This window comes from Oncorhynchus clarkii, unplaced genomic scaffold (assembly GCF_045791955.1).
Source record: "Oncorhynchus clarkii lewisi isolate Uvic-CL-2024 unplaced genomic scaffold, UVic_Ocla_1.0 unplaced_contig_14074_pilon_pilon, whole genome shotgun sequence".
Classification (NCBI taxonomy): Eukaryota; Metazoa; Chordata; class Actinopteri; order Salmoniformes; family Salmonidae; genus Oncorhynchus; species Oncorhynchus clarkii.
In genome coordinates this window covers 1-54,630 of record NW_027258775.1, presented here as the reverse complement: position 1 = coordinate 54,630, position 54,630 = coordinate 1, and the positions used below count along the sequence as shown (strand labels likewise).

Below are 54,630 nucleotides of genomic sequence, written 5' to 3'. Positions count from 1 at the left end.
TCCCTCTGCTCTCTCCTCATCATCAGTAAAGCCCTTCCTTCAGACAGGGTTAATATCTCTCTGCTCTCTCCTCATCATCAGTAAAGCCCTTCCTTCAGACAGGGTTAATATCCCTCTGCTCTCTCCTCATCATCAGTAAAGCCCTTCCTTCAGACAGGGTTAATAAAGAAGGCCAGTGTGTGTCTGTGAAAGACGGCTGGCAGCGGGCCTGCTGCTTTAAAGTGGAGCCAGTATGTGTGTTTCAAATCACATCCATGATTCATGTTCAGGGTAGGAGGCTAAGGGAGGGCTGCTGTTGGGTTCACATGCTACAGTTCAACACTCTGGTCTCTTATCTGCTGACTGAGTCCCCTCAGATGTTCAGGTTCAGTTATATGCGTTAGTAGTACTGATGTCAGTGGTGAGCGTGACACAAAAACAGGTTTGGTGGGTTGCAGAACCCGCAATATGAAAAGGACAAATGTAGAGCAGACTAAGGAACATCATTCATGCCTCCACAGCAAATGGCACAGTCGGTCAAGGCAAAATGCATTCTGTCAAATACCTCGTCACTTGCAGAAGATTAACGGCCATCTGCAATTGTGTGTGTGTGTAGGTTAGGTCTGTGGCGGTCATTCAATTTTGTCATCTGGTGATTGTCATGCAAATAACTGTTGGTCTCATGGTAACTGACCGTTAATTAACATAAACATGTTTAGCTGAATAAAATAGAAAGGATATTTTCTCCAAACCTTTCCAAGGGTGTGTGCTCATGCTGCTGTTCTGTGTTGAGCGGTCAACAAAGAAACTGGTCCTGCTATGTGCTTCATTTAGAGTTATTTATGAGACTTTAGCTGTGATATAAAACATCTAAACATAGAGCCTAATGTTGGTACATTTTAAAGACTGCATGATGCGACTAAGGATTTGAAAAAAGTTGCATGAAAGGCATGAGCTCTGTTCTGTTTCTTGCACAGGCTGCACACACTTCATCAGTCTCTCATTCACAATTTTACAAGCTTTTGACAATATTCTCACCCATCAGACTATTCTCAATTTAATCAGGTTTTTACATACAGCCTACTAATATTATTTTTGATTTGGAATGACACACAAAAAACCTAAATGAAATCCGTAGCCTGCACTGGAACAGTGGAATGGAGGTTACGTGTGGCGCGTCTATAAGGCTCGGGGAAGCTTTCTCTAAAGTAAATAAAATGGCCAAAACTACATATCCTAATTAGCCTTACCTCATCTATGCAGAAATAGATAAAATCATTCAAAATAGGCTACAGTCGCACTGCTTTGCTTTATCTTGGCCAAGTCGTAGTTGTAAATGAGAACTTGTTCTCAACTGGCCTACCTGGTTAGATAAAGGTAGAAAAAAAAATCATGATTTGGCCAAAGAGGATCATTAGCTAAAAAAAAAAAAAGATGGATTGTTCTAAATCGCATTACCTACAGTTGGAAGGAAAGGCAGCGTGCGCAATTTGGGCAGATTATTGTTGAGTTGCGACTGTCTGAAAAGTAGAGAGGCCAGGCCAGGCATATCGCAACATTCAAAATACAACCGCAGGAAAACAGATTGGAAAACAGATTGGAAAACAGATTGGAAAACAGATTGTTGTTGCTGTAAAGAGAAGACGAGGGAAATACTCATTTGTCCTTTAGTTATCAAACCCTCAACTTAACTGAGCGAACAACATTAGAGCCTATTCTATTGGCACCAGCAGACAGAGCAATATGTCTGGTGAGTGCACATTGTGCAGATTGACTATTTATCATCGTCGGGTCAGTGCTACTTTAAAGTTAGTTATTGGACAACAGTTTCCTGCTCCACTTTAGATGGACGTCATATTCTATTTGTCTCCCCTGATAGTAGGATCATTATATGGACAACGACGTTTTAATGGATTGTTCCTCAGTGTCAGCAGAATAGGCTACTCTGTAATTTGTCATTAAAAAATATTCTGCTAATGTCTCCAGTCATATAAAGTGTAATAAAACTGCATAAATAGTGTTTATAAAAGACCACATTTTTCCCATACAAAGAAGAAACCTATCTGATAGAGCCTAGGTCTACTCTACACTATATGCACTCAGCCATGCATTTAACCTGTCTTTTTGGCAAACAGTGATGGAGTTATATTATTAGCCCATGACTATCCAATCCACTCATCACATTATGAATAATAGGCCTCTTACATAAGTCTGCAAATGCAATGATGCTTTATTATAAAGGTGCACTTTTATGGTGAAAATGTGCTACTCACACCACTCCTATGTATACCAGGTAGACTACACCGGTTGGAAAGAGGATTAATGTGCTACTCACACCACTCCTATGTATACCAGGTAGACTACACCGGTTGGAAAGAGGATTAATGTGCTACTCACACCACGCCTATGTATACCAGGTAGACTACACCGGTTGGAAAGAGGATTAATGTGCTACTCACACCACTCCTATGTATACCAGGTAGACTACACCGGTTGGAAAGAGGATCAATGTGCTACTCACACCACGCCTATGTATACCAGGTAGACTACACCGGTTGGAAAGAGGATCAATGTGCTACTCACACCACGCCTATGTATACCAGGTAGACTACACCGGTTGGAAAGAGGATCAATGTGCTACTCACACCACGCCTATGTATACCAGGTAGACTACACCGGTTGGAAAGAGGATCAATGTGCTACTCACACCAAGCCTATGTATACCAGGTAGACTACACCGGTTGGAAAGAGGATCAATGTGCTACTCACACCACGCCTATGTATACCAGGTAGACTACACCGGTTGGAAAGAGGATCAATGTGCTACTCACACCACGCCTATGTATACCAGGTAGACTACACCGGTTGGAAAGAGGATCAATGTGCTACTCACACCACGCCTATGTATACCAGGTAGACTACACCGGTTGGAAAGAGGATTAATGTGCTACTCACACCACGCCTATGTATACCAGGTAGACTACACCGGTTGGAAAGAGGATTAATGTGCTACTCACACCACGCCTATGTATACCAGGTAGACTACACCGGTTGGAAAGAGGATCAATGTGATACTCACACCACGCCTATGTATACCAGGTAGACTACACCGGTTGGAAAGAGGATTAATGTGATACTCACACCACGCCTATGTATACCAGGTAGACTACACCGGTTGGAAAGAGGATTAATGTGCTACTCACACCAAGCCTATGTATACCAGGTAGACTACACCGGTTGGAAAGAGGATTAATGTGATACTCACACCACGCCTATGTATACCAGGTAGACTACACCGGTTGGAAAGAGGATCAATGTGCTACTCACACCACGCCTATGTATACCAGGTAGACTACACCGGTTGGAAAGAGGATCAATGTGCTACTCACACCACTCCTATGTATACCAGGTAGACTACACCGGTTGGAAAGAGGATTAATGTACTACTCACACCACTCCTATGTATACCAGGTAGACTACACCGGTTGGAAAGAGGATTAATGTGCTACTCACACCACTCCTATGTATACCAGGTAGACTACACCGGTTGGAAAGAGGATCAATGTGCTACTCACACCACGCCTATGTATACCAGGTAGACTACACCGGTTGGAAAGAGGATCAATGTGCTACTCACACCACTCCTATGTATACCAGGTAGACTACACCGGTTGGAAAGAGGATCAATGTGCTACTCACACCACTCCTATGTATACCAGGTAGACTACACCGGTTGGAAAGAGGATTAATGTGCTACTCACACCACGCCTATGTATACCAGGTAGACTACACCGGTTGGAAAGAGGATCAATGTGCTACTCACACCACTCCTATGTATACCAGGTAGACTACACCGGTTGGAAAGAGGATTAATGTGCTACTCACACCACGCCTATGTATACCAGGTAGACTACACCGGTTGGAAAGAGGATTAATGTGCTACTCACACCACGCCTATGTATACCAGGTAGACTACACCGGTTGGAAAGAGGATTAATGTGCTACTCACACCACGCCTATGTATACCAGGTAGACTACACCAGTTGGAAAGAGGATTAATGTGCTACTCACACCACTCCTATGTATACCAGGTAGACTACACCGGTTGGAAAAAGGATCAATGTGCTACTCACACCACGCCTATGTATACCAGGTAGACTACACCAGTTGGAAAGAGGATTAATGTGCTACTCACACCAAGCCTATGTATACCAGGTAGACTACACCGGTTGGAAAGAGGATTAATGTGCTACTCACACCAAGCCTATGTATACCAGGTAGACTACACCGGTTGGAAAGAGGATCAATGTGCTACTCACACCACTCCTATGTATACCAAGTAGACTACACCGGTTGGAAAGAGGATTCATGTGCTACTCACACCACGCCTATGTATACCAGGTAGACTACACCAGTTGGAAAGAGGATTAATGTGCTACTCACACCAAGCCTATGTATACCAGGTAGACTACACCGGTTGGAAAGAGGATTAATGTGCTACTCACACCAAGCCTATGTATACCAGGTAGACTACACCGGTTGGAAAGAGGATCAATGTGCTACTCACACCACTCCTATGTATACCAAGTAGACTACACCGGTTGGAAAGAGGATTCATGTGCTACTCACACCACGCCTATGTATACCAGGTAGACTACACCGGTTGGAAAGAGGATCAATGTGCTACTCACACCACGCCTATGTATACCAGGTAGACTACACCGGTTGGAAAGAGGATTAATGTGCTACTCACACCACGCCTATGTATACCAGGTAGACTACACCGGTTGGAAAAAGGATCAATGTGCTACTCACACCACGCCTATGTATACCAGGTAGACTACACCGGTTGGAAAGAGGATTAATGTGCTACTCACACCACACCTATGTATACCAGGTAGACTACACCGGTTGGAAAGAGGATTAATGTACTTCATTTTAAGAACTGAGCAATAAACCTAGCAGCAGGAGAAAGCTGGGATCTTCTTTTAAATAGTGGACAGTCAAAACTGTTTTCACACATAAGATTGCGCAATAACTGAGCTTATAAGAACACGTTTCACTAGGCTCTGTGCTCTGTAGGCTCTGTGCTCTGTAGGCTCTGTGCTCTGTAGGCTATGTGCTCACCAACCGTGTTGCAGGGCTCCTATAGACTAGGCTATGTGCTCACCAACCGTGTTGCAGGGCTCCTATAGAATAGGCTATGTGCTCACCAACCGTGTTGCAGGGCTCCTATAGAATAGGCTATGTGCTCACCAACCGTGTTGCAGGGCTCCTATAGACTAGGCTATGTGCTCACCAACCGTGTTGCAGGGCTCCTATAGACTAGGCTATGTGCTCACCAACCGTGTTGCAGGGCTCCTATAGAATAGGCTATGTGCTCACCAACCGTGTTGCAGGGCTCCTATAGAATAGGCTATGTGCTCACCAACCGTGTTGCAGGGCTCCTATAGACTAGGCTATGTGCTCACCAACCGTGTTGCAGGGCTCCTATAGAATAGGCTATGTGCTCACCAACCGTGTTGCAGGGCTCCTATAGAATAGGCTATGTGCTCACCAACCGTGTTGCAGGGCTCCTATAGAATAGGCTATGTGCTCACCAACCGTGTTGCAGGGCTCCTATAGAATAGGCTATGTGCTCACCAACCATGTTGCAGGGCTCCTATAGACTAGGCTTAGAGTTATTTCCACGTTAGTTGTGATAAAAGCTTTATCAAAACATATGGGATTTGAAAAAGTTGCAAAAAGGCATGTGCTATTTCTTGCCTTACACGGCACACACTGGGTATCATTCACAAGTGAAAATATTGTCACCCATTAGACTCTTCTCAATTGAATCTTGTCTTTACATATATTAAATAACATAAGTAGGAAATTCATTCAGATTTAGAATGGACCATTATCATGCACCTGTCTGAAGACGGGGGGAAAATACATGTCATCACATCAATAGTGAATGGAGGATGCTTTTCCCACGGTCCATTTTCATGCGAGCCAGGTAGGCTACTCCTGTTGTAAAGAGAAGCAATGTGCTTAATATCAGGGAAGTTGAGAATTAAATATAGTAAGCCTATAGAAAGCTGATGGGATCCTCTTAACCTCTTGAACCTCTGGGGGCAGTATTTCATTTTTGGATGAAAAACGTTCACGTTTTAAGCGCAATATTTTGTCACGAAAAGATGCTCGACTATGCATATAATTGACAGCCTTGGAAAGAAAACACTCTGACGTTTCCAAATCTGCAAAGATATTGTCTGTGAGTGCCCCAGAACTGATGCTACAGGCGAAACCAAGATGAAACTTCAAACAGGAAATAAGCAAAATTTCTGAGGCGCTGTTTTCCATCGTCTCCTTATATGGCTGTGAATGCGCAAGGAACGAGCTTACACTTTCTGCCGTTTCCCCAAGGTGTCGGCAGCATTGTGACGTATTTGTAGGCATATCATTGGAAGATTGACCATAAGAGACTACATTTACCAGGTGTCCGCCTGGTGTCCTGCGTCGAAATTGGTGCGCAAACGCCAGGTGCAACTATTTTTCCATTTGATAGAGAGGAGAAACCAGACTTCCACGAACGTTATATCATCAAAGAGATATGTGATTTGATTTGATTCTAAACAACGTTTGCCATGTTTCAGTCGATATTATGGAGTTAATTTGGAAAAAAGTTTGGCGTTTTGATGACTGAATTTTCTGGTTTTTTTGGTAGCCAAACGTGATGTACAAAACGGAGCGATTTCTAATACACAAAGAATCTTTTTGGAAAAACTGAACATTTGCTATCTAACTGAGAGTCTCCTCATTGAAAACCGCCGAAGTTCTTCAAAGGTAAATGATTTTATTTTAATGCTTTTCTTGTTTTTGTTGCCCGCTCAATGCTACGCTAAATGCTACGCTAGCTATCAATACTGTTACACAAATGCTTGTTTTGCTATGGTTGAAAAGCATATTTTGAAAATCTGAGATGACAGTGTTGTTAACAAAAGGCTAAGCTTCAGAGCTAGCATATTTATTTCATTTCATTTGCGATTTTCGTGAATAGTTAACGTTGCGTTATGCTAATGAGCTTGCGGGGATAATTACACTCCTGGATACAGGTTTTTTTGGTAGCCAAACGTGATGTACAAAACGGAGCGATTTCTAATACACAAAGAATCTTTTTGGAAAAACTGAACATTTGCTATCTAACTGAGTGTCCTCATTGAAAACATCTGAAGTTCTTCAAAGGTAAATTATTTTATTTGAATGCTTTTCTTGTTTTTGTGAAAATGTTGCACGCTGAATGCTACGCTAAATGCTACGCTAAATGCTACGCTAAATGCTACGCTAAATGCTACGCTAGGTATCAATACTCTTACACAAATGCTTGTTTTGCTATGGTTGAAAAGCATATTTTGAAAATCTGAGATGACAGTGTTGTTAACAAAAGGCTAAGCTTGAGAGCTAGCATATTTATTTCATTTCATTTGCGATTTTCATGAATAGTTAACGTTGCGTTATGGTAATGAGCTTGAGGCTATAAATAGGATCCCGGATCCGGGTTTGCTCGTCGCAACTGGTTTTAAGAGGCCATTAAATCTCAGTTTGAATAGCCTATAGAAATGTTGCGCAACACGAGCTCATGATTTTCCATTGCATTTGCATTGATGTCAGAGTGGATAGAGGGACAATAGAACCCTGAGTACCAGGCCATTAGGACCTGATGGAGGGACCGTAGAGCCCTGAGTACCAGGCCATTAGGACCTGATGGAGGGACCGTAGAGCCCTGAGTACCAGGCCATTAGGACCTGGATCGACCATAGAGCCCTGAGTACCAGGCCATTAGGACCTGGAGGGACCGTAGAGCCCTGAGTATCAGGCCATTTGGACCAGATGGAGGGACAGTAGATCCCTGAATACCAGGCCATTAGGACCTGGAGGGACCGTAGAGCCCTGAGTACCAGGCCATTAGGACCTGATGGAGGGACCGTAGAGCCCTGAGTACCAGGCCATTAAGACCTGTTGGAGGGACCGTAGAGCCCTGAGTACCAGGCCATTAGGACCTGATGGGAGGACTGTAGAGCCCTGAGTACCAGGCCATTAGGACCTGATGGAGGGACTGTAGAGCCCTGAGTACCAGGCCATTAGGACCTGATGGAGGGACTGTAGAGCCCTGAGTACCAGGCCATTAGCAAGTTTGGTAGGCTACTAATCAACAGCATCAGAGCACAGTTTTAGAAAAGCCTAGTTCCTGAGACTCAACGGTCATGTGGAATTTGACTGCAGTCACGACTTGTGACCGTCGGTGTGGTGGTAATACGATCACCATAACCGCCCTAGTATAGGTACATGTTTGTATACCTATACATAAAGAAAGAAACGTCCCTTTTCAGGACCCTGTCTTTCAAAGATAATTCGTAAAAATCCAAATAACTTTACAGGATCTTCATTGTAAAGGGTTTAAACCCAGTTTCCCATGCTTGTTCAATGAACCATAAACAATTAATGAACATGCACCTGTGGAACGGTCGTTAAGACACTAACAGCTTACAGACTGTAGGCAATTAAGGTCACGGTTATGAAAACTTAGGACACTAAAGAGGCCTTTCTACGGACTCTGAAAAACACCAAAAGAAAGATGCCCAGGGTCCCTGCTCATCTGCGTGAGTGCCTTAGGCATGCTGCAAGGAGGCATGAGGACTGCAGATGTGGCCAGGGCAATAAATTGCAATGTCCGTACTGTGAGACGCCTAAAACAGGACTGGCAAAAAGTGCTCTTCACTGACGAGTCGTGGTTTTGTCTCACCAGGGGTGATGGTTGGATTCTGGTTTTATCGTCAAAGGAATGAGCATTACACCGAGGCCTGTACTCTGGAGCGGGATCGATTTGGAGGTAGAGGGTCCATCATGGTCTGTCACAGCATCATCGGACTGAGCTTGTTGTCATTGCCTGCAATCTCAACGCTGTGCGTTACAGGGAAGCCATCCTGACATGACCCTCCAGCATGACAATGCCACCAGCCATACTGCTCGTTCTGTGTGTGATTTCCTGCAAGACAGGAATGTCAGTGTTCTGCCATGGCCAGCGAAGAGCCCGGATCTCAATCCCATTGAGCACGTCTGGGACCTGTTGGATCGGAGGGTGAGGGGTAGGGCCATTTCCCCCCAGAAATGTCTGACAGACATGTCTCACAGCAAGAACTGGACCCCCCTTTTGACCCCCCCTTTGTTCAGGGACACATTATTCAATTTATGTTCAGTTTATATCTCAGTTGTTGAATCTTGTTATGCTCTTACAGATATTTCCATATATTAAGTTTGCTGACAATAAAAGCAGTTGACAGTGAGGACATTTCTTTTTTTGCTGAGTTTATGTCTATGTATGTGTGTTGACTTACTCTACTATGGGCTCTCGGTCTGCGATGTCCCCCAGCACCATGCGCTGTATGATCCCGTTGTGCTCATCCTCAGACAGGCTCTTATGAGACACCAGGGGGGTGTTGAACTTGGTGGCTGGGGACGGGTCCACCCCCTGCAGCCAGGCATGGCTCTCTATCTCCTCCAGAGACGCACGGCCCTTTGGGTCCCGCTGCAGCATCCGGCCTACCAGACTAGAGAGAGAAAAAACGACTCATTGTTTTTGTCATCACTGATTGAAATTGCTCTTATAGGTTTGCTCTGGTAATGTAAGATGTTTTATCATGCCAATAAAGCTCATTGAATTGCACTGAGAGAGAGAGAAACAGAGGCAAAAAGAGAGGCAGAAAAGAGAGGGCACCATGTTAGTCACATTGCAAATGACCACAGCATCCCCTGTGTTGGCACAACTACCATATAACCAACAGTTATGGATGAAGACAGTTTACAAAACATTCAGGACACCTTCCTAAAAAAAAAGTATTTAGTCAGCCACCAATTGTGCAAGTTCTCCCACTTAAAAAGTAATAAAGTAATAATTTTCATCATAGGTACACTTCAACTATGACAGACAAAATGAGAAGAAAAAAATCCAGAAAATCACATTGTAGGATTTTTTATGAATTTATTTGCAAATTATGGTGGAAAATAAGTATTTGGTCAATAACAAAAGTTTATCTCAATACTTTGTTATATACCCTTTGTTGGCAACGTTTTCTGTAAGTCTTCACAAGGTTTTCACACACTGTTGCTGGTATTTTGGCCCATTCCTCCATGCAGATCTCCTCTAGAGCAGTGATGTTTTGGGGCTGTTGCTGGGCAACACGGACTTTCAACTCCCTCCAAAGATTTTCTATGGGGTTGAGATCTGGAGATTGGCTAGGCCACTCCAGGACCTTGAAATGCTTCTGTGTGTTTGGGATCATTGTCATGCTGAAAGACCCAGCCACGTTTCATCTGAAATGCCCTTTCTGATGGAAGGAGGTTTTCACTCAAAATCTCACGATACATGGCCCAATTCATTCTTTCCTTTACACGGATCAGTCGTCCTGGTCCCTTTGCAGAAAAACAGCCCCAAAGCATGATGTTTCCACCCCCATGCTTCACAGTAGGTATGGTGTTCTTTGGATGCAACTCAGCATTCTTTGTCCTCCAAACACAACGAGTTGAGTTTTTACCAAAAAGTTATATTTTGGTTTCATCTGACTATATGACATTCTCCAAATCTTCTTCTGGATCATCCAAATGCTCTATAGCAAACTTCAGACGGGCCTGGACATGTACTGGCTTAAGCAGGGGGACACGTCTGGCACTGCAGGATTTGAGTCCCTGGCGGCGTAGTGTGTTACTGATGGTAGGGCTTTGTTACTTTGGTCCCAGCTCTCTGCAGATCATTCACTAGGTCCCCCCGTATGGTTCTGGGATTTTTGCTCACCGTTCTTGTGATCATTTTGACCCCACGGGGTGAGATCTTGCGTGGAGCTCCAGATCAAGGGAGATTATCAGTGGTCTTGTATGTCTTCCATTTCCTAATAATTGCTCCCACAGTTGATTTCTTCAAACCAAGTTGCTTATCTATTGCAGATTCAGTCTTCCCAGCCCGGTGCGTCTACAATTTTGTTTCTGGTGTCCTTCGACAGCTCTTTGGTCTTGGCCATAGTGGAGTTTGGAGTGTGACTGTTTGAGGTTGTGGACAGGTGTCTTTTATACTGATAACAAGTTCAAACAGGTGCCATTAATACAGGTAACGAGTGGAGGACAGAGGAGCCTCTTAAAGAATAAGTTACAGGTCTGTGAGAGCCAGAAATCTAGCTTGTTTGTAGGTGACCAAATACTTATTTTCCACGACAATTTGCAAATAAATTAATTAAAAATCCTGGATTTTTTTTTCTCATTTTGTCTGTCATAGTTGAAGTGTACCTATGATGAAAATTACAGGCCTCTCATCTTTTTAAGTGGGAGAACTTGCACAATTGGTGGCTGACTAAATACTTTTTTGCCCCACTGTATAAATGTATGCATGACCGTAGGTCGCTTTTGATGAAAGCGTCTGCTAAATGACATATTGTACAGTGGACAATGACCAAGTAATCAACACAACATCCTGTCTCTGCCCCTTCCTTTCTCTTAGATGCTGGAAAACCAAAAGACTGTCAGAACGAGACCTAAAACAGCAGTTTAAGCTACAGCCTACACACACACACACACACTAGCTACAGCCTACAAACACACACAGACTAGCTACAGCCTACAAACACACACAGACTAGCTACAGCCTACAAACACACACAGACTAGCTACAGCCTACAAACACACACAGACTAGCTACAGCCTACACACACACACACTAGCTACAGCCTACAAAACACACACACACAAACTAGCTACAGCCTACACACACAGACTAGCTACAGCCTACACACACACATGCTAGCTACAGCCTACACACACTAGCTACAGCCTACACACACTAGCTACAGCCTACACACACAAACACAGACTAGCTACAGCCTACACACACACACTAGCTACAGCCTACAAACACACACAGACTAGCTACAGCCTACAAACACACACAGACTAGCTACAGCCTACACACACAGACTAGCTACAGCCTACACACACAGACTAGCTACAGCCTACACACACACACACACTTGCTACAGCCTACAAAACACACACACAAACTAGCTACAGCCTACACACACAGACTAGCTACAGCCTACACACACAGACTAGCTACAGCCTACACACACAGACTAGCTACAGCCTACACACACAGACTAGCTACAGCCTACACACACACGCTAGCTACAGCCTACACACACACGCTAGCTACAGCCTACACACACTAGCTACAGCCTACACTCACAGACTAGCTACAGCCTACACTCACAGACTAGCTACAGCCTACACTCACAGACTAGCTACAGCCTACACTCACAGACTAGCTACAGCCTACACTCACAGACTAGCTACAGCCTACATTCACAGACTAGCTACAGCCTACACAGAGAGAAGCAGAGTTTTGTGTGCTGTACTCCTCCTGTGAGCTGTGCCATCTTGTGCATGGTGTCTCAGCCCAGTCGGTGTGCAGTCTGTCTGTCTGGCCAGGGATTGGTCAGCTCTGGGCTCCTGTAGACCCTGTAGCAGTATGCCTATCTAAAGAGTGGCAGGCCAGGCAGACCCCTGATAAGAAGAATCCAACCCGTTGTTTAATAACCGCTGTCCGCTTCCATTTCCCTCTGCCAGCTGTGACGCAGACTGCGTGACCAAACCACAGAAATGCATGAGCATGGCAAACGCACGCACACACACGATAGGAGAGCTTCTGACTAGGCCCAAGACTAGGCCTATCCATCATAATTCTATCCGTCAAAGGTTCAACTTTCTGTACAATATTTACCTAAACATAAGCTTTACTTCTGTCTGAGCACGTTAAGAGTCTGATGCATACCTACATGTATTATTTCACTCCCCATTCCAGACTCACCCCTCCTGCCTCTACCCATTCCAGACTCACCCCTCCTGCCTCTACCCATTCCAGACTCACCCCTCCTGCCTCTACCCATTCCAGACTCACCCCTCCTGCCTCTACCCATTCCAGACTCACCCCTCCTGCCTCTACCCATTCCAGACTCACCCCACCTGCCTCTACCCATTCCAGACTCACCCCTCCTGCCTCTACCCATTCCAGACTCACCCCTCCAACCTCTACCCATTCCTGCCTCATCCCTCCAGCTTCACACCTTCAGCCTCACCCCTCCAGCCTCTACCCATTCCAGCCTCACCCCTCCAGCCTCTACCCATTCCAAGCTCACCCCTCCAGCCTCTACCCATTCCAGACTCACCCCTCCAGGCTCACCCCTCCAGCCTCTACCCATTCCAGACTCACCCCTCCAGCCTCTACCCATTCCAGACTCACCCCTACAGCCTCTACCCATTCCAGCCTCTACCCATTCCAGACTCACCCCTCCAGACTCTAACCATTCCAGACTCTAACCATTCCAGGCTCATCCCTCCTGTCTCTACCCATTCCAGACTCACCCCTCCTGCCTCTACCCATTCCAGACTCACCCCTCCAGCCTCACCCCTCCAGCCTCTAACCATTCCAGACTCTAACCATTCCAGGCTCTAACCATTCCATGCTCACCCCTCCAGCCTCTACCCATTCCAGCCTCTACCCATTCCAGCCTCACCCCTCCAGACTCTAACCATTCCAGCCTCACCCCTCCAGCCTCTACCCATTCCAAGCTCACCCCTCCAGCCTCTACCCATTCCAGACTCACCCCTCCAGGCTCACCCCTCCAGCCTCTACCCATTCCAGACTCACCCCTCCAGCCTCTAGCCATTCCAGACTCACCCCTACAGCCTCTACCCATTCCAGCCTCTACCCATTCCAGACTCACCCCTCCAGACTCTAACCATTCCAGACTCTAACCATTCCAGGCTCATCCCTCCTGTCTCTACCCATTCCAGACTCACCCCTCCTGCCTCTACCCATTCCAGACTCACCCCTCCAGCCTCTAACCATTCCAGACTCTAACCATTCCAGGCTCTAACCATTCCATGCTCACCCCTCCAGCCTCTACCCATTCCAGCCTCTACCCATTCCAGACTCACCCCTCCAGACTCTAACCATTCCAGACTCTACCCATTCCAGACTCACCCCTCCAGCCTCTACCCATTCCAGCATCTACCCATTCCAGACTCACCCCTCCAGACTCTAACCATTCCAGACTCTAACCATTCCAGGCTCATCCCTCCTGTCTCTACCCATTCCAGACTCACCCCTCCAGCCTCTAACCATTCCAGCCTCTAACCATTCCAGCCTCTAACCATTCCAGCCTCTAACCATTCCAGCCTCTAACCATTCCAGCCTCTAACCATTCTAGCCTCTAACCATTCCAGCCTCTAACCATTCCAGCCTCTAACCATTCCAGCCTCTAACCATTCCAGCCTCTAACCATTCCAGCCTCTAACCATTCCAGCCTCTAACCATTCCAGCCTCTAACCATTCCAGCCTCTAACCATTCCAGCCTCTAACCATTCCAGCCTCTAACCATTCCAGCCTCTAACCATTCCAGCCTCTAACCATTCCAGACTCTAACCATTCCAGACTCTAACCATTCTAGCCTCACCCCTCCAGCCTCTACCCATTCCAGACTCACCCCTCCAGCCTCTAACCATTCCAGACTCTAACCATTCCAGGCTCATCCCTCCTGTCTCTAACCATTCCAGCCTCACCCCTCCAGCCTCACCCCTCCAGCCTCTACCCATTCCAGACTCACCCCTTCAGCCTCTAACCATTCCAGCCTCTAACCATTCCAGCCTCTAACCATTCCAGACTCTAACCATTCTAGCCTCTAACCATTCCAGTCTCACCCCTTCTGTCTCTCTCGATCTCTACTCATTCCTTACTCAGTCCTCCTGTCTCTACCCATTCCAGCCTCACTCAGTCCTCCTGTCTCTACCCATTCCAGCCTCACTCAGTCCTCCTGTCTCTACCCATTCCAGCCTCACTCAGTCCTCTGTTCTCTACACATTCCAGCCTCACTCTTCTCTCAGGGGAAGAAGACAGGAAACTGCTATGGGGATATTTATAGTAACCTCCTAGTCATGCATGCAGTATCTCCGCTCTCCTGGAGAATGGAGGCTTGGCTACCGTACTCTAACAGCAGGCAGGCATGGAGAGAGAGGAGAAAGGGGGGAAGAGGAGGACCTGTGATAGAGCAACAGAGAGAGAGAAGAGAGAAAGGGGGGAAGAGGAGGACCTGTGAGAGCAACAGAGAGAGAGAAGAGAGAAAGGGGGGAAGAGGAGGACATGTGAGAGCAACAGAGAGAGAGAAGAGAGAAAGGGGGGAAGAGGAGGACCTGTGAGAGCAACAGAGAGAGAGAAGAGAGAAAGGGGGGAAGAGGAGGACCTGTGATAGAGCAACAGGGAGAGAGAAGAGAGAAAGGGGGGAAGAGGAGGACCTGTGATAGAGCAACAGAGAGAGAGAAGAGAGAAAGGGGGGAAGAGGAGGACCTGTGATAGAGCAACAGAGAGAGAGAAGAGAGAAGGGGAGAGAAGGGAGTAATGTGCTGGTATGTCATTTTATTCATTGCACATTCCTCTGCATATGAAGACATGTTATAGCATATATAATGTGACATCACGCACAACAAAGGCTAGGGCTAGTCTATTGAATAAAATGATAACGTTGCCATAAAAAAGAGATGAAGCACGTTACTCCATATTTCTAGAAAATGGTCATGATTTCAGCTCCCCAGAAGACCGTTCCAGAGACACAACGTCAACTACTTCGGAGTAGGAAGGTACAACAGATATCAACGTGATAGGAGTTGACGAGGACAGCAATCAAAGACTGAGTGAAATGGATTCCAGACAAACAGACAATGCACATGATCAATGAACAACACAACTGAAAAGTACAGTGTTTCATCCTCTGTGATTGGCTCAATATGAAGAGCATTTCCACGTCATGCTGAGAAACTCAGCGTTTTAAAATCTAATCCCCTGCATATTTATTAAAACCAGGAATGACAAAATCAAACAACTCAAGGGGATAAAATGCAAAAGACTTCCTGAATTATTAATTGTGGCAAGTAAACACATTTTGGCAAAGCATGGGCGAAAGAATGGAACAGAGACAAGAAATATGCTAATGAGGAAGAAGAAAAAAACAGGAATCTAGCAGCTTGGCAGTACAGCCCTATCCCAGGTGGACCTGCTTATCTAGGACGAAAAACACAACACTGCCCAGGCCCCATCTTAAACTGAAAGCCTCTTAGTGATCTCTTTCCATCAGGAGACGGGAGAGAGAGAGAAGGGAGAGGAGACGGGAGTGAGAGAGAGGGGAGACGGGAGTGAGAGAGGGGAGAGGAGACAGGAGTGAGAGAGAGGGGAGAGGAGACGGGAGTGAGAAAGGAGACGGGAGTGAGAGAGAGGGGAGAGGAGACGGGAGTGAGAGACAGGGGAGAGGAGACGGGAGTGAGAAAGGAGACGTGAGAGAGAGGGGAGAGGAGACAGGAGTGAGAAAGTAGACGTGAGAGAGAGGGGAGACGGGAGTGAGAGAGAGGGGAGAGGAGACGGGAGTGAGAGAGAGGGGAGAGGAGACGGGAGTGAGAAAGGAGACGTGAGAGAGAGGGGAGAGGAGACAGGAGTGAGAGAGAGGGGAGAGGAGACGGGAGTGAGAAAGGAGACGGGAGTGAGAGAGAGGGGAGAGGAGACGGGAGTGAGAAAGGAGACGGGAGTGAGAGAGAGGGGAGGGGAGACGGGAGTGAGATAGAGGGGAGACGGGAGTGAGAGAGAGGGGAGAGGAGACGGGAGTGAGAGACAGGGGAGAGGAGACGGGAGTGAGAGAGAGGGTAGAGCAACACAGAGAGGAGAGAGAGGAGAGAGCAAGAGAGAGGAGAGAGAGCAAGAGAGAGGAGATAGAGGAGAGAGAGAGGAGTGAGAGAGAGGAGAGAGGAGTGAGAGAGAGGAGAGAGGAGTGAGAGAGAGGAGAGAGATAGGGGACTGACTGGCTGAGCCTAAATGGGCTAAAGGCTGTTTTGGTGGTTTCAGTCTCTCTTCCCGGACAACACCTGCTCCCCCTCTGTGACTGAGTCAGGCAGGGTCAACATGGTGTAGTCTGCTGTGCTGAGCCCTGAAGCAACCAGCCTCCCCAGTCCAATCTCTTCACTCTCCTCTCATCCTCCATAGGGGCGGCAACTCACAGAAAGTTCACTTGCCAACGGCTAATTCGCATAATGCTAACAGCCTAACTCACCTCACAGTACAGGTCTATTCATTAAAATCAGCCAACACTGACTAACTTATTTTGTTGACCTCATTACCTCATTCCTGACCCCAGAAAGTTAGACCTAGATTATTATTTTATTTTACCAGGCAAGTCAGTTAAGAACAACTTCTTATTTGCAATAACAGCCTAGGAACAGTGGGTTAACTGCCTTGTTCAGGAGCAGAACGACAGATTTTTACCTTGTCAGCTAGGGGATTCGATCTTGCAACCTATCGGTTACTAGTCCAACACTCTAACCACTAGGCTACCTAAATCGGCTTTAGTCCATTAAAATGAGTTGTGGCTTGTAGTTGTTTTCTGTAGAGACCAAAGATAAATGCAATACAGGCCTATTCATCATCATAATAAACTCTCTGGTATGTAGAATGAGGACAACACACTGTACTGGTAACACGTGTATACAACTCATTGTGCATTTATTCATTCCTTGTGGTATTATCTTTCTATAATGTTTTAAAATGTTCTCTCTGTGTATTTGGAAAGGGCCCGTAAGTTCAGCATTTCACTGTTAGTCTATACCTGTTGTTTACGAAGCATGTGACAAAATGAGATTTGACACACAGAACGGCTAATGTCAACATGCAGATTTGGTATGTGTGACTGTGCATAGTGAGAGCTGTATGAATGGCCCTGGTTAGATAGATGTCTGCTCTGACATGAGATACATTCCTTGGTAAAACAGTCAAAGACACTGAATATCAAAACACATTAGTCAAAGTGTGACAAGTTGTAACAAACAACGGTTTGTTTAGATAAACATGTGGATGCAATAGATGATACATTAGGGCTGGTAACCGCCAGGGACCTCTTGATACAATATAATTATTATGCTTACGGGCCGATACCATATGTATTGCGATTCTCATAATTCTATTGTATTACGATCCGATATTGCGATTCTAAACATATTGCTCACTATGTCTGTTGCAGAGAGATGAGAGAGGCTGAGAAAATAAGTTTTGATCAGACATGGAAATAAAAGTATTGAAAACTTGTTGGCTCACTGTTTAAAAAGGAGAACAAGCTATAGGTTGAAAAATACCTGAGTTTTGACGCAAGTACAGCCGACTAGCACTAGCTAACGCCACCTAGCAAAAAAAGAAGTCTAAGTATCGATATAATATCTTCCAAAATAGCCCCTTTTCTGCAATTCCGAATAAAACCCAACTGTGGGAAATTATCACCAGACCATATTTTACTCCATTAGGAGGACAAAGGTTGCAGATGATTGCTGAATCTTTTAACCATACCACGTGGTTAAACTCTTAGACTATCGATACCGACAGAATAAGAACAAGTCTGATATTAATTACTAGTCTGCAGCTAGGAATTCGGTATCATTGAACGCGAAGAATGACAACTGCCAAAACATCCATACTATAACAAAACGAATGAATGTCACTCTGAACTATCCACTATAACCGCGACAGAGAGAGCGAGGGAGAGAGACGGACAATTCTACAAAATAAACAACTTTTGACCAGCGATCAAGACGACACACTGAGTGTAAATATATGTATTGATTGTAATTGTTCCCGAATGAGTGAGCGTTCATGTGCAAAGGATTAGCATTTCAATTGTTAGAATTATCAACTGTACGTTGTCTTCTCAGTCGAACCCCACTTCCCTTTTGTCCACCAAGCCACGATGCCGGTTTAGCCCACTAGGGCACATTCTCCTATCATTTCTCGTAACCACATTTACCTTTTTTGTTTGTTTATGTATTTCTGTGAATTACTTAGTTAGTAATAAATAAATGATTGAAGACGATTGATGTTTGGATGACTCAGTGAAGACGGGGTTCGTGCAGATAACCAACAATTTACGACGTTTGGAATGAGACTAACGTGAGGTAAAGTAAATCATTCATTAATCAGAAGACTAATTGATCAGATATAAAATATCTGAAAGGTTATATTAGGAAATTATAACCTTGTAATCTGAATATTTTTACTTGGTGCCCCGACTTCCTAGTTAATTACAGTTACATGATTAATCAGTTGATCGCGTAATACTAATTACAGAGAATCTTTGATAAAAACTAAGTCTTCAATTTAATGATAGTAAAGACATGACAGTAGGCAGCACAACTCTATAGACAACATGTTCCATATTCACCTCTATAGACAACATGTTCCATATTCAACTCTATAGACAACATGTTCCATATTCAACTCTATAGACAACATGTTCCATATTCAACTCTATAGACAACAGGTTCCATATTCAATTCTAATGATGGGTAACACAACTCTATAGACAACAGGTTCCATTTTCAATTCTAATGATAGGTAACACAACATGTTCCATATTCAATTCTAATGATGGGTAACACAACAGGTTCCATATTCAATTCTAATGATGGGTAACACAACATGTTCCATATTCAACTCTAATGATAGGTAACACAACTCTATAGACAACATGTTCCATATTCAAATCTAATGATGGGTAACACAACATGTTCCATATTCAATTCTAATGATGGGTAACACAACATGTTCCATATTCAATTCTAATGATGGGTAACACAACTCTATAGACAACATGTTCCATATTCAATTCTAATGATGGGTAACACAACATGTTCCATATTCAATTCTAATGATGGGTAACACAACATGTTCCATATTCAATTCTAATGATAGGTAACACAACTCTATAGACAACATGTTCCATATTCAATTCTAATGATGGGTAACACAACATGTTCCATATTCAATTCTAATGATGGGTAACACAACATGTTCCATATTCAATTCTAATGATGGGTAACACAACTCTATAGACAACATGTTCCATATTCAATTCTAATGATGGGTAACACAACATGTTCCATATTCAATTCTAATGATGGGTAACACAACATGTTCCATATTCAATTCTAATGATAGGTAACACAACTCTATAGACAACATGTTCCATATTCAATTCTAATGATGGGTAACACAACATGTTCCATATTAAATTCTAATGATAGGCAACACAACTCTATAGACAACATGTTCCATATTCAATTCTAATGATAGGTAACACAACATGTTCCATATTCAATTCTAATGATGGGTAACACAACATGTTCCATATTCAATTCTAATGATAGGTAACACAACTCTATAGACAACATGTTCCATATTCAATTCTAATGATGGGTAACACAACATGTTCCATATTCAACTCTATAGACAACATGTTCCATATTCAACTCTAATGATAGGTAACACAACATGTTCCATATTCAACTCTAATGATAGGTAACACAACATGTTCCATATTCAATTCTAATGATAGGTAACACAACATGTTCCATATTCAATTCTAATGATAGGTAACACAACAGGTTCCATATTCAATTCTAATGATGGGTAACAAAACATGTTCCATATTCAATTCTAATGATGGGTAACACAACATGTTCCATATTCAATTCTAATGATGGGTAACACAACAGGTTCCATATTCAATTCTAATGATAGGTAACACAACATGTTCCATATTCAATTCTAATGATGGGTAACACAACAGGTTCCATATTCAATTCTAATGATAGGTAACACAACATGTTCCATATTCAATTCTAATGATGGGTAACACAACATGTTCCATATTCAATTCTAATGATGGGTAACACAACATGTTCCATATTCAATTCTAATGATGGGTAACACAACAGGTTCCATATTCAATTCTAATGATAGGCAACACAACTCTAGACAACATGTTCCATATTCAATTCTAATGATAGGTAACACAACATGTTCCATATTCAACTCTATAGACAACATGTTCCATATTCAACTCTAATGATAGGTAACACAACATGTTCCATATTCAATTCTAATGATAGGTAACACAACATGTTCCATATTCAATTCTAATGATGGGTAACACAACATGTTCCATATTCAATTCTAATGATAGGTAACACAACAGGTTCCATATTCAATTCTAATGATGGGTAACAAAACATGTTCCATATTCAATTCTAATGATAGGTAACACAACATGTTCCATATTCAACTCTAATGATAGGTAACACAACAGGTTCCATATTCAATTCTAATGATAGGTAACACAACATGTTCCATATTTAACTCTAATGATGGGTAACACAACATGTTCCATATTCAACTCTAATGATAGGTAACACAACATGTTCCATATTCAACTCTAATGATAGGTAATACAACATGTTCCATATTCAATTTTAATGATGGGTAACACAACATGTTCCATATTCAATTCTAATGATGGGTAACACAACATGTTCCATATTCAATTCTAATGATGGGTAACACAACATGTTCCATATTCAATTCTAATGATAGGTAACACAACTCTATAGACAACATGTTCCATATTCAATTATAATGATGGGTAACACAACATGTTCCATATTCAACTCTATAGACAACATGTTCCATATTCAACTCTAATGATAGGTAAAACAACAGGTTCCATATTCAATTCTAATGATGGGTAACAAAACATGTTCCATATTCAATTCTAATGATGGGTAACACAACATGTTCCATATTCAATTCTAATGATGGGTAACAACAGGTTCCATATTCAATTCTAATGATAGGTAACACAACATGTTCCATATTCAATTCTAATGATGGGTAACACAACATGTTCCATATTCAACTCTAATGATAGGTAACACAACATGTTCCATATTCAATTCTAATGATAGGTAACACAACATGTTCCATATTTAACTCTAATGATGGGTAACACAACATGTTCCATATTCAACTCTAATGATAGGTAACACAACATGTTCCATATTCAACTCTAATGATAGGTAACACAACATGTTCCATATTCAATTCTAATGATGGGTAATACAACATGTTCCATATTCAATTTTAATGATGGGTAACACAACATGTTCCATATTCAATTCTAATGATGGGTAACACAACATGTTCCATATTCAATTCTAATGATGGGTAACACAACATGTTCCATATTCAATTCTAATGATGGGTAACACAACAGGTTCCATATTCAATTCTAATGATAGGTAACACAACATGTTCCATATTCAATTCTAATGATGGGTAACACAACATGTTCCATATTCAATTCTAATGATAGGTAACACAACTCTATAGACAACATGTTCCATATTCAATTCTAATGATGGGTAACACAACATGTTCCATATTCAATTCTAATGATGGGTAACACAACAGGTTCCATATTCAATTCTAATGATGGGTAACACAACATGTTCCATATTCAATTCTAATGATAGGTAACACAACTCTATAGACAACATGTTCCATATTCAATTCTAATGATAGGTAACACAACGTGTTCCATATTCAATTCTAATGATAGGTAACACAACATGTTCCATATTCAACTCTATAGACAACATGTTCCATATTCAATTCTAATGATAGGTAACACAACATGTTCCATATTTAACTCTAATGATGGGTAACACAACATGTTCCATATTCAATTCTAATGATGGGTAACACAACATGTTCCATATTCAATTCTAATGATGGGTAACACAACATGTTCCATATTCAATTCTAATGATGGGTAACAACTCTATAGACAACATGTTCCATATTCAACTCTAATGATAGGTAACACAACAGGTTCCATATTCAACTCTAATGATAGGTAACACAACATGTTCCATATTCAACTCTAATGATAGGTAATACAACATGTTCCATATTCAATTCTAATGATGGGTAACACAACATGTTCCATATTCAATTCTAATGATAGGTAACACAACATGTTCCATATTCAATTCTAATGATAGGTAACACAACTCTATAGACAACATGTTCCATATTCAATTCTAATGATAGGTAACACAACATGTTCCATATTCAATTCTAATGATAGGTAACACAACATGTTCCATATTCAACTCTATAGACAACATGTTCCATATTCAATTCTAATGATAGGTAACACAACATGTTCCATATTTAACTCTAATGATGGGTAACACAACATGTTCCATATTCAATTCTAATGATGGGTAACACAACATGTTCCATATTCAATTCTAATGATGGGTAACACAACATGTTCCATATTCAATTCTAATGATGGGTAACAACTCTATAGACAACATGTTCCATATTCAACTCTAATGATAGGTAACACAACAGGTTCCATATTCAACTCTATAGACAACATGTTCCATATTCAACTCTAATGATAGGTAACACAACATGTTCCATATTCAACTCTAATGATAGGTAACACAACAGGTTCCATATTCAATTCTAATGATGGGTAACAAAACATGTTCCATATTCAATTCTAATGATGGGTAACACAACATGTTCCATATTCAATTCTAATGATGGGTAACAACAGGTTCCATATTCAATTCTAATGATAGGTAACACAACATGTTCCATATTCAATTCTAATGATGGGTAACACAACATGTTCCATATTCAACTCTAATGATAGGTAACACAACATGTTCCATATTCAACTCTAATGATAGGTAACACAACATGTTCCATATTCAATTCTAATGATGGGTAATACAACATGTTCCATATTCAATTCTAATGATGGGTAACACAACATGTTCCATATTCAATTCTAATGATGGGTAACACAACATGTTCCATATTCAATTCTAATGATGGGTAACACAACATGTTCCATATTCAATTCTAATGATGGGTAACACAACAGGTTCCATATTCAATTCTAATGATAGGTAACACAACATGTTCCATATTCAATTCTAATGATGGGTAACACAACATGTTCCATATTCAATTCTAATGATAGGTAACAACTCTATAGACAACATGTTCCATATTCAATTCTAATGATAGGTAACACAACATGTTCCATATTCAATTCTAATGATAGGTAACACAACATGTTCCATATTCAACTCTATAGACAACATGTTCCATATTCAATTCTAATGATAGGTAACACAACATGTTCCATATTTAACTCTAATGATGGGTAACACAACATGTTCCATATTCAATTCTAATGATGGGTAACACAACATGTTCCATATTCAATTCTAATGATGGGTAACACAACATGTTCCATATTCAATTCTAATGATGGGTAACAACTCTATAGACAACATGTTCCATATTCAACTCTAATGATAGGTAACACAACAGGTTCCATATTCAATTCTAATGATAGGTAACACAACATGTTCCATATTTAACTCTAATGATGGGTAACACAACATGTTCCATATTCAACTCTAATGATAGGTAACACAACATGTTCCATATTCAACTCTAATGATAGGTAATACAACATGTTCCATATTCAATTTTAATGATGGGTAACACAACATGTTCCATATTCAATTCTAATGATGGGTAACACAACATGTTCCATATTCAATTCTAATGATGGGTAACACAACATGTTCCATATTCAATTCTAATGATGGGTAACACAACAGGTTCCATATTCAATTCTAATGATAGGCAACACAACTCTATAGACAACATGTTCCATATTCAATTCTAATGATAGGTAACACAACATGTTCCATATTCAATTCTAATGATGGGTAACACAACATGTTCCATATTCAATTCTAATGATAGGTAACACAACATGTTCCATATTCAATTCTAATGATAGGTAACACAACTCTATAGACAACATGTTCCATATTCAATTCTAATGATGGGTAACACAACATGTTCCATATTCAACTCTATAGACAACATGTTCCATATTCAACTCTAATGATAGGTAACACAACATGTTCCATATTCAACTCTAATGATAGGTAACACAACAGGTTCCATATTCAATTCTAATGATGGGTAACAAAACATGTTCCATATTCAATTCTAATGATGGGTAACACAACATGTTCCATATTCAATTCTAATGATGGGTAACAACAGGTTCCATATTCAATTCTAATGATAGGTAACGCAACATGTTCCATATTCAATTCTAATGATGGGTAACACAACATGTTCCATATTCAACTCTAATGATAGGTAACACAACATGTTCCATATTCAACTCTAATGATAGGTAACACAACATGTTCCATATTCAATTCTAATGATAGGTAACACAACATGTTCCATATTTAACTCTAATGATGGGTAACACAACATGTTCCATATTCAACTCTAATGATAGGTAACACAACATGTTCCATATTCAACTCTAATGATAGGTAACACAACATGTTCCATATTCAATTCTAATGATGGGTAATACAACATGTTCCATATTCAATTTTAATGGGTAACACAACATGTTCCATATTCAATTCTAATGATGGGTAACACAACATGTTCCATATTCAATTCTAATGATGGGTAACACAACAGGTTCCATATTCAATTCTAATGATAGGTAACACAACATGTTCCATATTCAATTCTAATGATGGGTAACACAACATGTTCCATATTCAATTCTAATGATAGGTAACACAACTCTATAGACAACATGTTCCATATTCAATTCTAATGATGGGTAACACAACATGTTCCATATTCAATTCTAATGATGGGTAGCACAACAGGTTCCATATTCAATTCTAATGATGGGTAACACAACAGGTTCCATATTCAATTCTAATGATAGGTAACACAACATGTTCCATATTCAATTCTAATGATGGGTAACACAACATGTTCCATATTCAATTCTAATGATAGGTAACACAACTCTATAGACAACATGTTCCATATTCAATTCTAATGATAGGTAACACAACATGTTCCATATTCAATTCTAATGATAGGTAACACAACATGTTCCATATTCAACTCTATAGACAACATGTTCCATATTCAATTCTAATGATAGGTAACACAACATGTTCCATATTCAATTCTAATGATGGGTAACACAACATGTTCCATATTCAATTCTAATGATGGGTAACACAACATGTTCCATATTCAATTCTAATGATGGGTAACACAACATGTTCCATATTCAATTCTAATGATGGGTAACAACTCTATAGACAACATGTTCCATATTAAACTCTAAATGATAGGTAACACAACATGTTCCATATTCAATTATAATGATGGGTAACACAACTCTATAGACAACATGTTCCATATTCAACTCTAATGATAGGTAACACAACATGTTCCATATTCAATTCTAATGATGGGTAACACAACATGTTCCATATTCAATTCTAATGATAGGTAACACAACATGTTCCATATTCAATTCTAATGATGGGTAACACAACAGGTTCCATATTCAATTCTAATGATAGGTAACACAACATGTTCCATATTCAATTCTAATGATGGGTAACACAACATGTTCCATATTCAATTCTAATGATAGGTAACACAACTCTATAGACAACATGTTCCATATTCAATTCTAATGATGGGTAACACAACATGTTCCATATTCAATTCTAATGATGGGTAGCACAACAGGTTCCATATTCAATTCTAATGATGGGTAACACAACAGGTTCCATATTCAATTCTAATGATAGGTAACACAACATGTTCCATATTCAATTCTAATGATGGGTAACACAACATGTTCCATATTCAATTATAATGATAGGTAACACAACTCTATAGACAACATGTTCCATATTCAATTCTAATGATAGGTAACACAACATGTTCCATATTCAATTCTAATGATAGGTAACACAACATGTTCCATATTCAACTCTATAGACAACATGTTCCATATTCAATTCTAATGATAGGTAACACAACATGTTCCATATTTAACTCTAATGATGGGTAACACAACATGTTCCATATTCAATTCTAATGATAGGTAACAACTCTATAGACAACATGTTCCATATTCAATTCTAATGATAGGTAACACAACATGTTCCATATTCAATTCTAATGATAGGTAACACAACATGTTCCATATTCAACTCTATAGACAACATGTTCCATATTCAATTCTAATGATAGGTAACACAACATGTTCCATATTTAACTCTAATGATGGGTAACACAACATGTTCCATATTCAATTCTAATGATGGGTAACACAACATGTTCCATATTCAATTCTAATGATGGGTAACACAACATGTTCCATATTCAATTCTAATGATGGGTAACAACTCTATAGACAACATGTTCCATATTCAACTCTAATGATAGGTAACACAACAGGTTCCATATTCAATTCTAATGATAGGTAACACAACATGTTCCATATTTAACTCTAATGATGGGTAACACAACATGTTCCATATTCAACTCTAATGATAGGTAACACAACATGTTCCATATTCAACTCTAATGATAGGTAATACAACATGTTCCATATTCAATTTTAATGATGGGTAACACAACATGTTCCATATTCAATTCTAATGATGGGTAACACAACATGTTCCATATTCAATTCTAATGATGGGTAACACAACATGTTCCATATTCAATTCTAATGATGGGTAACACAACAGGTTCCATATTCAATTCTAATGATAGGCAACACAACTCTATAGACAACATGTTCCATATTCAATTCTAATGATAGGTAACACAACATGTTCCATATTCAATTCTAATGATGGGTAACACAACATGTTCCATATTCAATTCTAATGATAGGTAACACAACATGTTCCATATTCAATTCTAATGATAGGTAACACAACTCTATAGACAACATGTTCCATATTCAATTCTAATGATGGGTAACACAACATGTTCCATATTCAACTCTATAGACAACATGTTCCATATTCAACTCTAATGATAGGTAACACAACATGTTCCATATTCAACTCTAATGATAGGTAACACAACAGGTTCCATATTCAATTCTAATGATGGGTAACAAAACATGTTCCATATTCAATTCTAATGATGGGTAACACAACATGTTCCATATTCAATTCTAATGATGGGTAACAACAGGTTCCATATTCAATTCTAATGATAGGTAACGCAACATGTTCCATATTCAATTCTAATGATGGGTAACACAACATGTTCCATATTCAACTCTAATGATAGGTAACACAACATGTTCCATATTCAACTCTAATGATAGGTAACACAACATGTTCCATATTCAATTCTAATGATAGGTAACACAACATGTTCCATATTTAACTCTAATGATGGGTAACACAACATGTTCCATATTCAACTCTAATGATAGGTAACACAACATGTTCCATATTCAACTCTAATGATAGGTAACACAACATGTTCCATATTCAATTCTAATGATGGGTAATACAACATGTTCCATATTCAATTTTAATGGGTAACACAACATGTTCCATATTCAATTCTAATGATGGGTAACACAACATGTTCCATATTCAATTCTAATGATGGGTAACACAACAGGTTCCATATTCAATTCTAATGATAGGTAACACAACATGTTCCATATTCAATTCTAATGATGGGTAACACAACATGTTCCATATTCAATTCTAATGATAGGTAACACAACTCTATAGACAACATGTTCCATATTCAATTCTAATGATGGGTAACACAACATGTTCCATATTCAATTCTAATGATGGGTAGCACAACAGGTTCCATATTCAATTCTAATGATGGGTAACACAACAGGTTCCATATTCAATTCTAATGATAGGTAACACAACATGTTCCATATTCAATTCTAATGATGGGTAACACAACATGTTCCATATTCAATTCTAATGATAGGTAACACAACTCTATAGACAACATGTTCCATATTCAATTCTAATGATAGGTAACACAACATGTTCCATATTCAATTCTAATGATAGGTAACACAACATGTTCCATATTCAACTCTATAGACAACATGTTCCATATTCAATTCTAATGATAGGTAACACAACATGTTCCATATTCAATTCTAATGATGGGTAACACAACATGTTCCATATTCAATTCTAATGATGGGTAACACAACATGTTCCATATTCAATTCTAATGATGGGTAACACAACATGTTCCATATTCAATTCTAATGATGGGTAACAACTCTATAGACAACATGTTCCATATTAAACTCTAAATGATAGGTAACACAACATGTTCCATATTCAATTATAATGATGGGTAACACAACTCTATAGACAACATGTTCCATATTCAACTCTAATGATAGGTAACACAACATGTTCCATATTCAATTCTAATGATGGGTAACACAACATGTTCCATATTCAATTCTAATGATAGGTAACACAACATGTTCCATATTCAATTCTAATGATGGGTAACACAACAGGTTCCATATTCAATTCTAATGATAGGTAACACAACATGTTCCATATTCAATTCTAATGATGGGTAACACAACATGTTCCATATTCAATTCTAATGATAGGTAACACAACTCTATAGACAACATGTTCCATATTCAATTCTAATGATGGGTAACACAACATGTTCCATATTCAATTCTAATGATGGGTAGCACAACAGGTTCCATATTCAATTCTAATGATGGGTAACACAACAGGTTCCATATTCAATTCTAATGATAGGTAACACAACATGTTCCATATTCAATTCTAATGATGGGTAACACAACATGTTCCATATTCAATTATAATGATAGGTAACACAACTCTATAGACAACATGTTCCATATTCAATTCTAATGATAGGTAACACAACATGTTCCATATTAAATTCTAATGATAGGTAACACAACATGTTCCATATTCAACTCTATAGACAACATGTTCCATATTCAATTCTAATGATAGGTAACACAACATGTTCCATATTTAACTCTAATGATGGGTAACACAACATGTTCCATATTCAATTCTAATGATGGGTAACACAACAGGTTCCATATTCAATTCTAATGATAGGTAACACAACATATTCCATATTCAATTCTAATGATGGGTAACACAACATGTTCCATATTCAATTCTAATGATAGGTAACACAACTCTATAGACAACATGTTCCATATTCAATTCTAATGATGGGTAACACAACATGTTCCATATTCAACTCTATAGACAACATGTTCCATATTCAACTCTAATGATAGGTAACACAACATGTTCCATATTCAACTCTAATGATAGGTAACACAACATGTTCCATATTCAATTCTAATGATAGGTAACACAACATGTTCCATATTCAACTCTAATGATAGGTAACACAACATGTTCCATATTCAACTCTAATGATAGGTAACACAACATGTTCCATATTCAACTCTAATGATGGGTAACACAACATGTTCCATATTCAACTCTAATGATAGGTAACACAACATGTTCCATATTCAACTCTAATGATAGGTAACACAACATGTTCCATATTCAATTCTAATGATGGGTAACACAACATGTTCCATATTCAATTCTAATGATGGGAAACACAACATGTTCCATATTCAATTCTAATGATAGGTAACACAACTCTATAGACAACATGTTCCATATTCAATTCTAATGATGGGTAACACAACATGTTCCATATTCAATTCTAATGATGGGTAACACAACATGTTCCATATTCAATTCTAATGATGGGTAACACAACTCTATAGACAACATGTTCCATATTCAACTCTAATGATAGGTAACACAACATGTTCCATATTTAACTCTAATGATAGGTAACACAACATGTTCCATATTCAATTCTAATGATGGGTAACACAACATGTTCCATATTCAATTCTAATGATGGGTAACACAACATGTTCCATATTCAACTCTAATGATAGGTAACACAACATGTTCCATATTCAACTCTAATGATAGGTAAAACAACATGTTCCATATTCAATTCTAATGATGGGTAACACAACATGTTCCATATTCAATTCTAATGATGGGTAACACAACTCTATAGACAACATGTTCCATATTCAACTCTAATGATGGGTAACACAACATGTTCCATATTCAACTCTAATGATAGGTAACACAACATGTTCCATATTCAATTCTAATGATGGGTAACACAACATGTTCCATATTCAATTCTAATGATGGGTAACACAACATGTTCCATATTCAATTCTAATGATAGGTAACACAACTCTATAGACAACATGTTCCATATTCAATTCTAATGATGGGTAACACAACATGTTCCATATTCAATTCTAATGATGGGTAACACAACATGTTCCATATTCAATTCTAATGATAGGTAACACAACATGTTCCATATTCAATTCTAATGATGGGTAACACAACATGTTCCATATTCAATTCTAATGATGGGTAACACAACATGTTCCATATTCAATTCTAATGATAGGTAACACAACATGTTCCATATTCAATTCTAATGATGGGTAACACAACATGTTCCATATTCAACTCTATAGACAACATGTTCCATATTCAACTCTAATGATGGGTAACACAACATGTTCCATATTCAACTCTAATGATAGGTAACACAACATGTTCCATATTCAACTCTAATGATAGGTAACACAACATGTTCCATATTCAATTCTAATGATGGGTAACACAACATGTTCCATATTCAATTCTAATGATGGGAAACACAACATGTTCCATATTCAATTCTAATGATAGGTAACACAACTCTATAGACAACATGTTCCATATTCAATTCTAATGATGGGTAACACAACATGTTCCATATTCAATTCTAATGATGGGTAACACAACATGTTCCATATTCAATTCTAATGATGGGTAACACAACTCTATAGACAACATGTTCCATATTCAACTCTAATGATAGGTAACACAACATGTTCCATATTTAACTCTAATGATAGGTAACACAACATGTTCCATATTCAATTCTAATGATGGGTAACACAACATGTTCCATATTAAATTCTAATGATGGGTAACACAACATGTTCCATATTCAACTCTAATGATAGGTAACACAACATGTTCCATATTCAACTCTAATGATAGGTAAAACAACATGTTCCATATTCAATTCTAATGATGGGTAACACAACATGTTCCATATTCAATTCTAATGATGGGTAACACAACTCTATAGACAACATGTTCCATATTCAACTCTAATGATGGGTAACACAACATGTTCCATATTCAACTCTAATGATAGGTAACACAACATGTTCCATATTCAATTCTAATGATGGGTAACACAACATGTTCCATATTCAATTCTAATGATGGGTAACACAACATGTTCCATATTCAATTCTAATGATAGGTAACACAACTCTATAGACAACATGTTCCATATTCAATTCTAATGATGGGTAACACAACATGTTCCATATTCAATTCTAATGATGGGTAACACAACATGTTCCATATTCAATTCTAATGATAGGTAACACAACATGTTCCATATTCAATTCTAATGATGGGTAACACAACATGTTCCATATTCAATTCTAATGATGGGTAACACAACATGTTCCATATTCAATTCTAATGATAGGTAACACAACATGTTCCATATTCAATTCTAATGATGGGTAACACAACATGTTCCATATTCAACTCTATAGACAACATGTTCCATATTCAACTCTAATGATAGGTAACACAACATGTTCCATATTCAACTCTAATGATGGGTAACACAACATGTTCCATATTCAATTCTAATGATAGGTAACACAACAGGTTCCATATTCAATTCTAATGATGGGTAACACAACATGTTCCATATTCAATTCTATTGATGGGTAACACAACATGTTCCATATTCAATTCTAATGATGGGTAACACACATGTTCCATATTCAACTCTAATGATAGGTAACACAACATGTTCCATATTCAACTCTAATGATGGGTAACACAACATGTTCCATATTCAATTCTAATGATAGGTAACACAACAGGTTCCAACAATGATGGGTAACACAACATGTTCCATATTCAATTCTATTGATGGGTAACACAACATGTTCCATATTCAATTCTAATGATGGGTAACACAACAGGTTCCATATTCAATTCTAATGATGGGTAACACAACAGGTTCCATATTCAATTCTAATGATGGGTAACACAACAGGTTCCATATTCAATTCTAATGATAGGTAACACAACATGTTCCATATTCAATTCTAATGATAGGTAACACAACATGTTCCATATTCAATTCTAATGATGGGTAACACAACAGGTTCCATATTCAATTCTAATGATGGGTAACACAACAGGTTCCATATTCAATTCTAATGATGGGTAACACAACAGGTTCCATATTCAATTCTAATGATAGGTAACACAACATGTTCCATATTCAATTCTAATGATGGGTAACACAACATGTTCCATATTCAATTCTAATGATGGGTAACACAACATGTTCCATATTCAATTCTAATGATAGGTAACACAACATGTTCCATATTCAATTCTAATGATAGGTAACACAACTCTATAGACAACATGTTCCATATTCAATTCTAATGATAGGTAACACAACATGTTCCATATTCAATTCTAATGATGGGTAACACAACTCTATAGACAACATGTTCCATATTCAATTCTAATGATAGGTAACACAACATGTTCCATATTCAATTCTAATGATGGGTAACACAACTCTATAGACAACATGTTCCATATTCAATTCTAATGATAGGTAAAACAACTCTATATACAACATGTTCCATATTCAATTCTAATGATAGGTAACAACATGTTCCATATTCAACTCCATTTGGGGCTTGTGAACGTTATTTCCCCCCTCTCTGTTCATTTCATTTGACTGTGAAGATTGAATCAAGGCAGACATCTGAACAATCAAGGAAGGAGGACACTCATATAAACATGTAGTACAGCAGAGCCAGGAGGAAAGGAACTGGATGTTCAAGGAGCCAAAATATCATCATCAGTCACGGCTTGACAAAACACACAGTCTGTTCTGCTGGGAAACACAGAAACTAGGCCTGGTCTTTACAGACTGTCTGTTCTGCTGGGGAACATAGAACCAGGCCTGGTCTTTACAGACCACCTGTTCTGCTGGGAAACATAGAACTAGGCCTGGTCTTTACAGACTGTCTGTTCTGCTGGGGAACATAGAACCAGGCCTGGTCTTTACAGACCACCTGTTCTGCTGGGAAACATAGAACTAGGCCTGGTTTTTACAGACCACCTGTTCTGCTGGGAAACATAGAACTAGGCCTGGTCTTTACAGACTGTCTGTTCTGCTGGGGAACATAGAACCAGGCCTGGTTTTTACAGACTGTCTGTTCTGCTGGGGAACATAGTCTGTAAAGACCAGGCCTGGTTCTGTCTGTTCTGCTGGGGAAAATAGAACCAGGCCTGGTCTTTACAGACTGTGGTCTAGTTCAAACGGAGCAGATGGACTGTCCCCTACACTGTTATGTGCATATGACAAATAAACTGCTGTCATGCCCTGCTAGAAAGAGACAGCAAATTCAGAGAGTAAATGGAGGGCTGTCAGGCCTATATTCTATGTGGCTGTGCAATCCTCATTTAGCCCACAGTATAAATCACAGTAGATCATTTGTTCAAATAAAAAAGATAGCAGCAGCACATTTCCTGAGTCTAAAAATACTGAGATGGAAAGATAAACAATGAGAGTAGCTAGTAGAGACATGACCTTTTACTGGAGTCAAACACTGGCTCCGTTTATTACCCCCCTCCCTGAACTCAACTAGAACTCAATCTAGAGCGATAAGCATCAACCCCGGGGTCAATCCAAAGCTATGGGAATAGCAGCAGACATATTTATCTGTCAGGACCATCCTGATTCAGGAAGCTCAGAGAAGTGCCTGAAGAAAAGTGAACTACCAATGATTGGATGTGCACAGATCTGACTGGCAACCTTCCAGACCACGGAGTGTTGACTGGCGTCCAGACAGACGTTCAGGCTTAACACAAAGGAGAGATATGGTAGTCAGAGGTCTGGCTCCTATTCAGATGTTTACAGCTCATCTGTTACATAACCACGGCTGAAAGACAGAGGTCAGCATCTGTTCTGGAGAACACTTGTTAATTAGGATGCGTGTAAATGTCTGCGTGTGTGTATGCGGGACTCACTCTTTGCAGGCGTTGGAGACGTGGGTGGGTACAGTGTATTTACAGTCCATGATCATGGTGAGGGTCTCGCTGTCGTTGGCCTCCTGGAAGGGGGGCTGTCCACACACCAGCATGAACAGGATCACACCAAGACTCCAGATATCTAACAGGAGGAAGAGGAGAGAGAGAGAGAAGGTGAATGGATCATTCTGCTACACTATAACCTGGCTGGGTACTGTAGAACCATCTGTAGGTTCAGAGCACTGTGTTCTGTCAGCCCTGGGATTCTGCTAGCCTGTTTTAAACACAGTCTGGATTCCCCCTGCTGCAACTACCTTGGTGATTCAAAATCAAATTGTAGTGTGTGTGTGGGGAGGAATTAACCACGCAGACCCCAAACACCCCAGCTCAACCTTCACATCACACCACTGTGGTTACCCAATCCAATTTTCATACCGCCCCAACAGATCCACAGATGATGCAAATCTATTGCACTCCACACTGCCGTTCCCCACCTGGACAAAAGGAACATCTATGTGAGAATGCTAATTCATTGACTACAGCTCAGCGCTCAACACCATAGTGCCCTCAAAGTTAATCAATAAGCTAAGGACCCTGGGACTAAACACCTCCCTCTGCAACTGGATTCTGGACTGGCCGCCCCCAGGTGGTAAGGGTAGGTAACAACACATCCGCCATGCTGATCCTCAACACGGGGACCCCTCAGGGGTGCGTGCTCAGCCCCCTCCTGTACTCCCTGTTCACTCATGACTGCGTGGCCGCGCACGACTCCAACACCATCATTCCATTTTCCGATGACAACAGTAAATGTATCGCCTGATCACCGACAACGATGACACAGCCTATAGGAAGGAGGTCAGAGACCTGGCTGTGTCGTGCCAGGGCAATAACCTCTCCCTCAACTTGATTAATACAAAAGGAGATGATTGTGGACTACAGGAAAAAGAGGAAAGAGCATGTCCCCATTCTCATCGACAGGGCTGCAGTGGAGCGGGTTGAGAGCTTCAAGTTCCTTGGTGTCCACATCACCAACAAAATAACATGGTCCAAGCACACCAAGACAGTCGTGAAGCGGGCACGACAAAACCTATTCCCCCTCTGGAGACTGAAAAGATTTGGCATGGGACCCAGATCCTCAAAACTGTTCGCTCTGCTACCGCACGGCAAGCGGTACAAAAAAAGTAGTGCACTACTTTTGACCAGAGCCCTGGTCCCTATATAGTGTACTACTTTTGACCAGGGCCCTAGTCCCTATATAGTGTACTACTTTTGACTAGGGCCCATAGGGACTTCTGAAATCCGCCTGTCATACTGAAGTCAGTTATTTAAGTGCAGCTGTGATTCAGCCCGACTCAGAATAAGAAATTCATTATTACATAAACACATACTATCTTTAATGCCCTGCTCGTCTCAGAATTAGTCAGTCAGAAACTTGCAAAAAGCACTTAAAACACAGATTACAATTACAGTGAGGATTTTAAATAATTCTCATTAAGCCTAGATGCCCTCAAAAACTGAACTAAGTCGCAGCTTATAGCTTAACACCCATTGAACAACCAGTGCCAGTTAAAGATACAAAAAGAAAAATAACTGTAGCTAGCCCACAAAACACTTTCAAATCCTCCTGGGGTCCAACAACCTGTTCATCGGAGGATTTGAAAGTGTCATGTAATGGAACTGTTAACTAGGTCACAGGATGTAGGAATGTTGCAGAGGTCCATGTGTCACTGAGGAGGGTTGACTGCCCAACAATAAAAGGTGTCAGAGGCCGCTTGTAGTTGTGTATCTGCTTGGTCTTCTGTGATGTGCTGTATCATTCACATCTCCAGTTGATGTCTGATGCCAGCAGCTCCAGGGAGGAAGGTGAAACTAGTCCACAGGGGCTCCTCCTTATTTCTGTTAAAGCTGCGGTCATATTATTACTGCTGCCTCTAGAGGGGCATCCAGGAGCTCCCATTCCACCTCAGCAAGCTGCAGCGGGATGGAGGGAGGGAAGGACGGACGGAGGAGACCGACGTATGTACGGACGGTCGGAGACGAGGGATACAGTCTGCAGTAGCCATGATGCACATCACACCTCCATCCCCACCAGCTCTGCCACGAGCCTGGCTGATGAAATATTACGATGGTGTTTTAAGGGGAAGGTTCCCACGATGTCAATGAGTACTCAGTGTTTCAATGGCATCCCGTGTCAACAAATCCTAAATCAAATGCTGCTTTGGGGTTCTCACAACAAGGAGGATTTTCTACATGGCAGTGTGCTTTATTAGACAGGTAACCTAATGTAGCAGGCGTAAAATAAACACCTGATCCCCCTACATACTGGTACCGACAAATAAAATAAAATAAATATATATATATATATATATATTGTAACTGCTGAGAGGTTATCTAGTAAAATGTGGAGGAGTTAAGATGGACGGAAGTCGCTGGCTGTCTTTTCTACTTCCCCTGAACTGCAGAACATCTAGTCGTTGTGGACTGGGCAGAGCCTAGACGGTGGTGGTGGTGTTGGCTCCCCCTCCTCTAATAGGCTGGTGTACTACACTCTCTCCTTCTTTTCTCTGTGAATCTCTCTGTATGTCACCACCAAGACTCACTAGCGGGCCAGTTTAAATACCCCGTCCCAGCAAACCAGGCTGCTAGTTTGAGTGCAGTAAAATGTTTTTGCTCAAACTTTTTTTTACCAAGGATATTGTTTTTCAGATTAAAAATCAAACAATAGCCTATATGCTAACCTAGCTTCAGCATATCTGTCATTCTGCATGCAACCCACTAGCCTGTGGTTACATTTACTGTATAGTGAGAGAGAAAAAACAACCCTGAACCTTCTGGGGGGCCTTGATGCCTCTGCAATGTTAATTTCTCAGTGTGTGTGTGTGTGTGTGTGTGTATGTATGTATGTATATATATTAGTTGTGAGATGCGAGAACAGTAGCAACAGTGATGAGCTCCAATGGGATTTGCAGGAAAGCCATGCATTGCAATCAGGAGGCCCATTGCTTCATTACAGCAAATAGAACACAGCGCTCTAAAGCCGTGCTTGGCTTCACATCATGTCAATCACACATGCAGTCAACTGTATTTTCCCCATCATCACAAAGAGAATATTTCCATGCTGTGACCCAGATCAGACATCCTGAGCCCAGACTGAGCCCAGAAATAACTCCCTGCAACTGTCCCATCTCTGACCGTGGAGGAGCGCCAGATTCAATCCAACCTGCCGTGCCACTGTTTATACTGCCTGTCTACAAACTAGCTGGGTCCCGCAGGAAGGCGCACACATTATTTTACCAAAAACTGTGGGTATCAGTACCTGTAGGAAGAGTACTTGGTATTTCCACAGTAACCAAAACCCTTCTGTGAATGTATTTTGACCATGGGGGGGAAAAAAGCTAGTTCTATGTTTAAGCTACACACTATTGCATAAATACTGCAATGTGGGTTCAGTTGAATGGAGTCAGGTAGAAGGTTGTGTATTAACTTCCCGAAGTCAGCATTTACTGTCTGTCTGCTACACATGCACACAAGGTGTCAACTAGAATAACACTTTGGTTTCAGTATTACCCCTTCAAGACCAGTGACCCTGCTAGAAATGGACCTGTTGGTGACAAATCCAGAGCTGTTGCTGGCCCAGGTCTCTTAGAGACACTTAAAGTCAACCACAGCCTGCCAGCCTGTCCCGCCACAATACCTCTCCTTGTCATCTCCAGCGTGTTTCCATATCAGGCTTCGGTCTCATAGCCATTCTAACACAGCCCTGTCTAAGGGGACTGTTGACATTAAACTCTAAAGAACAGGCCTAGTTGAATGTAGGCGGTCTGAAGAGGCAGTGGGATTTTCAGTATTTGCATCTGGTCTTCAATCAATAATCTTGAGAATTGTGCAAATATCCCCAGTCAGACAGACAATCATTCAGTGTTGACAAGTGTCTCGTGTTTATAGTGCCAGCAAGGTATGTGGACCTGTCCTTTAACACTGAAATAGGATACAGTGCTGCTGTATTGTGAAGCTCCTTATCAATGCTTTATTCAAGTAGAGCAGTGGTTCCAACTCCGGTCCTCCAGTACCCCCACAGAACACATTGTAGCCCTGGACAAACTCACCTGATTCAGCTCATTGAGGGCTTGATGATTAGTTGACAAGTTGAATCAGGTGTGTTTGTCCGGGGCTACAATAAAACTGTGTACTGTTGGGGGTACTGGAGGACTGGGGTTGGGAATAACCCTCAAATATTTTCCGGTCCTGAGCAAATTTCAAGTCTTCTGAGCGCAAACTTGAACATTGTGAAATTTCTGTGCTACTTCCAGCAAGCGTTAACTGTGACACTGAGGCTGTCTCCGCTTTAAGTTACAGTTCTAACAGTGGACAAGTAGGCTGCTGTGGTTATGTGATCATAATGTAGGCCTCAGAGTGGCCTACCATCAGAAACCACGGAGAAAGTGTATCCCATGACATTTTAACATGGAAATAGCTGTTCTATCATTCAGCCTACAGTAGCAGCCAATGTGTGGTGTTCAATGTAGACCTACATTCCATGAGGCTTTTGAAAAAACATGACGGGCTTGATATTAACCTGTTTATCCTTCAGACAAAAGGAGGTGACTTAAAATGTAGTTTGTTGCAAGAAACCAGTTTAGAAAATAAAATGTATTATTATTCCCATACCATTATTACAGATAATCAGACAAATGATGCTCCCCTCTGCCTAATGGCTACTTAGCTTATTCAAGCATGTCTCAAAATACAACTATGAGTTGTACAGTGTGGCACAGCAGTCTAAGGCACTGCATCTCAGTGCATCTCATGTGTCACTACAGACCCTGGTTCGATTCCAGCTGTATCATAACTGGCCGTGATTGGGAGTCCCATAGGGTGGCGCACAATTGGCACAGCGTCGTCCGGGTTAGGGTTTGGCCGGGTTAGGCCGTCATTGTAAATAAGAAATTTGTTCTTAACTGACTTGCCTAGTTAAATAAAATAGACAAAATAAAATAATAACTCTTTAAATCCGACTTGTTATTAAAGATGTCTAGAAATGTACACGTTCTGTGCTCTTGTAGGAAGCAAATCACTCCCCTACTGCAGACTACAAATTCTCTAACTGGGCTAATAACTCACTAACTAGCAAAAGATATGAACACAATGTGCGCACGTGGCTACATGCAGCTCTTGCTTTGATCTCAAAACAAGCACATCTACTTACGACAACAGTCGTAAAAACAGATCCATATATGGAAATGGTCCATTTGCATAAAGGCCTACTGCAGATGTGATTGGTTATGCCACACCGGTCTGTGTAGAGTACAAGCGGAGTTGTACCCAATAGAATCCTACTCCTACCTACAACAAAGGTAGGTAGGAGTAGGATATTTTGTTTTGTTGCATTGAAAGTGGCTAATATTGGCTGATTCAAATCACAATTGTCACAGTAAAGGGAAACGTTGATTGCCACAGTAAAGGGAAACGTTGATTGCCACAGTCAAGGGAAACGTTGATTGCCACAGTCAAGGGAAACGTTGATTGCCACAGTCAAGGGAAACGTTGATTGCCACAGTCAAGGGAAACGTTGATTGCCACAGTCAAGGGAAACGTTGATTGCCACAGTCAAGGGAAACGTTGATTGCCACAGTCAAGGGAAACGTTGATTGCCACAGTCAAGGGAAACGTTGATTGCCACAGTAAAGGGAAACGTTGATTGCCACAGTCAAGGGAAACGTTGATTGCCACAGTCAAGGGAAACGTTGATTGCCACAGTCAAGGGAAACGTTGATTGCCACAGTCAAGGGAAACGTTGATTGCCACAGTCAAGGGAAACGTTGATTGCCACAGTCAAGGGAAACGTTGATTGCCACAGTAAAGGGAAACGTTGATTGCCACAGTAAAGGGAAACGTTGATTGCCACAGTAAAGGGAAACGTTGATTGCCACAGTAAAGGGAAACGTTGATTGCCACAGTAAAGGGAAACGTTGATTGCCACAGTCAAGGGAAACGTTGATTGCCACAGTCAAGGGAAACGTTGATTGCCACAGTAAAGGGAAACGTTGATTGCCACAGTCAAGGGAAACGTTGATTGCCACAGTCAAGGGAAACGTTGATTGCCACAGACAAGGGAAACGTTGATTGCCACAGACAAGGGAAACGTTGATTGCCACAGACAAGGGAAACGTTGATTGCCACAGACAAGGGAAACGTTGATTGCCACAGTCAAGGGAAACGTTGATTGCCACAGTCAAGGGAAACGTTGATTACCACAGTCAAGGGAAACGTTGATAGCGTTAACAGGGAAAACTCTAGAAAGTTTAGTGAAGTTCAATCTCGTGCTTGTCACTGTGGGCTGATATATCTTCAGCGCGCTCTGACTGCTGCGTGCACACTCACAGCTTACAGGGAACATTGGTTGGGAACCACTGAAGTAGAACACCAACACATTCTCCTCGGTGCTCACAACTCAACTTGTTTATCTCAGGGTCATATGTGCATGCAGAGAGACAGGATTGCAAAACGTGATGTGACATCTTTTAAAAATGTAGAAATGAAATAGGCTGAGTTCCATGGGGTGTTTCCCGCTCTCCTTACATGTCTCTGAAATAAGCAAATGATCCCATTGCCAACCCCCCAGCACCGTACATACATGGTGACCGGGATTGTCAGAACACGTCAGAGTCAGAGCTTTGAGGCAGACTAGTAGTAATCTTCACAAGATACTCGAGGTCGACCGATTAAATTAGGGGCGATTTCAAGTTTCCATAACAATCGGAAATCAGTGGTTTTAGGCGCCGATTTGCCCCCCCAATTTTTACACCTTTATTTAATCTTTATTTAACTAGGCAAGTCAATTAAGAACACATTCTTATTTTAAATGACGGCCTAGGAACGGTGGGTTAACTGCCTCGTTCAGGGGCAGAAAGACAGATTTTCACCTCGTCAGCTCGGGAGATCCAATCTTGCAACCTTACAGTTAACTAGTCCAACGCAATAACGACCTGCCTCTCTCTCGTTGCACTCCACAAGGAGACTGCCTGGTACGCAAATGCAGTAAGCCAAGGTAAGTTGCTAGCTAGCATTAAACTTATCTTATAAAAAACAATCATAATCACTAGTTAACTACACATGGTTGATGATATTCCTAGATATTATCTAGCGTGTCCTGTGTTGCATATAATCTGACTGAGCATACAAGCATACAAGTATCTAAGTATCTGACTGAGCGGTGGTAGGCAGAAGCAGTCGCGTAAACATTCATTCAGACAGCACTTTCGTGCATTTTGCCAGCAGCTCTTCGTTGTGCGTCAAGCATTGCGCTGTTTATGACTTCAAACCTATCAACTCCCGAGATGAGGCTGGTGTGACCGAAGTGAAATGGCTGGCTAGTTAGCGTGCGCTAATAGCGTTTCAAACTTCGCTCGCTCTGAGCCTTGGGGTGGTTGTTTCCCTTGCTCTGCATGGGTAACGCTGCTTCGATGTGGTGGCTGTTGTCGTTGTGTTGCTGGTTCGAGCCCAGGGAGGAGCGAGGAGAGGGACGGAAGCTATACTGTTACACCGGCAATACTAAAGTGCCTATAAGAACATCCAATAGTCAAAGGTTAATAATGAAATACAAATGGTATAGAGGGAAATAGTCCTATAATAACTACAACTTAAAACTTCTTACCTGGGAATATTGAAGACTCATGTTAAAAGGAACCACCAGCTTTCATATGTTCTCATGTTCTGAGCAAGGAATTGAAACGTTAGCTTTCTTTACATAGCACATATTGCACTTTTACTTTCTTCTCCAACACTTTGTTTTTGCATTATTTAAACCAAATTGAACATGTTTCATTCATTATCTACTTGAGGCCAAATTTATTTTATTTATGTTTTATTTTAAGTTATAATAAGTGTTAATTCAGTATTGTTGTAATTGTCATTATTACAAAAATATATATATATATATATGTATTATTTTTTTTATTTTATTATTATTATTATTTATTTATTTTTATTTTTTAAATCGGCCGATTAAATCGGTATCGGCTTTTTTGGTCTTCCAATAATCAGTATCGGCGCTGAAAAATCATAATCGGTGTTACGGTTTTCTTCCGATGAAGGAGAGGCGGACCAAACTGCAGCGTGGTAATCTTGATTCATGTTTAATGAATAAGAACACGAACAATACAAAAACAAGAAACGTAACGCGAAAACCGAAACAGCCTAGACTGGTGCAAACTAACACAGAGACAGGAACAATCACCCACGAAACACTCAAAGAATATGGCTACCTAAATATGGTTCCCAATCAGAGACAACGATAAACACCTGCCTCTGATTGAGAACCACTTCAGGCAACCATAGACTTTTCTAGATAACCCTACTAATTCAAAATCCCAATACCTACAAAAAACCCAAGACAAAACACACCACATAATAAACCCATGTCACACCCTGGCCTGACCAAAATAATAAAGAAAACACAAAATACTAAGACCAGGGCATGACAATCGGTCGACCTCTACAAGATACATGAAGTAACAGAGCACACTGGATCTAAGATAATTCTCAAATGTTTTGTGCCTTCATTTACTGTATGGATGTGTGCACACTTTTTTATTTATTTATTTATTTCACCTTTGTTTATTTACTTACACACAGTTGTGGAGTAAAAAGACATGCCCTGGAACAGAACCCCACTACTCAGTCTTCAGAGAGACTATATACAATGGATTATATAAGAGCTCCCACCACCTGGGTTTTTCCACATTTTGATGCATTATAGTGGAATTGAAAAGGTATATAATAGTGATTTTTGTTTGTCACTGATCAACACAAATGACCTCAATGTCAAAGTGAAAAGAAAAGAAAGTTATTTTTGTAAAAATGTGTATGGTTATATAAAAGGTATTCACCACTTTTACGATGAGCCTAAATAAGTACAGGAGTCCAAAGTTGCTTGACAAATCACATAAGTTGCATGGACTCACTGTGTGCAATAATAGTATTTAACATGATTTGACTACCTAATCTCTGTACCCCACACACATGATTATCTGTAAGGTTCCTCAGTTGAGTAGTGCATTTCAAAACACAGATTCAACCAAATATCATTTTTTTCCCACCCAGTGCCTCGCAAAGGGCACTTATTGGTAGATGGGTAAAAAAGCAGACATTGAATATTCCTTTGAGCATGGTGAAGTTATTAACTACACTGTAGATGGTGTATCCATACACCCAGTCACTACAAAGACACAGGCATCCTTCCTAACAGAGAAGCCAGCAGAGGAAGGAAACCCCTTAGGGATTTCACAATGAGGCCAGTGGTGATTTTAAAACATTAACAGATGGCTGTGAATGTTAGGAAACTGAGGATGGACAACATTGTATTTACTCCACAATACTAACCTAAATGATTGAGTGAAAAGGAGGAAGTCTGTACAGAATAAAAAGCATCCAGTTTGCAAAAAGGCACTAAACAAGTAATAATGCAAAACATTTGCCAAAAGGAATTTACTTTTTGTTTTGAATACAACATGTTTGGGGCAAATCCAACAACACATTCCTGATTATTACTCTCTATATATTTCAAACATGGTGGTGGCTGCATCATGTTATGAGTATGATTGTCATTGGCAAGGACTAGGGATTTTTCAGGAATAAAACCCCGCAGAATGAAACTAACAACAAGCAAAATCCTAGAGGAAAACCTGGTTCAGACTGCTTTCCACCAGACAGTGGGAGATGAATTCACCTTTCAGCAGGAAAATAACCTAAAACACAAGGACAAATTTACACTGATGTTTCTTACCAAGACAGTGAATGTTAATGCGTGGCCCAATTACAGTTGACTTAAATCTGCTTTAAAATCTATGTCAAGACATGAAAATACCTGTCTAGTAATGATCAACAACCAACTTGACAGAGCTTGAAGAATTGAAGTCTAAATATTGTACAATCCAGGTATGCAGAGCTTTAAGAGAGACTTAACCCAAAAGATTCACAGCTGTAATACCTGCCAAAAGGTGTTTAAGATGTATTGACTCAGGGGGGGTGAATACTTAACTAATCAAGCTATATTAGTTTAGTGTTTAATTTTTCATATGTTAGAATATCTTCCACTTTTACATAAGAGTATTTTATGTAGATTGTTTACAAAACAAATGACAATTAAATCCATTTTAATTCCACTTTGTAACAAAAAAAATGTGAAGAAATCCAAAGGGGATGAATACTTAAATGTACTGTACATCTTCCTGGCTCCATTTCAACGGGATGATTGACAAGCACTCAAAACAAGGCACAGAAACAGCAGCAGGCAGTGATTATGGAGAGGATTTCTGTGCCAATGTTAATAGGGGCATTGGGGTGTGTAGTTTGCCTCCTGCGAGTGACATGAAGAGTAACAGATGTTGAGAGGAGCGAGGCAAAAAAACTGAGTAACCTGATTAATGCAGACAGCCACGTATCTCACACACACACACACACACACACACACACACACACACACACACACACACACACACACACGAGAGACACTTATGCATCAGTAGAGCTCAATCTCTGTTAAACATGTAGATAATGAGTATGATGAGAGCGCAGAGACCCCAGGAGATGTGGAGATCACTTGTCTTGATGAGAGAGAGCAGAGACCCCAGGACATGTGGAGATCACTTGTCTTGATGAGAGAGAGCAGTGACCCCAGGAGATGTGGAGATCACCACTTATCTTGAGCACAAATGTTCCTGGTGTATAACGTGGTGGTTGGTGTTTAAGTGCATCCAACTGAGTTGGCATAAAGACGACAAAATTGGCAAGTCATCACTGGCAGTGAGTAGAAGAATTAGGCTTGGGCGGTGAGAGCCTTGGGAGTCACTCACTGTTGTGCAGCATGCGCCAGGTGATTTAATTACATTATGGAGTTCCACCACTAAAGTGTTTGCCAGATAGATATCTTACAGCTATTAAGTTAACTGTCTAAAATGTGCTAAATGCTCTGCAGTTGTGCATTTGGTTTGCTAATTTATTAGCTAGTTAGCTTCTTCCAACAACAAAAGAAATCAAGCATTCGCTTGGTAACAGCAGAGAATCCCCTCCTGGATCAAGAGCCTTGCTGTCTAATATTGGTTTTGTGCAGCAAACTGAGAAGCATTTTTTTTGTTACTTGTATAGTTTAGGTCAGAAACAACTAAAATGTTTGCAATGCGCTGGTTAGCATTTAGTTAGTATTCTACATGGGATTTTACATGTACTTGTTAGCATTGCTAACCTTCAGATTAGTATCAGTGGGATTTGAAAACAGCTCCCCTTGTGTTCAGTGGCGGTATTACTGAATAGGATACCAAATATCAGAGTATGGCAGAGGTTGGAATGAAGGTATGACAATCTGGATACTGCCCAAGTGTAAGAAGCACACAGAAGACGTGAACAGCCACTATTAGCAGCCATGACGGAACTTCTCTCCCCTTCTCATCCCCTGTCAAGCAAGTCCAACCAACCAACCAGGCCCATCACCAGAGTAGGAGCTGCAGCTCGTGGACAGTGAGGTCGGTGAATCAAGCCTAGGGGCAACACTGACCAGTTACTGAGATTTTACCGCCCATAACAACTCCCTTTTCCCGGGATAAATAACAAGTGTATATAAGAGAAGTGTATATGAACAGCATGGTGTGATCTGTTAAATGATATGCGGTGACTAAATGTGTCTTCTCTGCAGCCTCCGCATGATGACTCATCAACGCTCCGGATGGGGACAGACAGCCCATCTCAGTATGGAGTGCAGTTCACAATGCATGTAGACCTCATCATGCTAACTTCTTTTGTCACAGGTAGCCCTACATTTGCTGCAGCATAGTCTATGCTACAGCAATGGAAAGACTGATTGAGTGTCTAATTTACCCATCCAACTTTCAGGGGTCAACTTATTTTTTGTGTGTGTAAAGATGATACTTTTTTTAATTGCAGCTGCAGAGTTTTAAAAACAGCCTATCACTTGAATATTGTTGCTTTAAAATCAGTGCACGCGCTAGCACTCTCTTGCAGTCTCTCTCCCCGTTCAAATTGCATCCAAAATAGATAATCCTGTTCCAGATTTTCTAGATGTTCTGGCTTACCTATTTCAAGGTAATACATTAAATGCAGTATTAGGCTTATATTTAGCTAATTAATGATGGGTTATGCATAATAAGCTTCTAATTTATAGCCTTTGTCTGTTGCTCGCACAATACTCACGTACCTGGGCTCCCCTGGCCTCTCTCCTTAAAAACACTCCTCAGCTCTTGGAGTCCCATGCAGGAAAAACCAAACTAGAATAGCTTGCTGGACATATTTTTTTAGCATTTCTTATACCAATAGGCAATTTGAAGGAAGAGGAACACAAGCTCGTTTGGTGAATGTTAAACACAGCATCAAATAAAACTCATGGGTAGTTTGAAAGAAGAGCGAACGCGCAATGGCGATAGGCTATAGCAGTTATTTATTCAGACCCATAACCACTCAATCTTCATGAAGAGATATAAAAGCCTTCTGCATCTATTACTAGTCCTGTGTTATACAAAGGATGTCATTAGAATGATGAAGATAAGGACAACAAAGCTTATTTAATTGAACTGTTGAAACCAAGGAAGGAATGAAGCAACTCTAGAAAAAGAGACAGGCTAATAACAGGTATTATGCATCAGCCTACAAATTATACAAATAGGCTCGATTATATTTCTAAATTACAATCTAATTCACTGGCCTATACTTGTAACTTTGTAGGCCACATTGTGCTGCACCAGAACCGCATGTTCCTTTCTGCGTTATCATGGTTTGAACGATGTGCGTAATTCCAGGTCATAAAATACTGTACTCTATTGTAACAGTTCACACTAAAAGATTAGCTCCATTTATTTACCCAACAGATCATATAGCTAGCTACATCTATAGGCTTTTATGTTTTTCTGTAGTGTGTAATGTGCAGTATAGATATCCAATACATATATGATATAGGCTAACGGTACAATCATTTGGGCTTTTTTGGGCTAGGGCTCATGAAAAAGTCTTTAATGTAGGGCTCAAAATGTATTTAATGTAGGGCTCATCAGGCTCAGGTAGCGTCAGGCTTTCATTTTCAAACAAAGCTCTAATCAAATGCCGACATAGGCCTATATATATTTTTTATTTCACCTTTATTTAACCAGGTTGGCAAGTTGAGAACAAGTTCTCATTTACAATTGCGACCTGGCCAAGATCAAGCAAAGCAGTTCGACACATACAACGACACAGAGTTACACATGGAGTAAAACAAACATGCAGTCAATAATACAGTATAAACAAGTCTATATACGATGTGAGCAAATGAGGTGAGATAAGGGAGGTAAAGGCAATTTTATATATATATATATATATATATATATATATATATATATATATATATATATATATATGCTTTATAATGCTATTGAATGACACTTCTGGTTTGGGCAGGAAATACCAGGTTAAATCAGGAGAATAAATGATTTATTCTCGGGATGGAACGCTTGTAAAACACTGACCCCCCAGACTGACTGTTTGGCCCTGTCCGGGGGTGTCCTCGGATGGGACCACAGTGTCTCCTGACCCATCCTGTCTCAGCCTCCAGTATTTATGCTGCAGTAGTTTGTGTCGGGGGGCTAGGGTCAGTTTGTTATATCTGGAGTACTTCTCCTGTCCTATTCGGTGTCCTGTGTGAATCTAAGTGTGCGTTCTTTAATTCTCTCCTTCTCTCTTTCTTTCTCTCTCTCGGAGGACCTGAGCCCTAGGACCATGCCCCAGGACTACCTGACATGATGACTCCTTGCTGTCCCCAGTCCACCTGGCCATGCTGCTGCTCCAGTTTAAACTGTTCTGCCTTATTATTATTCGACCATGCTGGTCATTTATGAACATTTGAACATCTTGGCCATGTTCTGTTATAATCTCCACCCGGCACAGCCAGAAGAGGACTGGCCATCCCACATATGCTCTCTCTAATTCTCTCTTTCTTTCTCTCTCTCTCTCAGAGGACCTGAGCCCTAGGACCATGCCCCAGGAATACCTGACATGATGACTCCTTGCTGTCCCCAGTCCACCTGACTGTGCTGCTGCTCCAGTTTCAACTGTTCTGCCTTATTATTATTCGACCATGCTGGTCATTTATGAACATTTGAACATCTTGGCCATGTTCTGTTATAATCTCCACCCGGCACAGCCAGAAGAGGACTGGCCATCCCACATATGCTCTCTCTAATTCTCTCTTTCTTTCTCTCTCTCTCTCAGAGGACCTGAGCCCTAGGACCATGCCCCAGGAATACCTGACATGATGACTCCTTGCTGTCCCCAGTCCACCTGACTGTGCTGCTGCTCCAGTTTCAACTGTTCTGCCTTATTATTATTCGACCATGCTGGTCATTTATGAACATTTGAACATCTTGGCCATGTTCTGTTATAATCTCCACCCGGCACAGCCAGAAGAGGACTGGCCACCCCACATAGCCTGGTTCCTCTCTAGGTTTCTTCCTAGGTTTTGGCCTTTCTAGGGAGTTTTTCCTAGCCACCGTGCTTCTACACCTGCATTGCTTGCTGTTTGGGGTTTTAGGCTGGGTTTCTGTACAGCACTTTGAGATATCAGCTGATGTACGAAGGGCTATATAAATAAATTTGATTTGATTTTGATTTGACTGAGGGCCAAGGAAGACCTCCCCACGCCAGGGCACGTCAGTCAGTTTGACCTGAGGTCTGAGCCATTAGAACACATGCATCCCAAAACGGCACCCGATTCCCTATTCAGTGTATTATACAGGAAATATGGTGCCACACCATGGGAATCCGACTGTAAATAAGGTCTTCACAGGAGGAGACAGAGCACGGACCTCTAACCCCATAGTTCGTATATTAGCCAGAGGCGGCCAACCCTAAAGCCGGGCGCACACTGCACAATTTTCTTCCTGATTTAGCTGTCCCAGACAAGTTGAGATCGGAGACAAAATCCGCACGTTGTTGCCTACTCGGGTGCGCAGACGTCACTGACCCTCGTTTAATGCGAGCTACCGATCCAGTCTTTGAGCAGTACCAGACGTCCCAATATTTTCAAACACGTTGGTTATCTGAACAAAATCTGCAATGCTCTTGTAGTGAGATGTGCATCAACTAGTTTTTAGAACAATCAGCAATAGCCAAATGAGAGCTTGCCAGAGAAAAAGCCAATGAAGACATATCGCATCACCCAGAATGTATAGACTCAAGCAGGAGCGATGAATACTACTAATTTGCGTTTGTATTTGCCAAGAACCAAAGCATCAAATCATTACAGCTCTGAAGTTCACAAGCAATGTTATTCGATTCAAAATGTATTGGCTAGATATTTGAAGTCTGTATGGCAAGTGTGAATGTCTGACTGAAAACATTTAGGAGGCTGCTTTGAGCCAGTTTGTTCTAGTTACGTTAACAAATCACACTACATGGTTTTCGCTAGACAGGATGGTATCGAGAATCCTCACAACCTTCATGTCCTTCTCTCATCCAGGGATGAACGGTATTCCCATCTTGGTACACAAGGGGAGCTAAAAACACAGAAAAAATCCCATTGGTCATCTATTATAAGAATGCTAACAAATCTAGCATAAACTAATAGCAAATTTCAATAGAGGCCGATAGCTAAATATGCTAATGAGCGGAAAAGAAAAGAAACTAAGACAAAACAGGCCAAATCCAGCTCATAAAGTTATGCAAGTATAAGCAGTGAATTTGGGCAGGGACTGTTTATACTTTGACAACTTGCTACCAAACTCCTGTGCGTATCAGACAGAGATTCTCTTAGAGATGATTCTGAACTGAAGACAGCTGTAACCATGTGAAGTCTTATCTTATCGGTGATAGTCATTTACTCTGTCTCATTCTGTAATGTGCCATGTATCTCAAGTACACCAATTGTTTGAGTGTTAATTATTTTGTGACTAATAAATTATATTAGTTGAATTGAGTAAACACATTCCTCATTTAACAGGGTAATTATTTGACTATATAATTTAGATATATTGGTAGTTATATACACTATGCATAGCACATGCTTGGGTACCACCTTGACATCTCTGATCGGCTTGCTAAATTACACTAGAACACTGGTCACCAGGATTAGCTGTTTGTATCTAGTCTATTAATTAATTGTATAAACGGTGCAAGTTAGACACATGCTGAATATAGTCATACTGAGAGGTGATGTAAGGCTTGCTACATTGACTAGATTCCTCCAGAGGCATACAGAGCATGTGTCATTTATTCACATAATATTGGGAGTCAGATTGATGAATGCAGTTTATTATTATATTCAACATAATGGTTGGGAAATGTACTCCTCTATAAATGGTGACCCCTCCGTTGGAGATTTCCACAGCCTTACAGCTGATTCAGCCAAACAAGGTCCTGAGGTGCAGTTGAGCGCATCAGGAGTTATATTGTGGTAGATTAGTGAACTAACAAACTGCTGCAGAAGGGCAGCTACCCAGGAGTTTAGCTTGGTATCCAAGCCTCTCTGGACAGGTTCACAAGAGGCCTTTTCAAACTGCATTGTTCTTAGCACCAGGCTATGTTATAACAAGACTGGTCCTGGGCTAGCTTAGCCTGTGTTCACACAAGCCTTTCTTAACCCTAGGCTAAGCTTTAGCCCTGGGCTAAGGATTCACACTTGTATTCCAAGCACTGTACCAAAACTTGTATCTTGCCCCTGTGCAGAGAATGCTGTGCATGAACGACAAACTTTTCTGATCCAGGCAAAATCACACAATATTATCAGCATCATGGATATAGCCAATTCAAATGTGAATAAAAAGCTCTGAAAAGACTAATTTAGCGTTTGCTGCCCTTCCAGCTGTAGAGTTTGCAGCTTTAGTGTTTGCAGGCAAATGTCAATTAAGTGACAGTGCAGCTTTGTGATTGGACAGTGAGGATTCTAGGCGTTGTTCTTGACCCCGTTTCATACTGGCTATTTTGGCACCGTGTTTCTGGGGCGAACCCTGAAAAGTCAGTGCTAACCCTGCTCCAGAGCAGAGCCAGCTAGTCCTAGGATAAGATTGGTGCTAGCCCACTTTAGAATGTGCAAGTGTGATCTCAGCCCCAGGTTAAAATCTCCCTGAGCCCAGGGAAGCTCTTAGCCCTGGGCTAAGGTGCAGTGTGAACAGAGGTACAACAGGGAGATGTGGCTGTGGACAAAAATGGAGTGAAAGTAGTGGGATAACTAATTTCCTTGCTTTGACCAAGTTATGGTAGGAATCTTTGGTTAAAATAGATATTCAGTTGAGTGATTTACAGGACACTGCTTGCTGCTATACCAGAATTAGGCCTACTGTTTTTGGTATGTCCTGAGAAATCTATTGCTTTGCCAGTTGAACACAGGGGTCGTAAAGCAAACCGGAGAACGCCGTCGTGTTCATGAGAGTCATCTTTCCATAGTGGTCCCTGATAAGACTTGTAGGCGAAGTCATGGTGACGTTGACTAGCTAAGCGCATGTGCAGAAACACGTTATTGGGTCAAAAGGTCATCACACCAAACTGCACACATGCACCCGTCAAATCAAAGGCAATCCTTTGCTATGAAGTTATTAATGGATATTAATCTCAGAGATCAAAGATGATATTTCAACAAAATAATGTTGCGGGAATGCTAATTTTATGTTTCTAACTACAGAGATGATCTCAGAACAATCTGAGCTGTTGACATGGCTTGCTGAAATGACATGGAACGACCCTGATATTATTGTCACTGCTATTGCAATGGCAAGGAGCAACGCTGTTCCTGATGGAGATAAAGCCTGGTTTAGGAACAACGCATGCTACACTACATGACCAAAAGTATGCGGACACCTGCTCGTCGCATTCCAAAACCGAGGGCATTAACATGGAGTTGGTCCCCCCTTTGATTCTATAACAGCCTCCGCTCTTCTGGGAAGGCATTCCACTAGATGTTGGAACATTGCTGCGGGGACTTGCTTCCATTCAGCCCCAAGAGCATTAGTGAGTTCAGGGAACTGATGTTCGGAGATTAAGCCTGGCTCGCAGTTGGCGAACCAATTCATCCTAAAGGTGTTCAATGGGGTTGAGGTTAGAGCTCTGTGCAGGCCAGTCAAGTTCTTCCACGCCGATCTCAACAAACCATTTCTGTCTGAAACTCACTTTGTACACGGGGGCACTGTCATGCTGAAACAGGAAAGGGTCTTCACCAAACCAATGCCACAAAGTTGGAAGCACAGAATCGTCTAGAAATCCCTTCACTGGAAGCAAGGGGGCCTATGCATTGGGGCAGGTAGCGTTCTCCTGGCATCCGCCAAACCCAGATTCGTCAGTCGGACTGCCAGATGGTGAAGCGTAATTCTTCACTCCAGAGAACGCGTTTCCACTGCTCCAGAGTCCAACGGCGGTGAGCTTTAGACCACTCCAGCCGATGCTTGGCATTGCGCATGGTGATATTAGGCTTGTGTGCGGCTGTTCGGCTATGAAAACCCACGTCATGAAACTCCCCAACTAACATTTCTTGTGCTGAAGATGCTTCCAGAGGCAGTTTGGAACTTGGTAGGGAGTGTTGCAACCGAGGACATTTTTATTATTATTATAATTTTTTCGCCCAACCCTCAGCAGTCCCGTTCTGTAAGCTTGTGCGGCCTACCAATTCACGACTGAGACGCTGTTATGAATAGATATTTCCACTTCACAATAACATCTATTACAGTTGACCAGGGCAGCTCTAGCAGGGCATACATTTGACGAACTAACTTGTTGGAAAGGCAGCATCCTATGACGATGCCATGTTGAAAGTCACTGAGCTCTTCAGTAAGGCCCTTTTACTGCAATTGTTTGTCTATGGAGAGTGCATGGTTGTGTGCTCGGTTTTATACATCTGCCACTAACGGGTGTGGCTGAAATAGCCATATCCACAAATTTGAAGGGGTGTCCACTTACTTTTGTATATATTGTGTACTTCAGTCAATGGTCCCCATTAGCCTACATTTTACAGGACTTATTTTAAAAAGTTAATGCATCACAAGTTACTTGAAGTAGGCAATGAATTAGTTTGGACATTTTTGTTTGGCATATGACAAGGAGTGGCAAGGAATGGAATGATAGCAAACAGGTCTGGTATGCAGGCTGATAATACTACAGACACAGAGGAATGTCTTAACGTGAGATAGTGTAAACAAAAACATTTATTGGTTTCCCACTACAGAATGCTGAAGTAATAGCATAATCAGTGTAGGCTATAACATTCTGAATGCCCCCAACGTAAGGCTCATTTCACATTGCCCATGACACATCACACAGTGCTAAACACAGATTCAACAGAAGGTTCATCTGGAGGTCAAATGTGGGATTCACCACTGATGGAAAAAAATCCATGGAAGCAGACGGACAGGTGGCGATTGGAAAGGGTTGCTGCCGTGCTTCGTTCTTCAACGCGTGCTTCGGTCTTCAACGCGTGCTTCGGTCTTCAACGTGTGCTTC

At 40.9% G+C, this 54,630-nt stretch overlaps 1 protein-coding gene across 1 annotated transcript; it reads right to left on the bottom strand.

The window, feature by feature from the left end:
* Positions 1-9,191: 9,191 nt before the first annotated feature.
* Positions 9,192-35,311, bottom strand: LOC139398530 (SNF-related serine/threonine-protein kinase-like; the record flags this gene model as incomplete). The annotated part of the gene is made up of 2 exons (XM_071144477.1): positions 9,192-9,569; positions 35,170-35,311. Coding segments are annotated over 2 exons (359 nt in total), but the record flags the coding sequence as incomplete, so codon positions are not given.
* Positions 35,312-54,630: the final 19,319 nt, after the last annotated feature.